Genomic DNA, 72,089 nt, shown 5'->3' with positions numbered 1-72,089 from the left:
ACTTCTCCATGTTCCACTTCGGCATTCTCTTTGCTCGGGTGACGCGACAAATAGTCTGCGGGGTTGTTGGTTCCGGGCCTGTACACAAGCTTTACCCCATATTCCATTAGAGCCAGCATCCACCTCTCGATCCGGGGCGGCGGTTTGGATGAAGCTCCCGCCAGTATCGGCAGCAGAGGCTTGTGGTCAGTGACCACCACGACTGGCTTGCCCAAAATGTACAGGCGGAAATGTCGGCACCCCCATAGGATGGCCAGAGCTTCCCTTTCGATCTGAGAATATCTCATCTCCGTAGCGGAGAGCGCTTTGCTGGCGTAGGCAATGGGTCTCATCTCGCCGTGCTCATCGGGTTGCAGTAACACCGCACCTACCCCCACAGGGCTGGCGTCTACCACCACTTCCGACTCCACGGCCGGGTTGAAATACGCCATGGTGTCTGTGTCCGACAGAGCATTCTTGAGGGCCTGAAACGCCTCTTGTTCACGGGATTCCCATTTCCATACCGCTTCGTTTCGTGTCAGCGCCCTGAGAGGCTCCGCTATCGACGCTAACCCTTTGATGAACCGCCCACAATAAGTCACCATTCCTAGGAAGCTCCTTACTTCCGTGGGGGATTGTGGTGCTGCAGCCTCCTTGATGTCTCTGACTTTTGCTGGGTCTGGTGACACGCCTGCAGCCTGAAAAATGAAACCGAAGAATCCTATCCGGTCCCTGAAAAATTCGCATTTCTGGCGATGTAGAGTGAGACCCAGTTTTTTCAGTCTCCTTAACGTACCTTCCAACCTTCTTAGGTGCTCCGTCTCTGAATCTGCGAACACTAAAATGTCATCACTCATATTTATGACACCTGGAAGGCCGGCCAGCGCCCCCCTTATGGTGTTCTGAAAGACCTCAGCCGCCGACGAGACGCCAAAGCTTAGTCGCTTAAACTGGTAGAGGCCTTCGTGGGTGGTGAAAGTTGTAATAAATCTGGAGTCCGGGTGGAGTTCCAATTGGTGATAGCCGGCTCGTAAATCCAGCTTTGAGAACACCCGTGCCCCTTGGAGTTCCCCCACAATGTCATCAAGTGTCGGTGTTAAGTGTCTCTCCCTCTTAATCGCAGCATTGGGGAGGCGCATGTCAACACAGATCCTTACCGCTCCTGGCTGTTTAGGTTTGGGAGCGACCACTATAGGCGATACCCAGGGTGTGGGCCCCTCCACCCTTTCATGTATGTCCATGCTGATGAGCGACCTCAGTTCTTCCTCAACCTTCTCCCTGAGATGAAACGGGATTCTCCTATGCTTGAGGGCCACTGGTCTAATGGTGTCGTCGATGTGTAGCCTTATCGGGGGCGCTTTCAACTTCCCGACTCCTTCAAAAATGTCCGCATACTTGTCGAGTAAGCCCACGATGTCTACTTGATACACCTCCCATGCAAAATGCACCAAATCGAGGGCTTCAGACGCGGCACAGCTTAGTAGGGAGTGGGGGCTCACGTCTGTGACGAAAAACCGTGCTCTGATGACCCTGTCCCCCTTCGCAACTGGTGTGGTAAACACCCCTTTGATGGGCAGCGGGGCATCCCCACCAAAAGTGAATATTTTTGCTGCCGAGCTGTCCAGTGGGGGCGGACCTGGTAGCTTCTGATAGTGGTCCTCCGCCAGCACACATACCGATGCGCCCGTATCAATCAGGACCTGAGTCGGCACCCCTTGAATGTCTACCATGCATTTCGGTTGTCTTTTCTTCTTAGCCGCAGAGGCCAGGTTTGAGATGAAGAACACCTCTTCTTTGTCCTCATCCTCCTCTTCTTCAGCCAGCTGCAGTTGCTGCAGTTCTTGTTCCAGTGCCGCAATGCTCCTTAGCCTTCTGGTCCCACTGTTCCTCCCTCGTGCGGGGCCTCTCGGCACCGGAATGGGACCTGGAGCGCGACACATCCGGGCGTAGTGCCCTGGCTTACCGCACCGGCCGCACGACCTCGACACGGCTGGGCATTCCTCTGCGTGGGGCAAGTCATACCCGCAAGCCGGACACATTGGCCCCGACTCGGGAGGCTGACGCGACTCTTGCCTTTTTTGTCCCCACTTGTCCTTTGTTCCGGGCCGTCTACTTATGGCAAATGCATCTTCGGACGCGCTTGGCTGCCTTGCCGCATCCATCTTGGCTCCTCTCACGTCCGCCAGCTCGTATGTTCTGCCACTATCTAGGATCTGCAGCAAAGTCCACCCCGGTTCCCTTAGCACTTGCCTTCTTAATTTTCCGGAGTTGCAGCCTTGGATAAGTTGGTTCCGTATCATTAACTCGTCATTGTCCCACCGACACGTGGTGGCCATCGATCTCAACCTGGCGCAGAACTGATCAAGGGATTCACCTTCCTTCTGCTTCTCGCCACAAAAGAGGAACCTCTCGTAGTCAACATTTGAGAGGGGAATGAAATGGTTCTCCAGCGCAGTTTTAACAGTGTTGTACGTCACCACCTGCAGGTTGCATGATTCAAAAATACGTAAAACGTCCAACCCCGCAGAGTATAGCAGCGTAGCCCTCTTCGCATTATCATCGGTAATGCCAGTTGCAGTAAAGTACATCTCAAGTTTCTTAATCCATAGCAACCACCTGGGCCCCAGCTTGGATGGGGGGCCAGACACATCAAACTCTTGCATTGGCAGCAGAGACCCTTGTTGTGGCCTGACTGCACCTGCCGCGGTTCCTTCCTCCCCTTCACTTTCCGCCATAATTACAGGTCGCACAGGCACCTCCTGGTGTTATAGAGGCCGCAACCTTACTTGGGGATCTTGAACCTGCTGCCCGATGGATGTCCGCTGTGTCTCCTCACTTTTTTCTTCCCAGGGCGTCAGCGTTCGGGAGGGAGAAGGAGAAGAGAAAAGTCGTCCCCGTGTGCTGGGGACAACCAACGTTCCAAAAATTTACGCTAATCAGCTGTGCAGCGGCGCACGAGCGCCTATTCAGGCCGCTACCGCTGCACGTGTCTCACGGGATCTGCGTCGGGTCTGTGACACGCTGCGACACAGGAGCACTGCCGATCGCACTCTCTCGCAGCTGCCGTGCGTACTTGCACAATGTTGCCGTGGCGATCGTCCCGCCTCGTCGCCAGTTGTTATGTGTTCCCCGGGGCCCGCGGGGTGGCGGCAAGCAAACACACGGCCACACTCGCACACACACGCAAGGAGACGCGGGACACGCTGCTGGTCTCTGCGCGTCCCGGCGCGAACTGCCGCACGGGCGCGGTTTATTCTTTTTGCGCATGCGTGGCCGAGAACGAGGCCCACGCATGCGCGATAGTGGCGCTGGGACGTCACAATTGAGTCGCTATAAAAAGCAACGTTTATTCTTCATTTTTATTTTAAGAATCGTGTTTTTCTTACGTTCCTCTCTTATCTTTGTCCTAATCTTTTAGGTTCCGTATTCTCGCGAGATTCGGCATTAATGACGGCAACTCAGGAAGTACACGCTGAATGAACGAAAAGTAAATATGAGCATGCCTAAAGTTGTGGTGTTGATAATAATTTTGTTACGTGCCTTATTTTAAAAAAATGCTGATGTAAACCTTCTGCTATGTTGACTTAAGTGTATTTGAGGCGTGAACAATGCTGCTGAAACTAAAACTAAATGAATCGATTGTGCACACGTTCTTGTTACCTTTCTCAAATGAAACCAAAACATTAGGAAGCGAGGTCAAGTTTTTGTTTGCTTTAAATAGTTTTCCGATGCAGCATACAATGTTAATTTTGTTTCGGCAATGAAAATAGAAGTTACTATTTATAGTAAATGGTCAGGATTTTGTTGGCAAAACAACTATTATACCAAACATTGGGCCTCATTATAACTCTGGCGGTAGCCGTGCTGGTAAAACTGGCAGGTTCCCGCCGAAGTTGTGATTTTTTCCATCGCAGGGCTCCACAGAAACACCGGGGGATTACGACCCTGGTGTTCCTGGAAGTCAGGTGTGGGAAAAATGTAAATCCCCATTTCCATTTAAGTCCCATCCTACTCGATATAAATGTTGATGACGGAAGCACTGGCACCGTTAATAACGGTGCCAGTGATTCCCGTAAAGTCTGCTGGTGGGACGACATCCGCCGCAGACTCGGAGTGTGTCGGTCCGGTAACAACGGTGCCGGTAGGCTTACCAGCATCGTTGTTACTGGACCGGCATGCTCGTAATGAGGCCCATTGTGTGGTAATTGTTAAAGTATGAATGCCATTCTGCAACTAATCTTTATTTTCTAGTTGTGCGAGTGCACACACATGTTTTCGAAATGCCTGTTATATGTTTCATACTTGTTATCTCAACATCTATTTGTGAAACTATCACTTGTGTGTCTGTAGTATGGGATAAATGTTTGACTTTTTTGGACATTGGTTATTTTCGTATAGCTGAAATTCAAACATTTATCCAAAGTGTTTTTTTTTTCCGACCGATGTGAAGGACTTGACACAATGAACTATACCTTTTGGTTTGAGAGAGAGGAATTTTAGGGAGGGTTTTGTATGCTTAATGTACTTTGAGTTGATTGTTGTTGCTATAAACTTAGGAATGTATTGTAATGAACTTTTTGGTACTGTTATTACGCATAGATTTAATAAAACCATAGTGACAAAAGTTGTACTCGTATTTGTATACTATTTGAAGAACAGGAATGTCAATTTAGAAATGAGATACACTAACACATTCACAGATGGCAGAAGTATTACCATGAAAGGCACCTGTACAATACCATGAATAATTATGAGAAAAAGGTAGTGAGCCAGATTTAGAGGGTGTAAAAAAAATAGGACATATACTGGGGAACAAATAACAGAAACAACGTGTATATAAGGAAACAGGTAACTTTCAAAGGTAACATTAACCTAAGGGGGCAAGTGCTTCCAACTAAAAGGGGAGTACTAAATAAATATATAAAATGACATTATTAAGAGTCACTGGAGGCAGTGGTGGGGTGAGGTAGAGAGGGCGATAGAGAGGACAGGGGGAGCTCTCTCTTTAGCAATTAAGTAAAGTTTAAGCTGAGCTTTGAAGAGATCCACAGTTGGGGTGGCTTTGGTTGTTATGATCTCTGGGTTCCAGTGTAGGGGGGCGAGTAGGGAGAAAGAGCGGAAGCAAGAGGAGGCACAGGGGCGGTGTGTGACAGTGAGGTTGAGTTCAGAGGAGGATCAGAAGGAACGAGATGGTGAGTACATTGTGATATAATTAAACGGGAGCAGGACCATTGATAGCTTTGAAGACCAGGAGAAGGAGCTTGAAAAGAGAGCAGTTCTGCAGGGAGAGTCAACCAGCATGTTTCTGGTAGATAGAAGTGGGAGAGGTTATGGGTAGGCTGGGGTGAGTGCGGGTATCAAAGTTGTAGACTTTGTCTAGAGGGATGTAGGAGTAGAGGGGAAGACCAAGCAGTAGGCTAGAACAGTAGTCAAGTTTGCTCAGCACAAGAGTGAAGTTTAGTTTTGTACAGTAGTTAGTAAGAAAAGGACATATTTTCCAAATGTTGAGGAGGTTAATACAAGCAGCAGAGGCAGTGGTAGGGATGAACTGTTGCAATCGTAGGTTGCTATCAAAGAGAGCCCCAAGATTGTGAGCCTTGTGTGAGGGAGCAAGACGGCCAGACTGGGAGGAGACAGGTGAGGGGAGGGGAGGGATGGCATTGGAAGCTGGGAGAAAGATTACTTTTGTTTTTGATGAGTTCAGAATGAGGAAGCAGAGAGCCATCCAGTGATGACAGTTTGTAATCTGTTCTGAGATGGATGGGGTGAAGGAGGTAAATGAGACAAATATTTGAGTGTCATCAGTAAAAAAAGTAATAGTGAAAGCCAAAGGATGAGATAAGTGTTCCAAGGGCAGAGGTATAGAGGGTGAAGAGCAGACAACCATGAACTGTTAATTGGGGGAGGCTGATAGGGAAGGGATGAGGTTGAGGGCTTTTGAGTTCCAAGAGATTTTAAAGGATCGACATTTGAGAGAGGAGGAGATCCAGGCAAGAGCATATTTATTAAACCTAAAGTCCAGGAGAGTGAGGAGGAGAGCAGAGTAGTAAACAGTGTCAAAAGCAGCAAAAAGGCCCACAATGATGACTATAGTAGAGAGTCTGGATTGGTGAGCATTAGATAGAAACATGCATGACTGCAGTCTTGGTGGAGTGTTTACTAAAGAGGCCAGATTGAAGTGGACTTCCAAGGCCTTTATCCTCAAGGTACTTAGTGATCTGGTTGAAGTATACCCACTCAAGGACTTTTGAATAATGGGGAAGTGGAAAAACTGGGCAATAGTTTGCTGGGATATTTGGGTCAGCAGAGGGTTTCTTCAATGGGGATAAGACAGTTGCATTTTGAAGGAGTCGGTGAAGAGTCCAGCGGGGAGAGAGGTTAAAGAGCTCACAGAGATATGGTCAAGTTATTGTGATGAAGTCTCTGACCATTTCGGGAGCAAAAGGGTTGATAGGAGTGAAATATGGGTTGACACTGAGAGGGGTGGGTGCTAATTCAATAGCAGAAATAGAGGAGAAGTAGTCGAGCGCAGAAGAGGTAGGGGAGAGGTGGTGGACAGGAGGAGGATTGGGAAGGAAGAGAGAGGAGAGATGTGAGAGTGACACACATTTTAGAGATTTTAGAGGAAATGTAGTGTGCAGTCTCATTACCAGAAAGGGGGAGGCAATGGATGTGAGCAAAGATTGGAGGATAGAGGAATGTTTGCGTTGGCGATTGCAAAGTGGGAGATTAGGTTTGTGAAGCAGAAGGATTTGGCAGAGTCTAGTGCATATATAATGGCAGCAAGGGAATTTTTGTAGGCTGGCCATAAATTGCACGAGTATTATAGGTCATGGTGTCTGTTTCCTTTGTGGCTCTGAATTTTGGAAGTGATCCAAGGCTCAGGACGTGAAGGTGTGAATGTGCCAGCAGGATAGTGTTGATCAAATGGAGTCATACGTGCATAGTGAAACTCAGAGAAAGCACGGTCAATGAAAGAGGCACTAATAGATGAAAGAGACAGAAGAGAGGTCCTTATATCATCAAGGTAAGGCTGGTTCAGAAGGGAATAGAGAGAGTGGCCAGATATGAGGGATTGTAGTTTAAGGCAGGTGGCTTCAGAGGGCCTGTGCAGGTTAAAGACCCCCAGCATGCCTATGGGGATGTCAGTAGGAAGTGACTCAAAGAAAAGGGTCAGATCAGGGAAGAAGGAATTGGGAGGAACAGGGGGTTGACAGAGAGCCAGGGCAGTGAGAGGAGTAGGAGAGAGGAGTTGAATAGTTGAATAGTGGCATATTCAAAATAGGATGAGCTGATGTCAGGTGGGGTTATAGAGGTGCAGTGCTGAGGGGTGTATTGATAAGGAATCCTGCACGTACACCCTTCCCAACAGGTCTGGGAGAGCGGGAGAAGGTAGCAGAGTCAGTGTGGGGAGCTGCTAGTGTAGCAGTGTCATGAGGGGAGATCCTGATTTCTTTGATAGCAAAAAGCGAAAGTTAAGAGTGATAAGAGTCAAAGTGGTCAGTGATGTAGGGAGAATAGTTACAAAGGTATTGTTCATTACAGCGGCCAAGTGAAAGGGTGATAGAGATTGGTTAGAGGAGCAGGTGTTGTGCGGTAGGTGAGGGGGATAGATGAGGTTGGAGATCTTGAGAGCACTGGAGCCTCTTATTTGAGGGGTGCAGGGGGAAGGATGAAGATGGGGAGGCCAGAGACTGATGCTGAAGGCTATGAGAGGAGGGAAGGAGAAGAATGAGTAGGAGGAGGAATGGAGCGAAGTCAAGATGCATGGTGGAGGGCAGTAGAAATAGGCAAGTGAAGACAATGGAGAAAGGGTGCTGCCCAAGAAAAAGGGAGGGTAGGTAGGTGAGAAGAACGTGAAGGAGTGGATGGCTGGCTGAGAAGAAGCTTCTGTAAATTCTGAGGTGGACTAGAATGGGGTTATAGGTAACCAAAGGACAGTTAACAGTCCCAGAACAGCAATGTTCCTTGGTCCTGTGAGGTAACAGAAGCTCTGTGGTAAATGGATGGTCAATGGGTGGAAGGTTTCATATGAATAGAAGTAGAAGTGATGTAGAAGTGACCTTGGTGAAGTCCTGGTTTGAGCAGGGGTTCAGGCCCTAGGCTCTTTCCAGCCCTACCAGGCTCAAACAGTGAGTTGCCCTTTGCTGCTTTTGGCCCTTTGCTGCAGACGCCAAGGCTGGACGCCCAGGGAAGACTGAACATGGGAGGCAATGTGTCTCTTATCTCTCTGGGAGCCATTCACAGTTTTCCAGATGGCATCCACATTTGCAGCCAGAGTCCTGCGTGTTGTGGGTCCTGGGAGCTTAGTTTTGCAGGCAGGACCATCGGATGGTTCACAGGTTCCTCTGGCAAAGCAGGATGTGGCCAAGGGAGAACAAAATTCTTTATTGAAAAATGAACCTCCAGACACTGGCTCCCAGATATGCCCCTCTGGGAGCCAGTGACAATGTTCAAAAGGGCTTCCACACTTGCAGGCAAGTTCTGCGTGTTGGAGGCCCATGGAGCTTTGTATATGTAGGCAAATTATACAGTTTCCCCTCTGCTAGATGCCAGGAAGTAGGAAAAGCATATTTTATTTTTTTCTTCAAGAATGTCCTGCATCTTAATCATCACTTTACTGGTAGAGTGACTACCCCAGTTAGACTTACCCCTTTGACGAAGGCTGAAAGGAGGAAGTTGTTGTTGATCATAAAAGTGGAAGCAGTCTTCAGCTTACAATTTGGGTCTGGAAGACATTTACTCCACTTTGTAAATAGATGGTTAGCATATACTTGTTACCACACATGGCATGAATCACACATCAAATGGCCATTCATGATCTCTACAGGGTAGCCTTGCATGGAATAAACCAGGAAGTAGTCATTAAATTAGAGACATTCCAAGAACATGTCCAGTTGCTCTGCAAATATTGCAGAGGTAGTCAGAGGTCTCAATTATAAAATGTTTATTAGAGATCAACAGACAGTAGTTTCTCAATGCTCATACTGTTGCCAGAAGTGCTATTCATTAGCTTTTACTTAGGCAGGTGATAATGTCTTCATCGCATATGAATCTTTCTAATTAACCTGGTGATGCTCATGATAAGCCTCCTTGTTGTTAATAGGCAAATCCAAGCAAGGAGATTAGGAAATACTGTATTGCTTCACAGTCTCTGTTTCTAAGTCCCCCCATTCCCACTTCAACCCTGCCTTCAATAGAAGCATTAAGCAGGAGAGTGCTTGCTGTGTAATTCTTTATGAATTCATGACTGTAGTTGGTCAATCCAAAGAGACTTTGTAACACACATAGATTCATGGGGGTTCTTCAACTTTAATAAAGAATGAACCAAGTTATTCTTAAGGTTATGACCTTGAAAGTTGATTTTGGTCTGCGCCATTGTGCTTTCTGCAGTGATATATTCAGAGCTGCATGCCTTAATTGTGTCAGAACGTGTAAGATCTCCACCAAGTGTTATTCCACAGTTACATAGTTGCTAAGTTCTCTCTTTCTAAAAGGTTGGGCATGGTTTTATGTAGGAGCTTTTAGAAGTCATGATCAGTATTAATGTACCTAAGTAGCATACAAGTCCATGCATACCGCTGCCCCTTAGTGTAAAGGCCAGCTTATATTGATGTTCACAGAGTACCTAAAGGTTCCAATATTCATTTGTCAAAATGAGATCAGAGTATACTTTCGAACTTAGATCTGTGTAATCCGCTGATAAATGTGAGGAGAGGCCAACTTGGCTTGTGTATCCTCTTGTTCAGTTCCATTATGTCTCCATAGAGGCTCAATTGGGTTTTAATATTCCCAGTATTCCTAGTTACTAAAGGTATAATGGATTTATAATCCCTGTGAGCGAGTGCATGGAGGTGAGCGGCAAGCTGGAAAATGCAGGTGCCATTTTAAGGTCCATTGGTTTAGCAGCATAATCGAGTGATGTAGAGATGTGTCCATAGTCCTATGAATCAACAGAGGACATATTTTGCTAATCTAGAAACAGATGTCTCAGTTGTCTTTTTTCCTTTGTCTCACAGGCATAAGCCAGCCTGATCCGTACCTATGTCAATTTCTAAAGTATCTTAAGTTTGTTTGAGAGGTCTCTGTGATATGTGCCTGGATGGATGATTCCTTAGTATCGAGCAAGTTAGTAAGTAGTTAGTAATAATCCAGAAAAATTAGTAAACCCATAAAGGCGCAGCGATAATACCATGCAATTCCATCTTTCTTAAGTGTGGAGATTCCCTGGTCTGATACTGTCAGTATTGTTTTTCTAAAATATATATTTATTTAGTTCATTTTAATTTAACAATACAACAGTTACAACAAAAGCTATTGTGACATAGATTTCATAACCATACATTAGGAATCAGGCATACATACAATGCAAATAAGTTAATTATGGGAACAGATCACATTCGTGGTCTGCGGAAGAGGAGCATGCCCCTTGCCCCGTCGCATGCTTCTCTCACCCCCAAGCCACCTATATGATGATAAGCATTACTTATAAATGCTTATGGTTGCCATGATTGTGTGCAATTTGTAGTCTAAATCAAGGTGGCCTCAGGTCATATGGATACTGCAGCTGGCCCAATACGTTATCCCACTGTGAGTGTAAACTGTTGGCTCCTGCCCGTACAGCTCTTTGCATACATAAGTCTCTCTCAGTCGCTATCTATCTTATCAAATCCCTCTGCCAGTATTTAAACACTGGTGCCGTATTACTTTTCCATTGTATTGCTATCTGGTGTTTCATTAGTATGATCCTCAACGCAATAAACTTCCAAACTAATTTCCTGTTTTTTTGTGCAGGGATGTTCCCCAGTAAGCCTACTTCTGGATTGTCCACTACTTCCCGTCCCATCATTGCCATATCAATTGCCATATGGAACGAATAGGACAGCACTCCCCTACCATGTGCATAAAGTTCACTATCTGTGGTGCACATCTGGGACATGAAGCTGAGCTCCTTGGGGCAAACCTATGTATCCGTTCTGGTGTCAGGTATACTCTGTTTACAGTGAGAAACCTGAGGGTATTCTCACTCCTATTCCCCATGGGTACGCTGCACAGATGGCCAGGGAAAAGCCATCGCTTTTTGATCGTGACCGTGGGGGCGCACATGCGAGGGAGGATCACCTAGGTGGAGGATTCTTGGGGACTGGGAATGGGAATAGGATGCCTTTGGGAGAGACATGGCATCCCCATTTCCCTACTAACGACCAACCCATCCCTTTCCCTGCCTTCATGTGTTATTGTGAGTCAGCTCCCCTGACTTCCTCATATATGACCACTGACAGTACTGAGATAAAGAAGAGGTAAACAGGAGTAATGAAGACTAAGTGCATTTTCCACTCTGGTACTGGGATGAGGAAGAGGCCTGTTAAGAGTTGTAGAAGTCAGGCATGTCCCCTTAATGAGAGTCAGGCAGGGCTAATTGCACATTTGCACCTGCAGCCTGTTGAAAGGCTGCATGTGTAGAAAAGGAAGCCCAATCACGTGTTGTCAGGAGAGGTGGTGGCAGTGGTGTTGAAGCAGCAGCAGAGAGACCAAGAGAAGCAGCAGGGACCTGTGTCTGTGAAGTACACTGACGGTTCATGGGAGTGCCGCCCGGGAGTTGGGGCTCCATGGAATCAATAGAACACTGAAAAGGGAGCCATGCAGAGAGGCTGTCCCTTTTTCTGGTGTTCTCGTTTTGCTAGGCTGTAAAGACCCCCACATATGGAAACTAAGGCACAATCACCATATACTAGTGATACGACAGACACGAGGTTTGATTTTCCAAATAATATAGTTATTTCAAAGTATGCTCAGTCGGCCGACTGGGGTCTAACGTCTCGCAATGTGTGTCACCCAGACCTCGTGAGACGCAAGAGAACGAGCATCGCTCAAGCGGCAACATATATGCAAACATGAAATCTTTGAAGGCAACTCAAACCGCCCATAATGTATATTCTAGGACTAGGGTTCGGTGATTGACAATCATGACAAATATGACACATTATGGGAAGTTTCTTGTTCAATCTAATTATACTTATTTTAGCAATATTTTCAGAGACAGTTCTTTGCTATGGAGAACATAAAGCACTTATTCAGCAAGGATATCATGTTCGTGAGAGAGACACATTCCATAGCACATTATCTACCCATTTCTATTCGTGAACTAGGGGTCAGCCTTTTCTGAGGCAGATACGCGAAGGAGGACCGCTAGAAGAATATAATTCATGCTTTAACTGCCTATTGCTACAGCTTTGGATATATACTGCTGTGGATATAACTTTCATGCATCCAAAGTTGAGAACCACTCATTAAATGGTGGGAAATATATTTTTAATGGTTCGGTGGAAGCCCCCTCACTATCATCTTGTTCCTTCACAGATATGCCAGTTATGTCAGTGACTTTATTGTTTTGTTTTTTTAAACTCTTTTTTATTAGTGGTCCGGAAAACACAAAACACAGTTACAGCCTCATCGTGCAAATTGGAGTCAACATTGTAAGGTAAGAGAAAGAAAAAAAACAGTACATATATCATGCATCTTCCCGAGGTGGCGCGTCTACACATCGCCGTCATCATCAGAGATCATATCACAAAGAAACATTCTGAGGGGTCCCCAAATATCCTTAGGTCTGCATACCGAAGGGCGGGTGAGGACAAACTTTTCTTCAGCCTCGTTTACATAAACCAGCTCCCGGAGGAACTGTTTAACAGTGGGTGGCGCCGGATTTTTCCATTGTTGCAGAATACATTTTTTGGCCACTGCACATGTGACATTGAACAGTCTTCTGATCTTTTCGGAGCACTTTCCTATATCTCCAAATTAATATTTCTGTGGAGTCAATACCGGGGGGATTTGTGTGATTTCCTCAAGTATATCCGCCACCTCCCTCCAGAACCCAGCCACCACCGGGCAGCTCCAATACATGTGAAGCGAGCCAGCGTAATACGCTTTGCATTTAGGGCATTGACTTGGATCATCTGAAACAAACTTGGCTATCTTGGCCGGGGTATAGTGCAATCTGTTAAGAATTTTAAACTGGATCACACATAGTCCAGCATTCAGGGAAACCTTCTTGGTAAGAAAACAGTACCTGTCCCAAGTCTTATCGTCTATAGGGAACTGGAGATCTTTTTCCCATTTATCCCTGTTCAAATTAGAAGTGGGTGTGTGCACTTGTACTATGGCATATAGGCTGGAGACCCTCAAGCGGTCCCCGGCCGTGATCATCTGCACGCAGCGGTGTGTAGGGGGTTCATCAGGGAAAGACACCCAGTGTTTCTGGAAGGCCGATCTCATACGATAGTATTGCAGAACCCTGAGTGGGCCCCTGCCAAACGCCCCAGTTATCTGCTGAAGGGTAGCGAACTTTCCCTCGATAAACATATCTCCCAGGCGCATCTCGTCATTGGGGTCCCAGGCTGAACGTAGGCAGACATCGTGTGTCGGAGGGATACCAGGGAAGTTCCAGAGGGAGACCTCCAGATTATACAAGGTCAACAATCCCAGTTTTTTTAATATTGCCCTCCAGGCACCAATCGTACAACTTACCAATTTGAAATCGCATGTATCCCTATAATGAGTATCAAAAATTACAGACTGTATGTTCGTGGGGGAGGTGGTGAGCTCTTCTACATCCACGTGCGGGGGGCCCCCATCCCCGGAATACCAATATTTAAAGGATTGGGCCTGGGACACATAATAATACAGTTCAAAGTCAGGTGCCGCTAGGCCACCTGAGGAGTATGGTTCAATTATCTTACCCCACCCTATTCTAGGAGTCTGCCCGTGCCATAGGAAGGCTGTAGCCATTGACCTAAGTTTAGTGAAAAAGAGTCTTCCCGGCCAAATCGGTATGTTCACAAACAGGTAGAATAATTTAGGTAGCACTATCATTTTAGGAACTGCTATCTTGCCATGGAGTGATATCGGAAGGCGGTCCCATAATAGCAGTTTAGTCTTCAAGGCCTGTAGTGTGACATCGTGATTGTCAGTGTATAACCTATTTTTCCCGTGCGAAACAAGTATTCCCAAATATCTGATGGACTCATTGGACCACTTCAGCCCGCCCAGAGAGCCAGGGCAGCCAGTTGCCGGTGTAAGAGGGAAAACCTCTGACTTATCCTTGTTTATGGAGTAGCCAGAGTGTGCAGTAAATTCTTGAATCTCAGCCAATATGGGCGCTAGGTTGTTTTCCGGTTCACGGATATATAAGAGCGTGTCATCCGCGTAAAGGGATATTAGCTGGGAGGCCCCTTTCAGGTTAATGCCCCTGTTGGAATGCTGGAGCCTGACCGCTATTGCCATTGGTTCTATTGTTAAGGCAAACAGTATAGGCGAAAATGGGCAGCCCTGCCTAGTGCCCCTCCCCAATAGGAACATATCCGAGATCGACTGATTGGTCAGAACCCTGGCACCGGGTTTCGTATAGAGCAATTTCACGTACCTAATGAAGTTCGGGCCTATCCCAAATGACTCCAGTACTGCTATTAAGTAGGTCCAGGACACAGAGTCGAAGGCCTTCTCAGCATCTAATGATACGGCCACAGCGTTCCTGCCCGGGTCAATTTGGGCCATTATGCCAAAGAGCCTACACAGGTTAAGTGCCGTAGATCTAGCGGGGATAAACCCGTTCTGGTCAAGGTGAACAAGTGCAGGGATCGCCGGTAAAAGCCTGTTGGCCAGTACCTTGGCGAATATTTTGGTATCTGTATTAATGAGAGATAGCGACCTATAGGACGACATATACTGAGGCGGGCGGCGAGGTTTAGGGAGAACAGTTATTAACGCCTCTCTCATGGATGGAGGCAATATGTTATATTGGAGGGATTCCTCCCAGACCCGCAATAACAATAGAACAAGCTCAGCACTGTACTCCTTGTAGAACTCTGCACCCAGGCCGTCTAACCCAGGAGCTTTATTGGACGATAAATCTTTAATCGCCTCAGCAATCTCATCTGTAGTGAGAGGTTGGTCCAGTGCAAGACGGGTCTCCTCCTGGATTTTCAGCATCGTCAGTGCCTCAAGATATGTCCTTATCTCAGTAGCCGATTTAGTGTCTCTATATCTATACAGTTGTTCGTAAAACCCAGCAAACTCAGCATTTATCTCGTTCTCATTTAGTAACACCGCGCCGTTGGGCCTATGTATGCTGATAATTCGATTAGGGTGTCTATTCTGTTTGAGTAGATTGGATAGTGTCCTACCCGCCTTGTTGCCCTCGCCATACCTACGGGCTCGGATCGGGGCTGCCATATACTGTACTTCCCTAGAGGCTAGTTTGCCAAATTCCTGAAGATGTTGCTGTATGTCTGCAACTATGGCCTTATCATGGGTGTGAGCATAAGTGTCCTCCAGTAATTTCAGTTCACCTTCAGTCTGGGTCAGTTAAGCCCTGACTCCCTTAACCAGACCCACAGTTTTGGACAGTAGTGTGCCTCTGATCCAGACCTTGAAGGATTCCCACACCGTATAACACCTATCAACTGAGTCGATGTTAATTTCAAGGAACTCCGAGATTTCAGCGTGCAACCCCTCCACCACCCCGGGGTCCCTCAGCAAACCCTCGGGCATCCTCCATCTCCTAGGGGGTCTAGGACAATTGTGAAGTGTGACCTCAAGTGTTATAGGGGCATGGTCAGACAGTGTGCGGGACAGTATTTCAGAAGACTTTGTTCCAGCAATCTCCAGAGGGGGAGACAAACCAGTAATCGATTCTGGACTCGGAATCATGCATCGATGAATAGTACGTGTAACCCCTCGCAGTCGGGTGAACTCGCCAGGCATCTTCGAGGGAGAGCTGGGAAAGAACACTTTGCATAGTGAGAACAGCCCTACTCGGTGCTCTAATAATCTTGCTGGATCTATCAAGTACCTGGTTCATAGCAATATTGAAATCTCCTCCCGAGACTATAGTAGGGATATCGATGGCAGCGATCAATTGGTATACATCTGTATAAAAGGCGGGATCATCAATGTTCGGACCATAAGTGTTGACCAGCAATATCCGCTGATCTGCAATCGAGCCCCAAACAAGAACATATCTACCCTGAGGGTCTAGTTTATGGCCATCAAGCCAGAACCCAAGATTCGGGTGTATGAACGAGTAGTTGGTACAGAACCTGGACTTGCCCCAACCAGGCAACATGAACTCGTTATCGGTGCCAACAGTATGAGTTTCCTATAGCATAACAATTTGGCCACCATGCCTGACAATGTAATTTCCCATCTTCTTGGCCTTCAAGCGATTGTTCAGTCCCCTTACATTCCATGAGACAAGTTTAACCCTCAGAGCGTGAGCAGAGCTTTACAGAAAAACATGTACGGATAGTAACGCAACCTCTCAGACGCAGTATCAGCCATTATGGGCCGTGTCAGTGCATTCCAGACCACTTGTTTCAACAGTAATTTATAACCATTTCCCACAAGAACTTTCTCAAAACAGAGACCCATGCAGAATGGGAACCTTCCCATTACAAACCATGGGGTTTGAAAAAAACAATCCCCCATTTTCCATCCCAATCCCGCCCACCACCCTCACCGTCTCCCCCAACTCGACACTGTCTGACCCCAAACTTGTGGAATACTCCCGGGGTAGCCATGTTGCCTCACATGACCGCCATCCCCGGCTTCCAGCGCCACCACTCAAAGAAGATGGCTGACTGTAATATCAGATCAAAGGGGCCCGTAAGATAGGGCCAGCAACCACCAGATGCCAAAATACTAAAGTATGTAAATCTTAGTCTGCCGGCCGAGGTCTATTGTTCTGGGCAGGTCGCTCCCCTCTTGGAGGGAGGGGTATGGAGGACTCAATATATGATAGGCTTCAGATGGGTTCTCAAAAAAGTGCGATCTTCCAGCATGCTGAATTCTCATTTTGGCCGGAAACATCAAGGCGTATGTGACCTGTCGTTCTCTGAGGAGCTTCTTGACCGGTTCATAAGAGCATCTGCTAGCCTGGACTGAGGCGGAGAAGTCGGGATAGATATGTATACGGTTGCCTTCATAGTGCAATGTGCCGGTCTCTCTGGCTAAATGGAGGATTGTGTCTCTGTCCCTGTAGTTCAGGAGACGAGCAATTATTGTTTGCGGCGGTGCCCCCGGCTTGAGTGCCGGTGCTAGGGTGCGGTGCGCTCTCTCAACCAGGAAGTGCTCGGACAGAGCCTCGGGTCCAAATAAGGATTTGAAAAGTTCTTCCACATGTTTCTCCATTTGGCCCTTGCCGAAGGATTCGGCCACACAAACCACGCAAACATTGTTCCTCCTGGACCTGGATTCAAGGTCCTCACACTTGCTCTGAAGCTTGCTCATCGTGTCTTTGATGAAGGATATATCTCGACTGTGGTGCCCAATAGTATCTTCGGTAGCACTTATCCTGCCTTCAACCTCAGTGACACGTGCACTCTCCTTATCGATTCTGGCCTTCAAGGAGCCTATGGTAGAAACAATCTCATCCAGCTTGGTATTCACAGCCAGGAATCCGTTCTGAACTAGCGTGGCCAGTTTATCCTCCCTGTCCAACACATCCCGTTCGCCCTGTTCTCCCTCATCCGGCTGCGTGCCAATTGTCACAGCCTGGCTAGCAGTATTGGTGAATGTGTCCATAGGGCCCTTCTTCTTGCCACCAGGGGTCTTAGAGGCTCTGCTTGACTTGCTCGGCTCCCCCATGTTTATATAGAGTCTGTGCGTATATTGGGTCCGCCGCAGGAGCTCCGTAGAGTCGAGGCCTCCACTCCAGGGAGCGGGCAAGGGAACCTCAACTAAGTGCGGCGGTGCGCCACTGCAGGATTGCAAGATCAGGATGAATTGTGTCCTCCCACGTATATGGTGTCCAGCAAAACCACCAGTATAGTGGCTCCCAGGGGTCTCCCCCAGCTGTCAGGGCAGAACCAGAATGGCCGCATGGCAATTGTAGTGAGGGGGTGAGTAATCGTCCCAGCCAGCCAGGATCCGACACCGGCAACACGTAGGGTGCACTGCAGACCAATATACAAGGCGACTGTGGGTCTAGAGTGGTAGGTAGAAATCAGGGGGTCCGCAGCCCCAGATCAGGAGGTCTTGAGTGGTACTCTGCAACCCAGTACCAGATGCCGCCTCACCAGACGAGTGAGAGAATCCAGGGGTAGTCCCAGTTGTTCAGCCCAGTTGACGACGGCTGTTCGTAGGGTTACCGGCATTCAGCAACACGGCAACCGTGTATCAACCGAAGCACACCAATTCAATAGGTGAGAGCATGGGCTCATCGGTCCATGTGTGTGGTATAGCCGGCCCCCTGCTGCCAAGACAAGCAGAGGGGCTCAAAGGGAAGTAAGAGGTGCAGTAGGGGCACCAGGTTTGCTGGAGGAACTCAGAACCATGAGCTGACTTGGTTAGGCGGGTCCGGTGTTGTCCGGATCCAGCACCGACAGGAGTCGCGTACGACCCGAGCGAGGGAGGGAGGACAGCCCAGCAGCGATGGGTCGAGGCAGGGACCGGGACACGGTCAGACCATCCAGCGCAGCGACGAGTCACCCGCGACGTCTTCTCCGCAGGATATCAGAGTCGGGCGACAAGGAGAAAGCTTCGCCCAACAGCGGCCTTCAGCGCCCACCATCCATGCCAGTCGGGTAAGTTCCTCGAGTCGGCCCGGGAGCTCTGCCCGTGTCGGGGGAACTTCTCGAGGGTAGAACTCAACAATGCTGCACCTTGGGGGACTCAAATTTACACCATTCGCATATGAGCCCGACTGCAACCGGCACGTGGAATTACAGCAAGCCAGCCAGCCTGTGTGTGGATCTATAAGCGCAGGATGTAAAGGTGACGCGGGAGCTTCGGGCTTAAGCGGCCATTTTCTCCGTGCGCAACAGCGCCCCCCAGTGACTTTATTGTTTTGAAATAAATTTCCATGCTGTCTGCAAACTGGTGACAAGTACTATTCATACTCATGCACTTGTCACTTTTTAACTTGATTGTGCCGTGAGTTTGGGTCGAAAGGACACGGTTTATGTAATCTCTCAAAAGTGAAAGCCTTAAAAGTTTCTGGGGAAGGGCCATTGGCCAATCAGATGGTTGAAACAGTGGGCGAGAATATCCATTCTCTGTCTGCTGTTCCAGCCATCCAAGGCCCTTCCCCTTTTTTATGTGAGGAGGCAACAGGGAGCCTCTCCCCTTTAGAGAAGGAGTTGAGTACCCCCACTCAAGCATTTCTCCCATGTTGCCTATATGCTGGGAACCAGAATGTGAAATACGTGCAGTGCCAGTGAAGACACCAATACCAAGGACAATCTTGGAAGAAAGGTTCCCATTGCGAAAACCATACCTGCGTACATGACAGTAAGACGACCACTTGAATGAAATACCAGAATAAGTGTGAAAAGTGAGCAAATGAGCAGATTGCTGACATTATACAAAGCAAGACTGACGCACCCAGAAGAGATGCACAGACAAGAGAACATAGATATTCTATAGGCATCAAGAAAGTATCAAAGATAAGCAGCATTTCGCGATCGAGATGAAGATGTTTATGCTACAGAAAAGAGGAAGATATCAAGTTATTTTACACGTGTACAGATAAAAAGAAACGCAAGCAAAGTATTCTTGAGGCTAGCTATGTAGTGAATAGATTGCGGCATGTGCCAACATATATATATATATATATATATATAAGAGTGAGTGAACTATGGATGATTCCACTATGCATTTTAGCAGAGCTGAACCAGAAAAAGGAAGGCTTTTCCATTGTGTCGCAGCTGAAAAACAACTGAATTACAGAGGTGAATCAAGAAGGGCGAGACTGGAGCAGCCCCAAGAAGCCAAGGCCGCTCCTGGCTGGAATGATCAGACAGTCGCTAGAACCATGTGAAAGAACAAACTCCTGTTCGGAAGACATGCACAAAAACAATGAAGACGTCAGAGGTTATTTAAATAGTAGTATTTTAAATACACCAGAGCTCATAATCATGGTCTTCAGTTACGTGGATGGATGACAATGGGCAATCGTGATGAACCACACCTACGCAAGGAGAGAGAGCATGCTATACTCCCTCGTATTCTCCAGAGGAAGGCACATTCCCAAAGCCGAGTTCAAAGCCTTAATTAACGTGCAGACCACAGAGGTGATGATAGATGATATGCTAATTGGTGGGAAGCTATGGTCAAGACCAACCCACCAGCACCTGGCGACCAGCCTGCGTGATGCTGGCGTATGTGGAAAAGTACTGATGGATGTAAGCGTGCCAGCCAATTATAAAGGGCCAAGTAGTAAAGAGCCCTACAGTTTGTGTAACCAATTGGACGTTGTGGATTTGATGACGTTGATAGCGACCTGTTTGAGGGGTGGGCTTAGTTGCCCCACCTGACGTTAAAGACCCTATCACTCTCTTAGACAAGTATGGAACGTATAATTAGAAGTTAATTAGGGCGTTACAAATGCCATATCATATCATATCATATCATGTTCCCGTAGACCCAATCAGTTTCTCCAATAGGTTTTTGTAGTTTGCCAAGTAGATTGACGTCAGCAATGACGAAATTTTGCTATAAAAGTAATATTTTTTATGAAATGTAGAGAGATGATGCTGTGCGACGTCCGTTGATGTCTGTTGTACTCCTTGTTTTAGACAATTGCAAATAAAACAGTTTTGTTTTGTCAACTTCCTGAGTTAGTCTGATTATTGATGTTTGAACATCTTTTGCATCCCCACCCATCTCAAAGTTTTGCTACCTCGTCTTAAAGGGCTGGGTCAGTAATCCCGGTTCACGTGGTAGTAGAGGATGGTTAAAGAACTGTCAACCTAGTAAGCTTTGGGGTCCTGGTAATATTGGACGTCCTCTGCCATTTAGCTGAAAGGACGTGAAGCTCCCTGCAGATAGTGGAAATTAAAAGAATCTTGCAAGTGCAGGTGGGACGGGTCCATCGGTTTCTACGGAATACCTTCCCGATTTCTAAAGGATGCTGAGTGGACGAAAGGCTGAATCGGCTGTTTGAGAAGGCGATGATCCCTAGAGCTGGAAGTCAAATGGTTAGTAGAACTGAGTGAGGTGGCAAAATGCGAATAGTTAGTGAGTGGAGAGAGTCATAAGGGGAAAAAGTAACATAGCATGGTTGGGGTAAATAACTTAAGACGACAAATGTCAAGTTAATCAGTGAATAACTCGAGGCGATGAGCTTCGAGTTATTAAGTAATATCTTGAGACGAGGAATGTCAAGCAATTGAGAAACTGTGAGACGAGGAGCGTCACAGTTAGATTAAGCCCAGAGTCCTGCATCACAGCACATTTTCAGAAGGAGTCGAATTAGAGTCCCAGTAGTGGATGACATAGGGCCTCATTACAAGTGCTCCGGTCCGGAATTAACGCTGCCGGTATAACCATACCGGCACCGTTTCCGCGTCTGCCTAATCATGACCTGCGAACCCGGAAATAGCACCACCTCCAACCGCCACCGCGGAGTTAAAGCTCCCGTAAACTCTGCCTGCACGGAAACCCCTCCGTTGCCAGCAATACGAAACACCGCGAGCATCACAACTAGCGCGGACATGGAAACACCGACAACAAAATGGCGGTAAAACCGTGATCACGGTGGCGGTAGCGCCGCCACAGAGAACATGACGTTAAACTGTGCCTGGTGTCCTGAATCAGGCCACAGGTGCACCAAATCAGCCCAGCTGGACCCAGCAGGCCACTAGGAGCGTACAAAAGGGCCACACCCAGCCCAACTCAAAACAGAATCATGCAGGCAGCATCTCTAGTAGCATTGGGACTGGGCCTACTCAACCAACAGGCAGCACTGCACATGATGGTAGTAATGTTGCAGAGGAGGAGGAGGAGGCAGAGGCGTAGGAGGCGCAGGCGGCAACCAGCTAGCCCTGTACCCATGGCAAACCCCATTGTCCAGCCGGCAGTACCCCGCAGGCAGCCTGCAATACCACGCATCAGGGCCTCACCCTGGAACCTCACCCCAGGACAGATCCACACATTATACCGGCCGGACCGTCCAACAATCCTGTACATCACTGGCCTGATAGAGGACGACATCAGCAGCCACATAGACACCCCCACCTCCTGAAGGTCGTGTCTGTACTGCACTTTCTTGGCACCGGTACCTATCAACACACAGTCGGTGAGCTGCATGGCCTACCACAACCCTGTTTCTCAATAATCCTGGTTCAGGTACTGGATGCCCTGTTGCACCATGTGTCTGAACAGATTCCCCTACCCCATACCCTCCCCCAGGTGATTGCCACCAAGTTGGCCTTCCATGCCATAGCAGGCATGCCAAATTGCATAGGTGCAGTCGACTGCACCCACATTGAGCTGACAGTACCACGTGCAATTGAAATGGTGTTCCGCAATAGGAAACAGTACCACTCACTGAATGTACAGATGGTATGTGATGCGACGCAAGTGATTACACATTGCTGCGCACGTTTCCCGGGCTCAACCCATGACTCAATGGTACTGCGGAATTCAACATTGCCACGGTACATGGAACGCTATGCTGGACAAAGCACATGGCTATTGGGTGAGTACAGCTGCCAATGCTCCGGACCTGTGTAAGTGGGGTGTGTGTGTGTGTGACCAGGGCAATGAGCTACGTGAGTGGGCTGCTGCGACTGCACATGCATCACCCCCCACCCATCCACTGAATATACAGCAGAACACAAACTTCACAAAGCAACACATGACAGGTAGCCACAGTGTGGCCGTACACACCCTGCCACCTGACACACACAGCATGAACTCCCGCTGGCACACACACCTGGAGCCACAGCAAACCCCCCCCCTCCATAATATGCAACACAGCACTCACAATGCACATGATGGCTGTACATGAGACGTCCTGCATCTACTATATCATCACTGTGGAGTGACCCTGCCATGTGTGCACATCACTGCACAATGCCATACTCACAAGCCACATGCACACCAATGCATTGGTCAATGTCCAGCTGCCAACCCCCACTATGATGGCCATAGAAGATTAACACCCATCAGTGAAAACACTGCATGGCACATACGCATGAATGAACAATGACACAAGATTGCACTGCATCTGATGAAGACATGATACTACCAACACTGACATGTCTCCCACATCTACATCCCATGTAGGAGATTCCGGATATGCACTCACGCCATGGCTGATGACGCCTGTACGGAGGCCAAGGAACAGGCATGAGAATGCGTACAACAGGGCACATGTCCGCACATGTGGCATGATTGAGAGGACATTTGGACTACTGAAGGCCCGGTTCCGCTGTTTAAGCAGATCTGGCAGATCACTGCTGTACAGCCCAGTGAAGACGGGTAAAATTATGCTTGTTTGTGCCATGCTGCACAATCTGTGCCTGCGCAGGAACATTCCAATGCCCCCAGACGCAGATGATGAAGATGGGGATGGTGACGAAGACGGAGATGGGGATGAGGATGGGGATGGGATGGCACAACCACCTCCTGGGGGTCCACTAGATGGACAACGAGCACGGGATGCACTGATTCACATTTACTTTTGAGAGACAGCACATCCACAGCATTTCAGGGATATGGTGATGCCACTAAATGAATAAAGGGTATTTCCGTGACCAAATTGTAATTGTCCCTACGGGTCAGCCATGTGTTTTCAGGCATGGATCTGTCGATCGTAGAAAAATTTCCTATGGACCTTACCCGACTTTTCGTCCACTAAACAAACGATAAATCAGGCTGCTGTGCGCCGACATTATGTGATAATCCTATCACTGGCCCCATCGCCCTGGCTGACCTGCTTTTGCGGCACTAAATCAAATCCCCCGCCCCTGAGCCTGACATCAACAAAGCATTCATATTCCCCGCCTCTCTCCGTGACGTTACTGGGCTGTGTAGCCAAACGCGCCCAGTCGACTTCTACGCAACTTCACACAGAACCCGTAAAACAACACAGATCATCTCACAACACAGCGCGCCACAATTCGGAATATGAAACTGTGGTTTAAAAGCAAACAGCAAGATTGTACAATTGGTAAAGTACATTTATTTGACATCAAATGTTTATAGAATATTCAGCGATTCGCATTTGTCTTTGCTCTCGATCCGCAAAAGTTCATCTTGAGTCACGCGCTGTTCCTTTGCGGTACACAGGGTGTTGGTTTACGATAAAAGAAGCACTATGGCCGCACTGATAATCCCAAGGCTGTTCCAACAACGAGGCACTACACCACCGTAATGGTGGGTATGTTGCTTCTAGCCGCTACTACCGCGTAAGGGCATATTGGTCCTTGCCGATCGTCCCATAAAATGGTCAGGGTGGTGAAGTTGTTGACATGGAGCTGCATCAGGCAGCTGAAGAACCCGTCGGCCGGGGTCTGGAAATGATGGCATTGGCAGTAGGGAAGGATGTACCTGTATTAAAAACATAAATTAGTCTCTCCAGCCGATCTTCATTAAAATTATTCATTTTATTAATTGGGCCTGAAACTATTTGCTAGCGAGGATAGTGCAACGGAGTATGTTATGTTATTCCCACTAACCCACCCCCTCTCCTCCGCCTTTTTCAGAGCCGCCTGAGCGCCAGGGGACCACTTCGGCATTGATAGTGCGCGGTACAAAATGCCACATTGAACGAACAAGTACAACTTTAACGCTACGCTATTGTTAATATATTCCGGTATAAAATCATCTAAAGGGTTACTTACATTAGATGTGCATTTTCCATTGTCTAGGCGTAATGCAGTCCCTAAATACCACTCGTCTGTGCCAACGATCTTTCTTATAGTGAACAAACTGAAAATCGGTCTCGTTTCTGAAATTTCATCCTTATCATCTCTTACGTTATTGCGCCCCTCCTTCAAAAGAAGTCTTTAGGCACGGTGCCTGTCTGTCAAGGTCAAAAAACATTAGAACCTTATACTGCAAGTCGTGGGCCACTCTGGCCCGCGAGCAATAAATCGAAGCAGCTGACCTTCACTGTGAACGTGCATACATTCTTACTTTGCAACATTCTGTGTAAAGCCATCCCTGAGAACTTGAATTTTACACTCCATCTTTGTATATTGTCCGCCTGCTTTGCAGCCCTAGAGAACCATAAATATGGAGATAATTGTCTGTTTATGTAAAAGTGAGATTTATCGTTTGTTTAGTGGACGAAAGGTCGGGTAAGGTCCATAGCAAATTTTACTACGATCGACCGATTAATGTTTAAAAACACATGGCTGACCCGTAGGGGCAATAAAAATGTAGGACCCGAAATACCCTTTAATTGTACTGCATATGAAATGACAGTTGTCCACTCATTATGGTACTTTTCAAAGGTGTTGTATTTTCAATAAACCAGGTAAGAAAGTGCATTGGGTAGGTAAGCTGTACCATATGCTAGTGTGCCTGATGTAGCCGGTGTGCCTGATGTAGCCGGTGTGCCTGATGTAGCCGGTGTGCCTGATGCAGCCGGTGCTTGTGTGCTGGAGCAGCTAGCATCATCCTCCTGGGCAGAAGTGCTGAGTTGGGCGCGTGCAGGGGGCCGCTGTGTTGCCTCTTGGCCGTCGCTGTCACTTGTCTCAACTGTGGGGATACAGAGGGCATGCTGTTAGTTGTGAGATGTTACTAGATGTGTCCATCACATGCATCCAACATGATAATCCATGACCACTTGCATGTACATACTTGTGACTATTGATGCACTCAGGTGTGTGTCTGCTTCCAGTCAGGCACGCACTGTGTGCATTTCCAGGGTTCTTCTTTTGGGGATGTGTTACTTGTCATCGGGCCAGTCAGTGGGTCCATTGGGTCACTCCTGCCCTGTTGGGGGGGGCATTGTGAGTGGGTCCATTGGGTCACTCCTGCCCTGTTGGGGGGGGCATTGTGAGTGGGTCCATTGGGTCACTCCTGCCCTGTTGGGGGGGGCATTGTGAGTGGGTCCATTGGGTCACTCCTGCCCTGTTGGGGGGGGCATTGTGAGTGGGTCCATTGGGTCACTCCTGCCCTGTTGGGGGGGGCATTGTGAGTGGGTCCATTGGGTCACTCCTGCCCTGTTGGGGGGGGCATTGTGAGTGGGTCCATTGGGTCACTCCCATTCACACTTATGGATGTGCACTTACCAGCATGTGCAGGTGGGCTCACTCCTGCCTCTGCCTCTCCTATGCCGTGGATGCCTTCGAGGTGCATGACACTGCTGCAGCGCTCCTCCCACGGTTGCAACTTGAGAGGGGATGCAGGGCCTCCACCAGTGCCAGTGCTGTGTTGGCTGTGTGCAGTCATAAGGTTGAGCCTGAGGTCATCCCACCTCTTATGGCAGTCCTTCACAGAGCGTGTGGTCACACCGACCGCTGTGCACTTGCGTGCTGCCTCCGCCCACACCTCCTTGCGCCGTTGCTGAGTAGCGCGCCGCTGGTCTGCACTAAAGAGCATTTCCGCATGCTCAACAATGTGGTCCACCAAAACTGTGAGCTCAGCCTCACTAAAGCGTGGCTTTCGCTGTCTGCGTGCTGGTATCCTGGATGCCATTCGATGAGTTGTCAGTCTCAGGGAGGTAATCTGACCTGTGGTGTCTGAGGATGGCAGTGGATTGTGCTTTATATAATGGCCACCTCTCTGTTTCCGTTTTTTTCCCGCGGACATGCTGTTTCCGCTTCCGGTGTTGGTGTTTCCGCTTCCGGTGTTTCCGTGTCGGCGGGGGCGGACACGGGTTTAGCACCGTTTTCTGTGGCGTAAAGTCCATGGGCCTCATTACGAGTCCGGCGGTAACCGAGGCGGTAAAACCACCTGGTTACCGCCAGACTCATATTACCATTCCACCTCCGTGATTCCCGGAATTACCGGGGCATTACAACCCCAGTTTTCCGGGAATCACGGAGGCGGAATGGTGTTAATCCCCATTCCCATTGAGTCCTATGGGACTCAATGGGAATGGGGATCATGGAAACACCGGCAGCATCTCGTAATGCTGCCGGTGTTTCCTCGTCCACCTGCAGGCGGGCGGTGTTAAACCCGCCAGGTCAAACCTGGCGGGAAAATCACCTCCCGCCTGCAGGAGTCGGGATCAGGTGGTCCGGAAACAACGGTGGTGGCGGATTTACCGCCACCGTTATTTGAGGACCACCTGATTTGTAACGAGGCCCCATGCGCGTGGGTGTTTACATGACGGCGGTGACTCTGTTTCCGCCTCGGTGTGTTGCGCGCGACCCAAGTGCCGTAATCGGCCCTTCTTTCCGCAACCTTGCGGTCGCGGAAGTGGAGTTACCGTTGTCACGGAATCACCGGTGTCCGGCACGGCCGACTCGTAATGAGGCCCATAGACTACGGACACATTTAAAGATTGTCTAAAGGGAACAACTGAAACTCCTTAGGAGTATTTTTAGGGGCAAGGATAGTCACGCAGAGTGTGAATAAAGGAATGGTCATGAGGAGCGTAGACTGAGATATATGTAGGCCGACTAAGTCTGTCAGTTCGTCTGTTTGTTTTATGTGTTGTATATTGTATAAGTGGTGAAGAAATGGTGAAAATTTAAGAGACAGGAAAAAGAAAGCACAGAGATTTGAAAATAAATTATTTATTTGTTTAGTTGAATTGATGATGTTTAAGTGAATAAGTAGATTGAAATAAAACATGATATTAAAAGTTTGGACCTGCAACAGTTGGTGCACTCTCATATTGTGTTATTTTTCTGAAACGTATTTATAAAGTGTAAAACAACGGTGAGTATTGACAGTCAAGTGTGACGAGTCAAAATGTAGGATATTACTCCGCTTATACATCTATGCAAGTAGTTGCCAAAACACGAACCCAAGCTTAAACAGTACAGTGCGGAATGGGTTGAGGGCACGGCAGATAAGATGTTCACGCGATGGCCACAAGGGGGATGACTATCAAAAGAAGTTTTGTAACACATGACGACATACTTGCATGCAACATACACGGGAAAAAGTTAGAAAAAGAGGCTAGCGAGCTTAGAGCTCTGGAAAATGTACTAGGATGTTAAGGAAGAGCCACCTTCTGAAGACTGGATGCTTAACGAGTGCAAAGAGGGGGGTGAGGAGCCTTCTGCTCCCCCGCCGCGCTTGAAGTAAATGGCGATTGTACGAAGGTATGACGGAGAGAGCTTAAGGCAGTAATGGGGTACAGCAATCCGGCATATGAGTTGCCTGCGCATAGCAGCAACGAAAGTCCACAAAAGACTCCAGAAAGGGATGTGATTCCTAAAGTCCCAAGGGACAAGGAGAGAATTGATAGACCAGGTATGTCTCTAGACATAGAGAGAGAAATAAAGAGATGGAAAGGAGAGAAAGATTAGACTGATGAGGTAGCGCTCCTACAGAACGGATGGATGGGCGGTCAGATTTTGCTCAAACTTGACGGAAAGAGCACTGAAGAAGTAAGGCAAAGGGAAGTTCAAGACAAATAAGATAAAAAAGACAGAGAACGAGAAGAACAATTGAAAGGAGTTGAAGCTAAAAGAAAGGATAGACAAAGACAGGAACAGCTGTATCAAGATGAGCAGCTTAAAAAGCAGGAAAGGGCAGAGGAGCAAAGAAAGTATGATAATAGGCAGAGTGCAATTGAAGAACGAGACAAGCTAGAAAGAAAGAGAGAGGAAGAGGAAGAGCAGAAATTAAGAGATAAAAGAATACAGAGACAAAGAGATACGTAGGGCAAATGAGAAAAGAGAGGTGAAAAGACAGCAAGGGGAAAGGGTAAGAGAAGAGGCAAGAAAGCAAAGAGAACTTGACGAAGAAATACAATGCAAGAAAAGACAGATGGTACACAACCTTGATCGCATAGAGAAAGAATTAATGGAGCCTAATCCAGTAGTAGCATGGGAAGATATAGAAAAATTCTTCCCGACACATGAACCAATGCCAGTCCCATCTAGAGTAAATCTAGAGGATGAGTTGGATTCAAGAAGCATTGGGGACGCAATTGATAAGGTCTATCATGAGATGAGGACTAAGAAAGAACCGAAAGGAAAGGGTAAAAACGATCGACTCGAAAGTACACATTTGCACAACAAGGAGGGAGGCTTATACAATTTCAAGCATAACGAGTTGTCTCTGGACGGGCTAACTCTGAATAAAGACGAAAAAGAGGGAAGTCATACAAGTTGGGAACAGGATATGTCAGACGAGGACAGATAGGCCTTCTGTGGGGAGGACCGAGATAATGAAGGATGTTCTCCGACGGATAGAGAAGTGAGATGGTCAGATCTAGACCTACCCAAGTCTCAGGCATCAGAATCTCTGGTGCGGCTAGATCGACCAAGAGGGCGATCCCATACTAAGAGGGGATACTATGCACCTTATGTGAGCAGACTAAGGTCGCTACTGGGAAGAAGGCAGTGCAGAACCATTGTCCCTGCTATGGACAGACAGACAATGGGGGATGAATGTGAGTTTGGGATCTCACAGTTTCCTTTACTAGAGAAAGCAGGGTCCAGACAGCAGTATATACCATGGCCACAAATGAATAAGGATAATTTAAGGTGTAAAAGTCCGAGTTTAACTTCCGGTGCTGGGAAATGGATACATGAGTTAGAGAAAATGACAGGAGGAAACACATTAGCGATAGCAGACTCTAAAGGTCTTCTAGCCGCTATTCTTGGTGAGAGAGCAGACAACATTTGGTTGAGAGCAGGATACTCAAGTATTACTGCGCAGAACACTGCCCATGATGGAGCGCCATTTAATAACTGTAGAGCAGCAGTCTGGAAAACGCTTACAGTGCAATATCCAGATACATCAGATATGGGAGCTATAATGGCACAGAAGATGCAGGAAGGGGAGGATCCTCTTCAAGAGCAGTGCTGTTTGGAAACGTGGGAACCATGGGGGAAATCTATACCTGTATTCTACCATATATTATATCAAGGGCTGCCAGATCCAGTGTAGAAACAGCTCAGGAAACTGGTGGGTATGGAGGCAAAACCCTGGTCAGCAATACAGCTGTCCATTGCACATTACTGCAGGCTGCTACAGGAGAATAATTGAAAGAGAGATGATATTAGGAAAGGTGAAGAAGAAAAAACTGGTGCAAAAGAAAATGTCATAATATCCAATAGAAGGGGCGATGTAGACTAGTGGAGAAGGTTCGTGTTCACAGCAAGTAGCAGGAATGCCACAGGTGAATAACCAAAGGCAGTTTGATCAAGGTAATAATGGATTTGTACCAAGAGGTAGGGGAGGTTTCCAAGGAAGAGGCTTCCAGAATAATCAGGGAAATTTCCAGAATAATTGAGGTGGGATCCAGGATACGCAGAATGATAGCCAGGGCATGCAGGAGGGCAATTTAGGAGACTCCCTCCTGTATGTTGGACATGTGGAATGACAGGGCACATAGCACGCATATGTGGAAGTCAAGGGTTTGTGCAGAATGGGCAGTTCTCAAGAGGTGGGACCACTCATCCGCCTGCATATGGCCAGCAAGGTAGGGAGGGGTTTGCCCAGAATCATACAGTGCAACAGGCACCGAGAATGCAACAAGATTTGCAAATACAGCAGACACCGTTGAATCCGCCACAAGGACAATCACAGCCCGCACCCATGCAGATACAGCAGGGCCCAAGTATGGGACAGTTAATGACTCCTAGGATAGGGGGTGTCACCGTTGAGGGAGGTCCCCCTTTCACAGACACAGTAATAAGCATGTACCCACAATAGGACAGCTCACTGGGTGATTTGGTCTGTTCAGTGCTATCTGTGACTTCCAATCCTCAAGAGGAACCGAGGGTTGAAGTCACTATAGGAGGCACATCTTTTTCTTTTTTGGTAGACACATGTGCAACACACTCATGTGTACGATAGGGGAAGTTTATATTATCTGGAAATGCCATGAAGGCTCAAGGTTTCACAGGAGCTACAAGTAGAGTTCCTTTTACTGAGAAATTGACAGTCTCTATAGGAGAATATGATATGTCTGTACCATTATTGTATTCAAGGCAGACACCAGTTAATATGCTGGGTCAAGATTTAATGACAAAGTTAAACATGACGATTTTGTTTACTGGTGAAGGTATAGTGTGTTCAACTCCAGGAATGCATTATTTAAACGTAAATTAATGTATCATGGCATTTACAGAAATGGCCATACAAGGAATGTTGTTAGAACCTGAAGTCTTTCACTATGGGGTACGCATTTTGTTAACATGGTTACCTGGCTTAGTGGGTAAGACTGTGAGGATTTTTATTCAGGCCAAGGATACCTATGGATGAAGAGGGGGTACAAATCTTTCCTTTAGAGTTACAAGCAGCTATAGTGCGAGTAGAATTAGCTATGCTTGATGGAGTTGATAATGAAGGCAGACGATGGAGCACAGTGATTTCCATCGAGGAGGGTTACAGATTGACTGACGTCACTGACGAGGATATGTTTAGCGACCACCCGTCAGATGACAAAGTAGTATTTGAAATGAGTATCACTTATTGGGTGAGAGCAATACGACATGATGTTCCCTAGAAAATGATGTTAGCATGGAAGCGTCCCAAATTTTTTGATGAAGACATGGTGCAAGGGCCAGTTTCATTATGGACAACAGGCCCTTATGACGTAGCCCTATTGAAGGTGGTTGGAGAAGTTAAGATTATACTGAAGCCAGGAGCAATTTTACCTTAAGCATGACCATATCCCATGTCTCGAGAGGCATACAAGGGTATTTTTAAGACGATATCTGCCATGATAGATCAAGGCATCTTAGTGACATCAGAATCACCATGCAATACCGCAGTTTATCCGATTAAGAAATCGAAAAGGGGGGTTGTGGTGTTTAATTCAAGGGATACGCCCACTTAATCAGATTGTAGAGGCAGAGTTTATCCTAGTTCCAAATCCTGCGACGATTTTATGTAGTATTACTGTTGAGGCGCGATATTTCACTGTGATTGACTCAATCCAGTTGCATAAGAATTCTCAAGATCTAATGTAATTTACGTTCAGACAGACTAAGTTAAAAAGCACAAGATTTCCCCAGGGGTACTGTGATTCCCCATCGATTTGTAATGGAGTCCCACTGATGGACTTAAGCAATATTGATTTACAAAGTGTTGTGTTGTGCAATACGCAGATGACATTCTAGTCTGCAGCATATCAGTGAATGAGTGCAGACATGCTTCAGTTCAGCTAATGATTATTGTAGCAGAAAAAGGATATAAAGTGGATAAAAGGAATTTGCAATATTGCCAAGAAGAAGTGTTCCATATAGGTCATCTAATTTCGCATGAAGGAAAGAAAGTTACTCCTGAAAGGGCTGAGGCTATTTTGAAAAACTGAAAAGCCACACACGATAAAGCATATGCAAAGATTTTTGGGAGAATGTAATTATGTTAGAGCATGGGTATTCAATTATAGTTCATATGTTCAACCCTTGTTACAAGCTCTGAAAAAGGTACAGGCAAAGAAGGAAAAAAATGTCGGCACTGAGGAAATGGAGGAAGGGTTTGATGAGTTTAAAAAAGTAATTTGTACAGCTCCAGTCTTAGGGAGTCCCAATTATGCTGAGGATTTCTTATTTTTCCACATGAATGGCACAGTCATGACAGCAGTACTCACACAGAGAACTATGTTGGGATACAAGCCTCCAGCATATTACAGTGGGATTCTGGACCCAGTAATGATGGGTCACTTCCCTTGTGAACAATCTTTGGCAGCCGCCGCATTCGCCATTGAGAAAGCTGACAGCAAAGTGATGGGGTGTTCCATGACGTTATTTGTTGAACATGCTTTGTTTGCTATTTTGGAAAAACCTAAGTGTACTTTGATGTCTATGAGGTGGTCATATCGAATCCAGCAATTAAAATAGTCAGATGTCGAATAGTGAACCCTGCCATGTTTGTAGCAGAACCACTGGCAGAAGATGAGCATGCACATGATTGCTCGAATTATGAAGAATTCTATGATGAGATCTCAAGGGTGAAAGAAAATGCTTTGGCAGCTGGGGAAATTCTCTTTATTGACGGTTCTTCAAAAATCAATCAAAATGAAGGGCACAGATATACAGGTGCCGCTGTGGTAAAGCACATGGCCAATGGGGGGTTTGAAGTATTGCTAAGTACATGACTACCGTCTCACTTTTCAGCAAAGGGTGCAGAACTAGTGGCTCTGATTATCGTGCTCGAGAAAAATGCAGATCAGGAAGTAATGGTGTACAGTGACTCCGCCTATGTGACGTTGACAGTACACACAGGGCTTGCAAGTGGGAAAAGGAGGGGCTACCTCCGAGAGGATGGCACTCCAGTGCAACATGCCACCTTATTCGACAGACCTATTAGAGCACTACAGCTCCCAGTAGCCATCGCAGTCGTTAAATGCGCAGCTCATACTAAGAGAGCAGACTTTATCTCACACAGAAATCAAGCCACAGACGAAGAAGCGAAACGAGTTGCATGTTCAGAGGTTATGATGAATTTTGATTGGCCTGAGGTGAATGAGAGAATGGTGGAGATGATGAGTTTGAATGACAGTTTTAACAATTTGTCTAAGACTCAACTGATGGAAATTCAAGGGGAAGCACCACAGGATGAGAAAGATCTGTGGACATGGAGGGGGTGTTCTTTAACCCCCTCCGAAGCATTGTGGTGACAGGAAGGCACTGGTAAACTGGTGATGCCTATAGCCTTATTAAGGGTGGCGTTGGAACAGCTGAACTACCCTGCGCATGTCACTAGAGAAAGCCTCCCAGCAACTATTGCAGAAGACTGGTTCGTACCGAACCTGTTAGAACACGTTGTATTTTATGGAGTAAACTGCATCATATGTCAAACGTTTACTGCTGGGCACACACTGCGTACATTTAGAGGAGTTATCCCGGGACCTAATGGTCCTTTTCAGCATTTACACATCGACTACGTCGATATGCTGCAGCTCTGTAATGGATACAAATATATGATAGTGGTAGTATGTCCCTTTTCAAGGTGGATTGAGGCTGGACCGTGTACACATCCAGATTCCACCTGCACAGCAAACTTTTTAGTATGCAAAGTGTTTCCTAGATGGGGAATATGTGAACTGTTAAGATCAGATAATGGCCCTCATTATGTCAATGAAGTCTTTGAGCAAATAAGCTTGTTGCTTGGTATAAAGCACAAGATCTCATCGCCTTATCACCCACAAGCGAATGGCATCTGTAAGAGTCTGAATGGCTCGCTTAAGGAAAGGATAGCTAAATTTGAGCTTACATTGAAAAAAGAATGATTATATGCATTGAGGAATCAACCAGGCTCTGACCTTCATCTTACGCTAGCATGAAATAGTGACAGGGAGGCAAATGAGGGCACCCCTCACTCCTCCTTCGAGAACTAGAATGATGCCCAGACAACAGCAGAACTGTTAGGAAATGAGCTACATGCCTACTAAATGTGTATGACTACAAGTATCTCTGTCATTTCAGAACAACTCAAGCAGAAGGGGTGTTGGTGTCAGAACGCAGATGGAGATTCTGCAGCAACCAGACCTGAACAATTACGTCTTCCTAAACTTTTCCCCGGACATGAGATCCTAATTAGAAACATTACGAGGAAGTGGCACGAGCCCTGATTCAACGGGCCATTTATCATAGAGGACGTGACGCCATCAGCCGTGAAGAACCAAGGAAGGCGCACGTGGATATTTGTTGGAAATGTAAAACTCTACACCGGAGAGTCCCCTTCACCCCCACCCCAGTCGGAAGCAAGCAACGGAGAAGAAGTTCAGCGCATGCAGACTAGATCAATGACGAGGAAGAAGGATGCAGAGACTGTCCAATAAGACAGATAAAGAGTACATTGGACTGTGGTTCTTTCAAGACACTCTTTGAAATTGCTAAAACAACGAGTGAAAGAAAAGTTATTTGTTCTTGAACCACAGGAATTTGCTAAACATTGGACTGAGACACATTTAAGTCTTGATCGAAAAGGAAGAGATGCCAGATTTGGAATTACTTTTTGACGACTGGTAAAGGGGACAGTTCCATGATTCCTTCCTCACTGAGTTTCTTTTTGGAGGCACCCATGGTAGTGCCTGATGGCCACATCCACCGGATGATCGTTCTCACTGTTTTTCTCTTCATTCTTCGTACATCCCCTGCGCTTGTTGTGAGAACAATTAGCGTTCATCTGTTCCTGTAAGATCCTAAAAATGGTCGAATTGTGAGGAGATTGCTTGCAGCCATAATAGAGCAAGTTCTCCAGCTTCGTGAGTACAGTTTGGAAAACATAAATGACCCTATCCGAGGACAATGCTAATAGACTAGTTAGAATGGTCTTTTATTGCCAGATTGAAGAACGGCCGCATCTTGTTGGAAGACAAACTGACGTTCATACTTTCTTGAGAGATCTGAGAAATCTAGTGGCGCCTAATCAATTGCTTTGTGATATGAAGGAGCAAGTATGTTTATTTTCTGAGAGAATCTGAAGAACAATCCTGAATGAAGCTTTCGAGGGAAGATAGTCAGAATTTACTGTCCTTGATCTTTTATTACTTACTGGAAACACATCCTAACATTCCGTCTGGTGAAAGGACGACTCCTTTTTGTACATCAGGAATTTCGTTAAACGTCCTGCAATCTGCCAGCTGCTTGAACAGTTTGTGGAGCAGATCCAGATGTTGCCAGAGTATTTTATGATGTTGCCCAAATAAAATCGGATTTTTTCTTCCTTAAAAAAGATCGAGAATGGGCAACATCAACAGCAACACTGTGGCTAACAACAACAGGCCACCACAACGAGCAAGGGGCTACTGCTGCGTCAAGTGGGCCTATTTGTATGTCATTTATGCATGCATCATATTCATTGTGATCCTTCTCTCAGGGGTCCCTGTGTATCTTCCTATGCAGAAGGAGGGTATAGGTGTGGCAACTACAAGACAACCAAGGTCTTATGTAATTTTTCCTACACCAGTAGCACATGTAAAAACAATGAGTTCAATGACAAAGGTTCCTATGATTCCCCCAGTAGGAAGACATTATGCTGATATAATTTATGAAATCATTAAGAAAGCTCATGAGACAAGAGGGAGACCTAAAAGAAGTACTAGGGAGGCTGATCATGACTTGAATGATTACCTGGACAGTACAGCACATTTGAGAAACAACATGTGGTATCAGCATATGAAAGAAGTGGGAAGGAGTACATCGAAGGAGGAATGCTATGTATGTGCACTCCTGCCTTATAGTATGGGAAGTCTAAGATCTTCATAGCTATTGAAATAGATGTCCTAACAGCACACTGTCTATCTCACATTGCATACTGTTAAACAACTAAAATGGGCAACAGAATGGACAGATCTGGATGAAGATGACTATGTTCAAGACACAAAGACAAGGCTAAGAGCGCATACGAAAAACCATGTGATAAGATATGAAAAGCCTGGAGTAAAAGGAGCTGGAATCAGATGGGAAGTAAACAGAAAACTTGAGAGTCCAGGAAATTCTGCAGAAGAAATTTGAAGAAAGAAGGAAAGAGGACAAATGCAGATTTGGGGTTCAGTACTTTCACCAGATGGCTGGGGAGAAGGTATGGTAATCTGCAGAGATTGGGTAATAGTTGGTCATTACAAGCCAACTGTTGAAAATGTGGAAAGACTGTGTAAACCATTACGGTCAAAACTTGCAAAACTATTGACATGGGTCGAAGATAAGGGAGGGCCTTTGCAGATAGTGCCTTTGGAAAGTGCAAAGCTGTGTTTCAGAAACAATGGCACAAGAAAAGTTGGGGAGAACCAGAATTGTAGTTGAATCTTTGAGGCACCAGGAATGAGCATTGGAACACCAGTGATAATGGATCATTACTGGGCTTGTGGATCCAGAGCATATATGAAGCTGCCCAAGGATCAGGGAGGACTCATTTCTATAGTAAATGTTCATGTTCCGGCATTGTTGATTCCTAAAAGTGACCTGAACATTGGTGACTTTCCAAAAGCAGATGCTCATCTGAGGAAGAAGAGATCTGTTGAAATCCTGAATCGAATGAAGAGAGAACTATTTCTCAGCCAAGTCAATAGAAGCCTTTGATTCCATCCTATATGAACACAGATTATTCACTCAGACTTCATTGATATTCACTATAATCTTTGCACCAAGGACCCAGACAACAGCAAATACTAAGTGGTTACAAATAACCAGATGGGAGTTGTTGCAGAAAATCAACACTACCATAAAGGGATTCAATGCTACCAGGGAATAGCTGAGAGCCATACGACTGATGACTCTCAGAACAGGTACGTCATGTATATGATTACAGTTATGGATGGAGGTGTTTATGCCAAAATTGGAGAATCATGTTGCACGTTTATACCTTCTCATGATGACGAGAATTGCACCTTGACAGAGGCCATAGAGATGCTGACCAACCTTCACGTCCAGATGGTAGACAAAGTGGAAGATATTGCTGATGACAGTTGGTTTGGATCAATCTTTTCATGGGTTCAACAATGAATGGTAGATATGTTCAAGTTCCTTGGAGCCCTGATAGTTATGCTGTTACTTGGATTCTGTGTAATCAGATTGGCTATTTCACAATGCAAGAAGACTGCAAAGAAAGCTACAGGGATGAAAATAATGATTGATGTTGAAACGGGATGGAAAACTAAAGAGCCAACAGATGAAGAAATCAGAGATTATGTGAAAGCCAGTATCCCTGCACTTTAGGGAAAACAATTCCTGTAAAGGATGGATCTATTGCAGTCCAAGTGGACAGTGCATGCTTATGACATGGAACAAGGATGAGCATGTGAAGTCAGCTGGATGCCTGAAAGGAGTAATAAAGATATGGGTCCTGAAAAAGCATTTCTTCAGAAAAGGATGTCTAGATGTGAAGGATGATGGGAGAGTGGTCGATGAATCACCCAGAGGGGGGAGTGTAGAGAAGGAGCCAAGTACCCCCACCTCAAGCATCACTCTCATGTTGTCTATCTGCTGAATGTGAAATACGTGCAGTGCAAGTGAAGATACCAATACCAAGGAGAATCCTGGAAGCAAGGTTCCCATTGCAAAATCCATACCTGCATACACGACAGTATGATGGCCACTTGAATGAAATATCAGAAGAAGTGTGAAAAGTGAGCAAAAGAGCAGATTCCTGATGTCATACGAAGCAAGACTGACACACCCAGAAGAGATGCAGAGGCAAGAGAACATAGACATTCTATAGGCATCAAGAAAGTATCAAAGATAAGCAGCATTTTGGGATCAAGATGAAGATGTTTATGCTACAGAAAAGATGAAGATATCAAGTAATTTTACACATGTACAGATGCAAAGAAACACAAGCAGACAAAGTATTATTGAGGCTAGCTATGTAGTGAATAGATTGCGGCATGCGCCAACATATATATATATATATATATATATATATATATATATATATATATATATATATATATATATATATATATATATATATATTCAGTGAAAAAACTTTAAAGGAACGTTATGGTTCCAAGTAAAACCGAAAAACCCTTGAAAATCGCCAGTTATGGTAAGCTAAGCAACCACAACTCACGCCACCACCGTGCACAGCTAAGCCTAACACTCAGGACATCAAAGATGACATCACTGATGACATCACATGTCTGACGCCCCCTTTTTTCCTTTCCTGACATATCTAGGCCACATGATTTTCTTCAGTAACAGTCAGGAACTAAAAATTGTAAATGTACTATATTTGTAGATTTATCCTTCAAGTATGTTCTTACAATAATTCCCTTATGGTCCAGTCATATCATATGAAACATATGCATAGGTGAAGACACAACCTTGAAAGACAGCAATCCTTTTTGTGCATTAAAATTATCAGTAGAGTTAGCAGCACTTTCTGATAGTTTTGATGTATTTTTATTACTGTACTTTCCCTGTATATGCACATATTTTTATATGTTGTACTCACACTATTTTCCTTAGGGTACAGACAGATCATGTGATATATATAGATAGGGTAAGTAACAGCTTTGAAACAGAGCAATCATTTCTCTGCATAAAGCAGACCTTCCAGGATTTTGCGCATGAAATGGCAAATTTTGCAGCATGATATAGCAAATTTTGCGGCACAAAGCTTTATTTATTGCGGCATTTTTGTGGGACATTTTGTATTAACTGGAGGGTGTAAGATTGCCACATTGCAGGAAATAGGCATAGTGCAAGGCTACAAGAGAGCCAGGGTATCATTATTATGTATCTTTTGTATTCATTTAATAGGAAGAGTCCCAGATGTCTCTGGCTTGGCAGAACAGTGTTTGATTTGGCTACATTTCTGGTTTAATGTTCATGCCTATTTAATAGTATTAACTAAATTGATCATTATCAATTGTAATGCTGAAAATATTCCCCTTCTATGTTCTCCAATCACCCAAACGCCCACACACCTCTCTCACCAACACACATCTCACCAACTCTCCATCACAACTTGCATTCCTTAACCTCTCGCTCTGTCATACAAATACTCACGTGCTATGTCACACTGTCAAGTCACAATTTACACTGCCCAGCCCTGCCACACTCCAAATCATGCTCCCAACTCACACCTTACACTCTACAATTCCTCCCGCAATATACAGTCCTTCATTCTTTTGTGCTGCTTCTGCATCTTGCATCCTTTCTCCCATTCTATCGCACTCTTCCCTCATCCTTTTTTCCAATCTGCAGCTCACTGCCTCTTTCTGGCCAACCGCTTCCTCTCTGCTTTCTGGCTCACTGACCACATGCTCCCTCTACTTTCTGTACTTCTGCTCGCTCTCAGATTTCTGGCCCCGCATCACTGCTTCCTCTGCTCTCTTGTGCAGCGCTTCCTCCTCTCACCCACTGCTCTCCCTCTGCTTTCTTGCCTATCACTTCACATCTCACCCATCACTCTCCCTCTCTCACATAGTGTAACCATTTTTTTTTTATGGTACATTTTGACCCAGTTCCTCAAATAATGGGGCATTTAAAAAAAGAACGGAGGATATGCTATTTTAGACAACCCATTTTTGGTAATGAGAAGGTCACCTTATTCTCAAAGGTGACCAGCGCATTTCTACAGGCTTGAGCTGTAGCGCAAATTGTGCGCTGGCTAGCTGCCTTGTATGGTGATCTGGGTTGTTTGTGTAATTATTTGCGGCGGAATTGACTGTAGTCAATTTTGCTGCAAATTGATTTACACTTCTGCCAAACAAGCCAAAATGTACCTTTCACCACTACCCCACCCCCTCCCCTACTTAACTGCTTGGTCGCTGCCGCTTCCCCTGCAACCCTGCAGTGCCAGATCCGTCCCTCTAACGTGGGTTGGATCCGACGCTGCAGGGTCCCTTTTTTGTTATTTTCTTTTTTTCTGTCCCCGCCTCCAATTTTGAAGAAAAAGGGTAAAACACTTCTGCAACCACCCTAGACCAAAAATACTGAACAGGGGGAGCGGGTGACACCCTGCAACACATGTTCAGTATTTATAAAAATCTATCGAATAGTACTGGACGAAATAGGTCAAACTGGAACATTCGATAGATTTTTGTCATCAAAATGGGCAGTACTTTGAATTGAATCGCTCTCCCGACAGGCTCTCAGCGCCATTCACAGGAACAGGCCCTCCAGGTGCCTGCCGCTGTAAAATGCGACCCAAAAAATTCATTTTTATCCTGTTTGAGGAACAGAAATGCAAGCGACACAGCAGCAGTTCATACCTTAAAAGAAATGCATGACAGGGTCAGGAAAGACCCTGTCATGCAGTGGCAGCCCCACATCCCGTGCGCGTAGGGTTGCCTACAATTTCTACACATTTAAAAGTGCATCTTGCTTGGAAATGAGGGATGCGCTTTTAAATTGACAGAAACGCCACTTTATTTAATCAAGGAGGTGAAAAAGGCCATCTGAATGGGCGCGCATATAAAATGTGCCCATTCATGTGTCCCTTGTGGATTGGGCTGCACTTTTTTGGGGCGCCTGAGTATAATTTTTCTTAAAACAGTAATTTTTGCAAATTACTTTAAAAAAAAAGTAAAAAAAAAAAAGTTACAAAATGTCTTTTTTTAAAGATGCTGTTTTTGCACAAAACGGCAGTTTTTGTGGCATTTTGCGTAAAACGGCCATTTTCGCGGCATTTTGCGGGATCGCAAAATCACTATAAGCTGGAAGGTCTGATAAAGGTAATCAGTTAGGTTATGAACACTTTCTGCTACTATTGCTGTTGTTTTCTTACTTCAATTCCCTTGTATATATTCATATTTGTATGTGGTGTTGTCTCTTTGTGATTTGTCTATAATAATGCAATTATGTAGTAAGTGGGTTTTATTACCTACTTATCACAAGTTTCACTGTACGCAAAACTCTAATGTGAAAACAGTTATCATTTCACTATTCAACATGGCAAGCTTATGAATATTGCACCTCCATCATGTATGCTGCACACAATGCCTATGTTTCTACATGAGTACCTTAGTATACTGGATTGAAGTTAATAATAGAATGCTATTTATATCAATGCATGGCTTAATGCACTGATTAGCACTTGATATTTATTCCAATAATCTTTGACACTTATTTTTATTAACATTACACTAAGAATCCCTTGTACAGACTTTTCATGAAACGTAAATGCACATGTGATGTCATCAATGACATTTGTGATGTCATCTTTGATGTCCTGGGTGTTAGGCTTAGCATTGCACGGTGGTGGCGCGAGTTATGGTTGCTTAGCTTACCATAACTGGCAAATTTCAAGGGTTTTTCAGTTTTACTTGGAACCATAACGTCCCTTTAACAAAGTTTTTTCACTGAATTTCATAGGTTTTTAGTAGCGCAACTTAACCATAACGTCCCTTTAACAAAGTTTTTTCACTGAATTTCATAGGTTTTTAGTAGCGCAACTTAACCATAACGTCCCTTTACCAACGTTTTTTCACTGAATTTCATAGGTTTTTAATAGCGCAACTACCATAACGTCCCTTTAACAAAGTTTTTTCACTGAATTTCATTGGTTTCTATTAGTGCAACTTTACCCTAACGTCCCTTTAACAAAGTTTTTTTATTGATTTTCATAGGTTTCTATTAGTGCAACTTAACCATAACGTCCCTTTAACAACGTTTTTTCATTGAATTTCATAGTTTTTTATTAGTGCAACTTAACCATAACGTCCTTTTCAATGGATGAAGACCTCTAACATCCTAGGTTCTCAAAGTGAGAACCCGGGGTGGTAAAAAAAAGATTTTTCATCCCAAACCGGAACGCCTGCAGCTTCCCGGTGTAGGAAGGAAAATCTTTTACCAAGATGGACACCATAGAAAGGGAAGGCGGGGTGTATAAAGAGAACACAACAGGGCATGGGTAGGGGGGACCAGGAGGGAGACACGGGGCATAAGAGGGGGGTGGGCGGTAATAGGAGAGAGACACGGGGCATGAGTGGGGGGCAACAGCAGGGAGACATGGGGCATGAGCGGGGGTGGGGGGGCAACAGCAGGGAGACATGGGGCATGAGCGGGGGGTAACATGATAGAGACACGGGGCATGAGCGGGGGGTGGGGGCAACAGCAGGGAGACAAGGGGCATGAGCGGGGGGTGGGGGGACACGAGGGAGACACAGGGCATGAGAGGGGGGTGGGGGTAACAGCAGAGAGACATGGGGCATGAGCGGGTGGTGGGGGGCAACAGCAGAGAGACACGGGGCATGACCGGGGGGTGGGGGGCAACAGAAGGGAGACATGGGGCATGACCGGGGGGTGGGGGGCAACAGGAGGGAGACACAGGGCATGAGAGGGGGGTGGGGGGTAACAGGAGAGAGACACGGGGCATGAGAGGGGGGTGGGGGTAACAGGAGAGAGACACGGGGCATGAGCGGGGGGTGGGGGTAACAGGAGAGAGACATGGGGCATGAGCGGGGGGTGGGGGGAAACAGCAGGTAGACACGGGGCATGATCGGGGGTTGGGGGGCAACAGGAGAGAGACACGGGGCATGAGAGGGGGTGGGGGGTAACAGGAGAGAGACACGGGGCATGAGAGGGGTGGGGGGCAACAGCAGGGAGACACGGGGCATGAGCGGGTGTGGGGGGCAACAGCAGGGAGACACGGGGCATGAGCGGGGGGTGAGGGGAACATGAGGGAGAACGGGGCATGAGAGGGGGGTGGGGGTAACAGGAAAGAGACACGGGGCATGAGCAGGGGGTGAGGGGCAAAAGCAGGGAGACATGGGACATGAGCGGGGGGCAACAGGAGAAAGACATGGGGCATGAGCGGGGGTGGGGGGTGACAGGAGAGACACGAGGCATAAGCGGGGGGTGGGGGAACAGGAGAGAGACATGGGGCATGAGCGGGGATGGGGGGCAACAGCAGGGAGACACGGGGCATGACCAGGGGGTGGGGGGCAACAAGAGAGAGACACAGAGCATGAGCGGGGGGCAACAGCAGGGAGACACAGGGCATGAGTGGGGGGCAACAGCAGGGAGACACGGGGCATGACCGGGGGGTGGGGGGCAACAGAAGGGAGACACGAGACATGACCGGGGGGTGGGGGGCAACAGGAGAGAGACACGGGGCATGAGAGAGGGGTGGGGTAACAGGAGAGAGACACGGGGCATGAGAGGGGGGTGGGGGGTAACAGGAGAGAGACACAGGGCATGAGCGGGGGTTGGGGGCAACAGCAGGGAGACACGGGGCATGACCGGGGGTTGGGAGGCAACGGGAGAGAGACACAGGGCATGAGCGGGGGTAGGGGGCAACAGCAGGGAGACACGGGGCATGACCGGGGGTGGGGGGTAACAGGAGAGAGACACGGGGCATGAGCAGGGGGGTGGGGGGAAACAGCAGGGAGACACGGGGAATGACCAGGTGGTGGGGGGCAACAGGAGAGAGACACAGGGCATGAGAGGGGGTGGGGGGTAACAGAAGAGAGACACGGGGCATGAGTGGGGGGTGGGGGGCAACAGCAGGGAGACATGGGGCATGACTGGGGGGTGGGGGTAACAGGAGAGAGACACAGGGCATGAGCGGGGGGCAGCAGCAGGGAGACACGGGGCATGATCGGGGGTGGGGGCAACAGGAGAGAGACATGGAGCATGAGAGGGGGTGGGGGTAACAGGAGAGAGAGACGGTGCATGAGTGGGCGTGGGGGGCAACAGCAGGGCGACACAATGGCATGAGTGGGGTGTGGGGGGAACACGAGGGAGACACGGGGCATGAGAGGGGGGTGGGGGGTAACAGGAGAGAGACACGGGGCATGAGCGAGGGGTGGGGGGCAACAGCAGGGAGACACGGGGCATGAGTGGGGGTGGGGGTCAACAGCAGGGAGAGACACAGGGCATGAGCGGGGGGTGGGGGCAACAGCAGGGAGACCCGGGGCATGACCAAGGGGTGGGGGGCAACAGGAGAGAGACACAGGGCATGAGAGGAGGGTGGGGGGTAACAGGAGAGAGACACGGGGCATGAGAGGGGGGTGGGGGGTAACAGGAGAGAGACACGGGGCATGAGAGGGGGGTGGGAGGTTAACAGGAGAGAGACACGGGGCATGAGCGGGGGGTGGGGGGCAACAGCAGGGAGACACAGGGCATGAGCGGAGGGTGGGGGGCAACAGCAGGGAGACACGGGGCATGAGAGGGGGGTGGGGGGTAACAGGAAAGAGACACGGGGCATGAGCGGGGGGTGGGGGCAACAGGAGAGAGAAACGGGGCATGAGCGGGGGGTAGGGGGCAACAGGAGAGAGACACGGGGCATGAGAGGGGGGTGGGGGGTAACAGGAGAGAGACACGGGGCATGAGAGGGGGTGGGGGGTAACAGGAGAGAGACATGGGGCATGAGAGGGGGTGGGGGTAACAGGAGAGAGACATGGGGCATGAGCAGGGGGTGGGGGCAACAGGAGAGAGACACGGGGCATGAGAGGGGTGGGGGTAACAGGAGAGAGACACGGGGCATGAGATGGGGTGGGGGTTAACAGGAGAGAGACATGGGGCATGAGCGGGGGGCAACAGCAGGGAGACATGGGGCACGAGAGGGGGGTGTGGGTAACAGGAGAGAGACATGGGGCATTCGCAGGGGGTGGGGGCAACAGGAGAGAGACACAGGGCATGAGCAGGGGTGGGGGGCAACAGGAGAGAGACACGGGGCATGAGCGGGGGTGGGGGTAACAGGAGAGAGACACGGGGCATGAGCGGGGGGTGGGGGCAACAGCAGGGAGAAATGGGGCATGACCGGGGGGTGGGAGGCAACAGCAGGGAGACACGGGGCATGGGTGGGGGTGGGGGGAAACAGCAGGGAGAGACACGGGGCATGAGCAGGGGGTGGGGGCAACAGCAGGGAGACACGGGGCATGAGCGGGGGTGGGGGGCAACAGCAGGGAGACACAGTGCATGAGCGGGGGGTGAGGGGAACATGAGGGAGACACGGGGCATGAGAGGGGGTGGGGGTAACAGGAGAGAGACACGGGGCATGAGCAGGGGGTGAGGGGCAAAAGCAGGGAGACATGGGACATGAGCGGGGGGCAACAGGAGAAAGACATGGGGCATGAGCGGGGGTGGGGGGTGACAGGAGAGACACAAGGCATAAGCGGGGGGTGGGGGGAACAGGAGAGAGACATGGGGCATGAGCAGGGATGGGGGCAACAGCAGGGAGACACGGGGCATGACCGGGGGGTGGGGGGCAACAAGAGAGAGACACAGAGCATGAGCGGGGGGCAACAGCAGGAAGACACGGGGCATGAGCGGGGGGCAACAGCAGGGAGACACGGGGCATGACCGGGAGGTGGGGGGCAACAGAAGGGAGACACGAGACATGACCCGGGGTGGGGGGCAACAGGAGAGAGACACGGGGCATGAGAGAGGGGTGGGGTAACAGGAGAGAGACACGGGGCATGAGAGGGGGGTGGGGGGTAACAGGAGAGAGACACAGGGCATGAGCGGGGGTTGGGGGCAACAGCAGGGAGACACGGGGCATGACCGGGGGTTGGGAGGCAACAGGAGAGAGACACGGGGCATGAGCGGGGGTAGGGGGCAACAGCAGGGAGACACGGGGCATGACCGGGGGTGGGGGTTAACAGGAGAGAGACACGGGGCATGAGCAGGGGGATGGGGGGCAACAGCAGGGAGACACGGGGCATGACCAGGTGGTGGGGGGCAACAGGAGAGAGACACAGGGCATGAGAGGGGGTGGGGGGCAACAGCAGAGAGACATGGGGCATTACTGGGGGGTGGGGGGTAACAGGAGAGAGACACAGGGCATGAGCGGGGGGCAACAGCAGGGAGACACGGGGCATGACCGGGGGTGGGGGGCAACAGGAGAGAGACATGGGGCATGAGAGGGGGGTGGGGGTAACAGGAGAGAGAGACGGTGCATGAGAGGGGGTGGGGGCAACAGCAGGGAGACACGATGGCATGAGCGGGGTGTGGGGGGAACACGAGGGAGACACGGGGCATGAGAGGGGGGTGGGGGTAACAGGAGAGAGACACGGGGCATGAGCGAGGGGTGGGGGGCAACAGCAGGGAGACAAGGGGCATGAGTGGGGGTGGGGGGCAACAGCAGGGAGAGACACGGGGCATGAGCGGGGGGTGGGGGCAACAGCAGGGAGACCCGGGGCATGACCGAGGGGTGGAGGAAACAGGAGAGAGACACAGGGCATGAGAGGAGGGTGGGGGGTAACAGGAGAGAGACACAGGGCATGAGAGGGGGGTGGGAGGTTAACAGGAGAGAGACATGGGGCATGAGCGGGGGGTGGGGGGCAAGAGCAGGGAGACACGGGGCATGAGTGGAGGGTGGGGGCAACAGCAGGGAGACACGGGGCATGAGAGGGGGGTGGGGGGTAACAGGAGAGAGACACGGGGCATGAGCGGGGGGTGGGGGCAACAGGAGAGAGAAATGGGGCATGAGAGGGGGTGGGGGGGTAACAGGAGAGAGACATGGGGCATGAGAGGGGGGTGGGGGTAACAGGAGAGAGACATGGGGCATGAGCAGGGGGTGGGGGCAACAGGAGAGAGACACGGGGCATGAGAGGGGTTGGGGTAACAGGAGAGAGACACGGGGCATGAGATGGGGGTGGGGGTTAACAGGAGAGAGACATGGGGCATGAGCGGGGGGTGGGGAGCAACAGCAGGGAGACACGGGGCATGAGTGGAGGAGGGGGGCAACAGCAGGTAGACATGGGGCACGAGAGGGGGGTGTGGGTAACAGGAGAGAGACACAGGGCATGAGCAGGGGTGGGGGGCAACAGGAGAGAGACATGGGGCATGAGCGGGGGTAGGGGTAACAGGAGAGAGACACGGGGCATGAGCGGGGGGTGGGGGCAACAGCAGGGAGACACGGGGCATGACCGGGGGGTGGGAGGCAACAGCAGGGAGACACGGGGCATGAGTGGGGGTGGGGGGCAATAGCAGGGAGAGACACGGGGCATGAGCAGGGGGTGGGGGGCAACAGCAGGGAGACACGGGGCATGAGCGGGGGTGCGGGGCAACAGCATGGAGACACGGGGCATGAGCGGGGGGTGAGGGGAACATGAGGGAGACACGGGGCATGAGAGGGGGTGGGGGTAACAGGAGAGACACGAGGCATGAGCAGGGGGTGAGGGGCAAAAGCAGGGAGACATGGGACATGAGCGGGGGGCAACAGGAGAAAGACATGGGGCATGAGCGGGGGTGGGGGGTGACAGGAGAGACACGAGGCATAAGCGAGGGGTGGGGGGAACAGGAGAGAGACATGGAGCATGAGCGGGGATGGGGGGCAACAGCAGGGAGACACGGGGCATGACTGGGGGGTGGGGGGCAACAAGAGAGAGACACAGAGCATGAGCGGGGGGCAACAGCAGGGAGACACGGGGCATGAGCGGGGGGCAACAGCAGGGAGACACGGGGCATGACCGGGGGTGGGGGGCAACAGGAGAGAGACACGGGGCATGAGAGAGGGGTGGGGGGCAACAAGAGAGAGACACAGAGCATGAGCGGGGGGCAACAGCAGGGAGACACGGGGCATGAGCGGGAGGCAACAGCAGGGAGACACGGGGCATGACCGGGGGTGGGGGGCAACAGGAGAGAGACACGGGGCATGAGTGGGGGGTAACAGGAGAGAGACACAGGGCATGAGCGGGGGTTGGGGCAACAGCAGGGAGACACGGGGCATGACCGGGGGTTGGGAGGCAACAGGAGAGAGACACGGGGCATGAGCGGGGGTAGGGGGCAACAGCAGGGAGACACGGGGCATGACCGGGGTGGGGGTTAACAGGAGAGAGACACGGGGCATGAGCAGGGGGGTGGGGGGCAACAGCAGGGAGACACGGGGCATGACCAGGTGGTGGGGGGCAACAGGAGAGAGACACAGGGCATGAGAGGGGGTGGGGGTAACTGGAGAGAGACACGGGGCATGAGTGGGGGGTGGGGGGCAACAGCAGAGAGACATGGGGCATGACTGGGGGGTGGGGGGTAACAGGAGAGAGACACAGGGCATGAGCGGGGGGCAACAGCAGGGAGACAAGGGGCATGACCGGGGGTGGGGGGCAACAGGAGAGAGACATGGGGCATGAGAGGGGGGTGGGGGTAACAGGAGAGAGAGACGGTGCATGAGAGGGGGTGGGGCAACAGGAGAGAGAAATGGGGCATGAGAGGGGGTGGGGGGGTAACAGGAGAGAGACACGGGGCATGAGCAGGGGGTGGGGGGCAACAGCAGGGAGACACGGGGCATGAGTGGAGGGTGGGGGGCAACAGCAGGGAGACACGGGGCATGAGAGAGGGGTGGGGGGTAACAGGAGAGAGACACGGGGCATGAGCGGGGGGTGGGGCAACAGGAGAGAGAAATGGGGCATGAGAGGGGGTGGGGGGGTAACAGGAGAGAGACATGGGGCATGAGAGGGGGGTGGGGGTAACAGGAGAGAGACATGGGGCATGAGCAGGGGGTGGGGGCAACAGTAGAGAGACACGGGGCATGAGAGGGGTGGGTGGGGGTAACAGGAGAGAGACACGGGGCATGAGATGGGGTGGGGGTTAACAGGAGAGAGACATGGGGCATGAGCGGGGGTGGGGGGCAACAGCAGGGAGACACGGGGCATGAGTGGAGGAGGGGGGCAACAGCAGGTAGACATGGGGCACGAGAGGGGGGTGTGGGTAACAGGAGAGAGACATGGGGCATTCGCAGGGGGTGGGGGCAACAGGAGAGAGACACAGGGCATGAGCAGGGGTGGGGGGCAACAGGAGAGAGACACGGGGCATGAGCGGGGGTGGGGGTAACAGGAGAGAGACACGGGGCATGAGCGGAGGGTGGGGGCAACAGCAGGGAGAAACGGGGCATGACCGGGGTGGGAGGCAACAGCACGGAGACACGGGGCATAAGTGGGGTTGGGGGGCAACAGCAGGGAGAGACACGGGGCATGAGCAGGGGGTGGGGGGCAACAGCAGGGAGACACGGGGCATGAGCGGGTGTGGGGGGCAACAGCAGGGAGACACGGGGCATGAGCGGGGGGTGAGGGGAACATGAGGGTGACACGGGGCATGAGAGGGGGTGGGGGTAACAGGAGAGAGATACGGGGCATGAGCAGGGGGTGAGGGGCAAAAGCAGGGAGACATGGGACATGAGCGGGGGGCAACAGGAGAAAGACATGGGGCATGAGCGGGGGTGGGGGGTGACAGGAGAGACACGAGGCATAAGCGGGGGGTGGGGGGAACAGGAGAGAGACATGGGGCATGAGCGGGGATGGGGGGCAACAGCAGGGAGACACGGGGCATGACCGGGGGGTGGGGGGCAACTAGAGAGAGACACAGAGCATGAGCGGGGGGCAACAGCAGGGAGACATGGGGCATGAGCGGGGGGCAACAGCAGGGAGACACGGGGCATGACCGGGGGGTGGGGGGCAATAGAAGGGAGACACGAGACATGACCGGGGGTGGGGGGCAACAGGAGAGAGACACGGGGCATCTGAGAGGGGTGGGGTAACAGGAGAGAGACACGGGGCATGAGAGGGGGGTGGGGGGTAACAGGAGAGAGACACAGGGCATGAGCGGGGGTTGGGGGCAACAGCAGGGAGACACGGGGCATGACCGGGGGTTGGGAGGCAACAGGAGAGAGACACGGGGCATGAGCGGGGGTAGGGGGTAACAGCAGGGAGACACGGGGCATGACCGGGGGTGGGGGTTAACAGGAGAGAGACACGGGGCATGAGCAGGGGGGAGGGGGGCAACAGCAGGGAGACACGGGGCATGACCAGGTGGTGGGGGGCAACAGGAGAGAGACACAGGGCATGAGAGGGGGTGGGGGGTAACTGGAGAGAGACATGGGGCATGAGTGGGGGGTGGGGGGCAACAGCAGAGAGACATGGGGCATGACTGGGGGGTGGGGGGTAACAGGAGAGAGACACAGGGCATGAGCGGGGGGCAACAGCAGGGAGACACGGGGCATGACCGGGGGTGGGAGGCAACAGGAGAGAGACATGGGGCATGAGAGGGTGGTGGGGGTAACAGGAGAGAGAGATGGTGCATGAGAGGGGGGTGGGGGCAACAGCAGGGAGACACGATGGCATGAGCGGGGTGTGGGGGGAACACGAGGGAGACACGGGGCATGAGAGGGGGGTGGGGGGTAACAGGAGAGAGACACGGAGCATGAGCGAGGGGTGGGGGGCAACAGCAGGGAGACACGGGGCATGAGTGGGGGTGGGGGGCAACAGCAGGGAGAGACACGGGGCATGAGCGGGGGGTGGGGGCAACAGCAGGGAGACCCGGGGCATGACCGAGGGGTGGGGGGAAACAGGAGAAAGACACAGGGCATGAGAGGAGGGTGGGGGGTAACAGGAGAGAGACACAGGGCATGAGAGGGGGGTGGGAGGTTAACAGGAGAGAGACACGGGGCATGAGCGGGGGGTGGGGGGCAACAGCAGGGAGACACGGGGCATGAGTGGAGGGTGGGGGGCAACAGCAGGGAGACACGGGGCATGAGAGGGGGGTGGGGGGTAACAGGAGAGAGACACGGGGCATGAGCGGGGGGCGGGGGCAACAGGAGAGAGAAATGGGGCTTGAGCGGGGGGTAGGGGGCAACAGGAGAGAGAAATGGGGCATGAGAGGGGGGTGGGGCTAACAGGAGAGAGAGGCGGTGCATGAGAAGGGGGTGGGGGCAACAGCAGGGAGACACGATGGCATGAGCGGGGTGTGGGGGGAACACGAGGGAGACACGGGGCATGAGAGTGGGGTGGGGGGTAATAGGAGAGAGACACGGGGCATGAGCGAGGGGTGGGGGGCAACAGCAGGGAGACACGGGGCATGAGTGGGGGTGGGGGCAACAGCAGGAAGAGACACGGGGCATGAGCGGGGGGTGGGGGCAACAGCAGGGAGACCCGGGGCATGACCGAGGGGTGGGGGGCAACAGGAGAGAGACACAGGGCATGAGAGGAGGGTGGGGGGTATGATATGATATGATATGATAAGATATGGTATTTGTAACGCGCCTATACACAAGTGTTTCAGCAGGGAGACATGGGGCATGAGAGGGGGGTGTGGGTAACAGGAGAGAGACACGGGCTCATGAGAGGGGGGTGGGGGGTAACAGGAGAGAGACACGGGGCATGAGAGGGGGGTGGGAGGTTAACAGGAGAGAGACACGGGGCATGAGCGGGGAGTGGGGGGCAACAGCAGGGAGACACGGGGCATGAGTGGAGGGTGGGGGGAAACAGCAGGGAGACACGGGGCATGAGAGTGGGGTGGGGGGTAACAGGAGAGAGACACGGGGCATGAGCGGGGGGTGGGGGCAACAGGAGAGAGAAATGGGGCATGAGCGGGGGGTAGGGGGCAACAGGAGAGAGACACGGGGCATGAGAGGGGGGTGGGGGGTAACAGGAGAGAGACACGGGGCATGAGAGGGGGTGGGGGTAACAGGAGAGAGACATGGGGCATGAGAGGGGGGTGGGGGGTAACAGGAGAGAGACATGGGGCATGAGCAGGGGGTGGGGGCAACAGGAGAGAGACACGGGGCATGAGAGGGGGTGGGGGTAACAGGAGAGAGACATGGGGCATGAGAAGGGGGTGGGGGTTAACAGGAGAGAGACATGGGGCATGAGCAGGGGGTGGGGGGCTACAGCAGGGAGACACGGGGCATGAGTGGAGGAGGGGGGGCAACAGCAGGGAGACATGGGGCATGAGAGGGGGGTGTGGGTAACAGGAGAGAGACATGGGGCATTCGCAGGGGGTGGGGGCAACAGGAGAGAGACACAGGGCATGAGCAGGGGTGGGGGGCAACAGGAGAGAGACACGGGGCATGAGCGGGGGGTGGGGGTAACAGGAGAGAGACACGGGGCATGAGCAGGGGGCAACAGCAGGGAGACACAGGGCATAAGCGGGGGTGAGGGGCAACATCAGGGAGACACAGGGCATGACCGGGGGGTGGGGGGAACAGGAGAGAGACACGGGGCATGAGCGGGGGGTGGGGGCAACAGCAGGGAGACACGGGGCATGACCGGGGGGTGGGAGGCAACAGGAGAGAGACATGGGGCATGAGCGGGGGGTAGGGGGCAACAGCAGGGAGACACAGGGCATGACCGGGGAGTGGGGGGTAACAGGATAGAGACATGGGGCATGAGCGGGGGGTGGGGGGCAACATCCGGGAGACATGGGGCATGACCGGGGGGTGGGGGGCAACAGGAGAGAGACACAGGGCATGACTGGGGGGTGGGGGGTAACAGGAGAGAGACACGGGGCATGACCAGGGGGTGGGAGGCAACAGCAGGGAGACACGGGGCATGACCGGGGGTTAGGGGGTAACAGGAGAGAGACATGGGGCATGAGAGGGGGGTGGGGGTAACAGGAGAGAGAGACAGGTCATGAACGGGGGGTGGGGGAACACGAGGGAGACACGGGGCATGAGAGGGGGTGGGGGGTTAACAGGAGAGAGACACGGGGCATGAGTGGGGGGTAGGGGGCAACAGCAGGGAGACACGGGCATGAGTGGGGGTGGGGGGCAACAGCAGGGAGACACAGGGCATGACCGGGGGGTGGGGGACAACAGGAGAGAGACACGGGGCATGAGAGGGGGTAGAGGTAACAGGAGAGAGACACGGGGCATGAGCGGGGGTGGAGGGTAACAGCAGGGAGACACGGGGCATGAGCAGGGTGTGGGGGGTAACAGGAGAGAGACAAGGGGCATGAGCGGGGGTTGAGGGGCAACAGCATGGAGACACGGGGCATGACTGGGGGGGGGGCAACAGGAGATCGACACGGGGCATGAGAGGGCGGTGGGGGTAACAGGAGAGAGACACGGGGCATGAGCCGGGGGTGGGGGGCAACAGCAGGGAGACACGGGGCATGACCGGGGAGTGGGGGCAACAGGAGAGAGACATGGGGCATGAGAGGGGGTGGAGTAACAGGAGAGAGACACGGGGCATGAGAGGGAGGTGGGGGGGTAACAGGAGAGAGACACAGGGCATGAGCAGGGGGTGGGGGGCAACAGCAGGGAGACCTGGGGCATGAGCAGACGGTGGGGGGCAACAGCAGGGAGACGCGGGGCATGAGCGGGGGGTGGGGGAAACATGAGGGAGACATGGGGCATGAGCAGGGGGTGGGGGGTAACAGGAGAGAGACACGGGGCATGAGAGGGGGGTGGGGGGTAACAGGAGAGAGACACGGGGCATGAGCAGGGGGTGGGGGCAACAGGAGAGAGAAATGGGGCATGAGCGGGGGGTAGGGGGCAACAGGAGAGAGACATGGGGCATGAGAGGGGGGTGGGGGTAACAGGAGAGTGAGACGGTGCATGAGAGGGCGGTGGGGGCAACAGCAGGGAGACACGATGGCATGAGCGGGGTGTGGGGGGAACACAAGGGAGACACGGAGCATGAGAGTGGGGTGGTGGGTAACAGCAGGGAGACACGGGACATGAGTGGGGGTGGGGGCAACAGCAGGGAGAGACACGGGGCATGAGCGGGGGGTGGGGGCAACAGCAGGGAGACCCGGGGCATGACCGAGGGGTGGGGGGCAACAGGAGAGAGACACAGGGCATGAGAGGAGGGTGGGGGGTAACAGGAGAGAGACACGGGGCATGAGAGGGGGGTGGGGGGTAACAGGAGAGAGACACGGGGCATGAGAGGGGGGTGGGAGGTTAACAGGAGAGAGACACGGGGCATGAGCGGGGGGTGGGGGGCAACAGCAGGGAGACACGGGGCATGAGTGGAGGGTGGGGGGCAACAGCAGGGAGACACGGGGCATGAGAGTGGGGTGGGGGTAACAGGAGAGAGACACGGGGCATGAGCGGGGGGTCGGGGCAACAGGAGAGAGAAATGGGGCATGAGCGGGGGGTAGGGGGCAACAGGAGAGAGACACGGGGCATGAGAGGGGGGTGGGGGGTAACAGGAGAGAGACACGGGGCATGAGAGGGGGTGGGGGGGTAACAGGAGAGAGACATGGGGCATGAGAGGGGGGTGGGGGGTAACAGGAGAGAGACATGGGGCAGGGGGTGGGGGCAACAGGAGAGAGACACGGGGCATGAGAGGGGGGTGGGGGTAACAGGAGAGAGACACGGGACATGAGATGGGGGTGGGGGGCAACAGCAGGGAGACACGGGGCATGAGTGGAGGAGGGGGGGCAACAGCAGGGAGACATGGGGCATGAGAGGGGGTGTGGGTAACAGGAGAGAGACACGGGGCATTCGCAGGGGGTGGGGGCAACAGGAGAGAGACACAGGGCATGAGCAGGGGTGGTGGGCAACAGGAGAGAGGCACGGGGCATGAGCGGGGGGTGGGGGTAACAGGAGAGAGACACGGGCATGAGCGGGGGGCAACAGCAGGGAGACACAGGGCATAAGCGGGGGTGAGGGGCAACATCAGGGAGACACAGGGCATGACCGGGGGGTGGGGGGAACAGTAGAGAGACACGGGGCATGAGCGGGGGGTGGGGGCAACAGCAGGGAGACACGGGGCATGACCGGGGGGTGGGAGGCAACAGGAGAGAGACATGGGGCATGAGCGGGGGGTAGGGGGCAACAGCAGGGAGACACAGGGCATGACCGGGGGGTGGGGGGTAACAGGATAGAGACATGGGGCATGAGCGGGGGGTGGGGGGCAACATCCAGGAGACATGGGGCATGACCGGGGGGTGGGGGGCAACAGGAGAGAGACACAGGGCATGAGACGGAGGTGGGCGGTAACAGGAGAGAGACACGGGGCATGAGCGGGGGATGGGGGGCAACAGCAGGGAGGCACGGAGCATGACTGGGGGGTGTGGGGTAACAGGAGAGAGACACGGGGCATGACCAGGGGGTGGGGGGCAACAGCAGGGAGACACGGGGCATGACCGGGGGTGGGGGGTAACAGGAGAGAGACATGGGGCATGAGCAGGGGGTGGGGGCAACAGGAGAGAGACACGGGGCATGAGAGGGGGTGGGGGTAACAGGAGAGAGACACGGGGCATGAGATGGGGGTGGGGGTTAACAGGAGAGAGACATGGGGCATGAGCGGGGAGTGGGGGGCAACAGCAGGGAGACACGGGGCATGAGTGGAGGAGGGGGGCAACAGCAGGTAGACATGGGGCACGAGAGGGGGGTGTGGGTAACAGGAGAGAGACATGGGGCATTCGCAGGGGGTGGGGGCAACAGGAGAGAGACACAGGGCATGAGCAGGGGTGGGGGGCAACAGGAGAGAGACACGGGGCATGAGCGGGGGTAGGGGTAACAGGAGAGAGACACGGGGCATGAGCAGGGGGTCGGGGCAACAGCAGGGAGACACGGGGCATGACCGGGGGGTGGGAGGCAACAGCAGGGAGACACGGGGCATGTGTTGGGGTGGGGGGCAATAGCAGGGAGAGACACGGGGCATGAGCAGGGGGTGGGGGGCAACAGCAGGGAGACACGGGGCATGAGCGGGGGTGGGGGGCAACAGCAGGGAGACACGGGGCATGAGCGGGGGGTGAGGGGAACATGAGGGAGACACGGGGCATGAGAGGGGTGGGGGTAACAGGAGAGACACGAGGCATGAGCAGGGGATGAGGGGCAAAAGCAGGGAGACATGGGACATGAGCTGGGGGGCACAGGAGAAAGACATGGGGCATGAGCGGGGTGGGGGGTGACAGGAGAGACACGAGGCATAAGCGGGGGGTGGGGGGAACAGGAGAGAGACATGGAGCATGAGCGGGGATGGGGGGCAACAGCAGGGAGACACGGGGCATGACCGGGGGGTGGGGGGCAACAAGAGAGAGACACAGAGCATGAGCGGGGGGCAACAGCAGGGAGACACGGGGCATGAGCGGGGGGCAACAGCAGGGAGACACGGTGCATGACCGGGGGTGGGGGGCAACAGGAGAGAGACACGGGGCATGAGAGAGGGGTGGGGTAACAGGAGAGAGACACGGGGCATGAGTGGGGGTGGGGGGTAACAGGAGAGAGACACAGGGCATGAGCGTGGGTTGGGGGCAACAGCAGGGAGACACGGGGCATAACCGCGGGTTGGGAGGCAACAGGAGAGAGACACGGGGCATGACCGGGGGTTGGGAGGCAACAGGAGAGAGACACGGGGCATGAGCGGGGGTAGGGGGCAACAGCAGGGAGACACGGGGCATGACCGGGGGTGGGGGTTAACAGGAGAGAGACACGGGGCATGAGCGGGGGGGTGGGGGGCAACAGCAGGGAGACACGGGGCATGACCAGGTGGTGGGGGGCAACAGGAGAGAGACACAGGGCATGAGAGGGGGTGGGGGTTAACAGGAGAGAGACACGAGGCATGAGCGGGGGGGTGGGGGGCAACAGCAGGGTGACACGGGGCATCACCAGGTGGTGGGGGGCAACAGGAGAGAGACACGGGGCATGACTGGGAGGTGGGGGGCAATAGAAGGGAGACACGAGACATGACCGGGGGTGGGGGGCAACAGGAGAGAGACACGGGGCATGAGAGAGGGGTGGGGTAACAGGAGAGAGACACGGGGCATGAGAGGGGGGTGGGGGGTAACAGGAGAGAGACACAGGGCATGAGCGGGGGTAGGGGGTAACAGCAGGGAGACACGGTGCATGACCGGGGGTGGGGGTTAACAGGAGAGAGACACGGGGCATGAGCAGGGGGGAGGGGGGCAACAGCAGGGAGACACGGGGCATGACCAGGTGGTGGGGGGCAACAGGAGAGAGACACCGGGCATGAGAGGGGGTGGGGGTAACTGGAGAGAGACACGGGGCATGAGTGGGGGGTGGGGGGCAACAGCAGAGAGACATGGGGCATGAGAGGGGGGTGGGGGTAACAGGAGAGAGAGACGGTGCATGAGAGGGGGGTGGGGGCAACAGCAGGGAGACACGATGGCATGAGCGGGGTGTGGGGGGAACACGAGGGAGACACGGGGCATGAGAGGGGGGTGGGGGGTAACAGGAGAGAGACACGGGGCATGAGCGAGGGGTGGGGGCAACAGCAGGGAGACACGGGGCATGAGTGGGGGTGGGGGGCAACAGCAGGGAGAGACATGGGGCATGAGCGGGGGGTGGGGGCAACAGCAGGGAGACCCGGGGCATGACCGAGGGGTGGGGGGAAACAGGAGAAAGACACAGGGCATGAGAGGAGGGTGGGGGGTAACAGGAGAGAGACACAGGGCATGAGAGGGGGGTGGGAGGTTAACAGGAGAGAGACACGGGGCATGAGCGGGGGGTGGGGGGCAACAGCAGGGAGACACGGGGCATGAGTGGTGGGTGGGGGGCAACAGCAGGGAGACACGGGGCATGAGAGGGGGGTGGGGGGTAACAGGAGAGAGACACAGGGCATGAGCGGGGGGCGGGGGCAACAGGAGAGAGAAATGGGGCATGAGCGGGGGGTAGGGGGCAACAGGAGAGAGACATGGGGCATGAGAGGGGGGTGGGGCTAACAGGAGAGAGAGGCGGTGCATGAGAAGGGGGTGGGGGCAACAGCAGGGAGACACGATGGCATGAGCGGGGTGTGGGGGGAACACGAGGGAGACACAGGCATGAGAGTGGGGTGGGGGTAAGAGGAGAGAGACACGGGGCATGAGCGAGGGGTGGGGGCAACAGCAGGGAGACACGGGGCATGAGTGGGGGTGGGGGCAACAGCAGGGAGAGACACGGGGCATGAGCGGGGGGTGGGGGCAACAGCAGGGAGACCCGGGGCATGACCGAGGGGTGGGGGGCAACAGGAGAGAGACACAGGGCATGAGAGGAGGGTGGGGGGTAACAGGAGAGAGACACGGGGCATGAGAGGGGGGTGGGGGGTAACAGGAGAGAGACACGGGGCATGAGAGGGGGGTGGGAGGTTAACAGGAGAGAGACACGGGGCATGAGCGGGGAGTGGGGGGCAACAGCAGGGAGACACGGGGCATGAGTGGAGGGTGGGGGGCAACAGCAGGGAGACACGGGGCATGAGAGTGGGGTGGGGGGTAACAGGAGAGAGACACGGGGCATGAGCGGGGGGTGGGGGCAACAGGAGAGAGAAATGGGGCATGAGCGGGGGGTAGGGGGCAACAGGAGAGAGACACGGGGCATGAGAGGGGGGTGGGGGGTAACAGGAGAGAGACACGGGGCATGAGAGGGGGTGGGGGTAACAGGAGAGAGACACGGGGCATGAGATGGGGGTGGGGGTTAACATGAGAGAGACATGGGGCATGAGCAGGGGGTGGGGGGCAACAGCAGGGAGACACGGGGCATGAGTGGAGGAGGGGGGGCAACAGCAGGGAGACATGGGGCATGAGAGGGGGGTGTGGGTAATAGGAGAGAGACATGGGGCATTCGCAGGGGGTGGGGGCAACAGGAGAGAGACACAGGGAATGAGCGGGGGGTGGGGGTAACAGGAGAGAGACACGGGGCATGAGCGGGGGGCAACAGCAGGGAGACATGGGGCATGAGAGGGGGGTGTGGGTAATAGGAGAGAGACATGGGGCATAAGCGGGGGTGAGGGGCAACATCAGGGAGACACAGGGCATGACCGGGGGGTGGGGGGAACAGGAGAGAGACACGGGGCATGAGCGGGGGGTGGGGGCAACAGCAGGGAGACACGGGGCATGACCGGGGGGTGGGAGGCAACAGGAGAGAGACATGGGGCATGAGCGGGGGGTAGGGGGCAACAGCAGGGAGACACAGGGCATGACCGGGGGGTGGGGGGTAACAGGATAGAGACATGGGGCATGAGCGGGAGGTGGGGGGCAACATCCAGGAGACATGGGGCATGACCGGGGGGTGGGGGGCAACAGGAGAGAGACACAGGGCATGACTGGGGGTGGGGGGTAACAGGAGAGAGACACAGGGCATGACCAGGGGGTGGGAGGCAACAGCAGGGAGACACAGGGCATGACCGGGGGTTGGGGGGTAACAGGAGAGAGACATGGGGCATGAGAGGGGGGTGGGGGTAACAGGAGAGAGACACGGGGCATGAGAGGGGTATGGGGGCAACAGCAGGGAGAGACAGGTCATGAACGGGGGGTGGGGGAACACGAGGGAGACACGCGCATGAGAGGGGGGTGGGGGGTTAATAGGAGAGAGACACGGGGCATGAGTGGGGGGTAGGGGACAACAGCAGGGAGACACGGGCATGAGTGGGGGTGGGGGGCAACAGCAGGGAGACACGGGGCATGACCGGGGGGTGGGGGACAACAGGAGAGAGACACGGGGCATGAGAGGGGGTAGAGGTAACAGGAGAGAGACACGGGGCATGAGCGGGGGTGGAGGGTAACAGCAGGGAGACACGGGGCATGAGCGGGGTGTGGGGGGTAACAGGAGAGAGACAAGGGGCATGAGCGGGGGTTGAGGGGCAACAGCAGGGAGACACGGAGCATGACTGGGGGGTGCGGGGCAACAGGAGATCGACACGGGGCATGAGAGGGCGGTGGGGGTAACAGGAGAGAGACACGGGGCATGAGCCGGGGGTGGGGGGCAACAGCAGGGAGACACGGGGCATGACCGGGGAGTGGGGGCAACAGGAGAGAGACATGGGGCATGAGAGGGGGTGGAGTAACAGGAGAGAGACACGGGGCATGAGAGGGAGGTGGGGGGTAACAGGAGAGAGACACAGGGCATGAGCAGGGGGTGGGGGGCAACAGCAGGGAGACCCGGGGCATGAGCAGAGGGTGGGGGGCAACAGCAGGGAGATGCGGGGCATGAGCGGGGGGTGGGGGAAACATGAGGGAGACATGGGGCATGAGCAGGGGGTGGGGGGTAACAGGAGAGAGACACGGGGCATGAGCGGGGGGTGGGGGCAACAGGAGAGAGAAGTGGGGCATGAGCAGGGGGTAGGGGGCAACAGGAGAGAGACATGGGGCATGAGAGGGGGTGGGGGTAACAGGAGAGAGAGATGGTGCATGAGATGGGGGTGGGGGCAACAGCAGGGAGACACGATGGCATGAGCGGGGTGTGGGGGGAACACGAGGGAGACACGGGGCATGAGAGTGGGGTGGGGGTAACAGCAGGGAGACACGGGACATGAGTGGGGGTGGGGGCAACAGCAGGGAGAGATACGGGGCATGAGCGGGGGGTGGGGGCAACAGCAGGGAGACCCGGGGCATGACCGAGGGGTGGGGGGCAACAGGAGAGAGACACAGGGCATGAGAGGAGGGTGGGGGGTAACAGGAGAGAGACACGGGGCATGAGAGGGGTGTGGGGGGTAACAGGAGAGAGACACGGGGCATGAGAGGGGGGTGGGAGGTTAACAGGAGAGAGACACGGGGCATGAGCGGGGGGTGGGGGGCAACAGCATGGAGACACGGGGCATGAGTGGAGGGTGGGGGGCAACAGCAGGGAGACACGGGGCATGAGAGTCGGGTGGGGGTAACAGGAGAGAGACACGGGGCATGAGCGGGGGGTGGCGGCAACAGGAGAGAGAAATGGGGCATGAGCGGGGGGGTAGGGGGCAACAGGAGAGAGACACGGGGCATGAGGGGGGGGTGGGGGGTAACAGCAGAGAGACACGGGGCATGAGAGGGGGTGGGGGGGTAACAGGAGAGAGACATGGGGCATGAGAGGGGGTGGGGGGTAACAGGAGAGAGACATGGGGCATGAGCAGGGGGTGGGGGCAACAGGAGAGAGACACGGGGCATGAGAGGGGGTGGGGGTAACAGGAGAGAGACACGGGGCATGAGATGGGGGTGGGGGTTAACAGGAGAGAGACATGGGGCATGAGCGGGGGGTGGGGGGCAATAGCAGGGAGACACGGGGCATGAGTGGAGGAGGGGGGCAACAGCAGGGAGACATGGGGCATGAGAGGGGGTGTGGGTAACAGGAGAGAGACATGGGGCATTCGCAGGGGGTGGGGGCAACAGGAGAGAGACACAGGGCATGAGCAGGGGTGGTGGGCAACAGGAGAGAGGCACGGGGCATGAGCGGGGGGTGGGGGTAACAGGAGAGAGACACGGGCATGAGCGGGGGGCAACAGCAGGGAGACACAAGGCATAAGCGGGGGTGAGGGGCAACATCAGGGAGACACAGGGCATGACCGGGGGGTGGGGGGAACAGTAGAGAGACACGGGGCATGAGCGGGGGGTGGGGGCAACAGCAGGGAGACACGGGGCATGACCGGGGGGTGGGAGGCAACAGGAGAGAGACATGGGGCATGAGCGGGGGTAGGGGGCAACAGCAGGGAGACACAGGGCATGACCGGGGGGTGGGGGGCAACATCCAGGAGACATGGGGCATGACCGGCGGGTGGGGGGCAACAGGAGAGAGACACAGGGCATGAGACGGAGGTGGGGGGTAACAGGAGAGAGACACGGGGCATGAGCGGGGGATGGGGGGCAACAGCAGGGAGCCACGGGGCATGACCGGGGGTTGGGGGCAACAGGAGGGAGACATGGGGCATGAGAGGGGGGTGGGGTTAACAGGAGAGAGACACGGGGCATGAGAGGGGTGTGGGGGGCAACAGCAGGGAGAGACAGGTCATGAACGGGGGGTGGGGGAACACGAGGGGGACACAGGGCATGAGAGGGGGCGGGGGGTTAACAGGAGAGAGACACGGGGCATGAGTGGGGGGTAGGGGGCAACAGCAGGGAGACACGGGGCATGAGTGGGGGTGGGGGGCACCAGCAGGGAGACACGGGGCATCACCGGGGGGTGGGGGACAACAGGAGAGAGACACGGGGCATGAGAGGGGGTAGGGGTAACAGGAGAGAGACACGGGGCATGAGCGGCGGTGGAGGGTAACAGCAGGGAGACACGGGGCATGAGCGGGGAGTGGGGGGTAACAGGAGAGAGACAAGGGGCATGAGCGGGGGGTGAGGGGCAACAGCAGGGAGACACGGGGCATGACTGGGGGGCAACAGGAGATCGACACGGGGCATGAAAGGGCGGTGGGGGTAACAGGAGAGAGACACGGGGCATGAGCCGGGGGTGGGGGGCAACAGCAGGGAGACACGGGCATGACCGGGGAGTGGGGGCAACAGGAGAGAGACATGGGGCATGAGAGGGGTTGGGGCAACAGGAGAGAGACACAGGGCATGAGCAGGGGGTGGGGGGCAACAGCAGGGAGACCCGGGGCATGAGCAGAGGGTGGGGGGCAACAGCAGGGAGACGCAGGGCATAAGCGGGGGGTGGGGGAAACATGAGGGAGACACGGGCATGAGCGGGGGGTGGGGGCTAAAGCAGGGAGACACGGGGCATGAGCAGGGTGTGGGAGGCAACAGGAGAGAGACACGGGGCATGTGCGGGGGTGGGGGGCAACAGCAGGGAGACACGGGGCATGACCGGGGGTGGGGGGCAACAGGAGAGAGACAAGGGGCATGAGCGGGGGGTGGGGGGCAACAGCAGGGAGACACGGGGCATGAGGGAGGGTGGGAGGCAACAGGAGAGAGACACTGGGCATGAGCGGGGGTGGGGGGTAACAGGAGACAGACACAGGGCATGAGCGGGGCGTGGGGGGCAACAGGAGGGAGACACGGGGCATGAGCGGGGGTGGGGGGCAACAGCAGGGAGACACGGGGCATGAGCGGGGGTTGGGGGAACACGAGGGAGACACGGAGCATGAGCGGGGGTGGGGGGTAACAGGAGAGAGACACGGGGCATGAGCAGGGGGTGGGGGCAACAGCAGGGAGACACGGGGCATGAGCAGAGGGTGGGGGGGCAACAGCAGGGAGACATGGGGCATGAGCGGGGGTGGGGGGAAGACAAGAGAGACACGGGGCATGAGCGGCGGTGGAGGGTAACAGCAGGGAGACGCGGGGCATGAGCGGGGAGTGGGGGGGTAACAGGAGAGAGACAAGGGGCATGAGCGGGGGTTGAGGGGCAACAGCAGGGAGACACGGGGCATGACTGGGGGGCAACAGGAGATCGACACGGGGCATGAAAGGGCGGTGGGGGTAACAGGAGAGAGACACGGGGCATGAGCCGGGGGTGGGGGGCAACAGCAGGGAGACACGGGCATGACCGGGGAGTGGGGGCAACAGGAGAGAGACATGGGGCATGAGAGGGGTTGGGGCAACAGGAGAGAGACACAGGGCATGAGCAGGGGGTGGGGGGCAACAGCAGGGAGACCCGGGGCATGAGCAGAGGGTGGGGGGCAACAGCAGGGAGACGCGGGGCATAAGCGGGGGGTGGGGGAAACATGAGGGAGACACGGGGCATGAGCAGGGGGTGGGGGGTAACAGGAGAGAGACACGGGCATGAGCGGGGGGTGGGGGCTAAAGCAGGGAGACACGGGGCATGAGCAGGGGGTGGGAGGCAACAGGAGAGAGACACGGGGCATGTGCGGGGGGTGGGGGGCAACAGCAGGGAGACACGGGGCATGACCGGGGGTGGGGGGCAACAGGAGAGAGACAAGGGGCATGAGCGGGGGGTGGGGGCAACAGCAGGGAGACACGGGGCATGAGGGAGGGTGGGAGGCAACAGGAGAGAGACACTGGGCATGAGCGGGGGTGGGGGGTAACAGGAGACAGACACAGGGCATGAGCGGGGCGTGGGGGGCAACAGGAGGGAGACACGGGGCATGAGCGGGGGTGGGGGGCAACAGCAGGGAGACACGGGGCATGAGCGGGGGTTGGGGGAACACGAGGGAGACACGGAGCATGAGCGGGGGGTGGGGAGTAACAGGAGAGAGACACGGGGCATGAGCAGGGGGTGGGGGCAACAGCAGGGAGACACGGGGCATGAGCAGAGGGTGGGGGGGCAACAGCAGGGAGACATGGGGCATGAGCGGGGGTGGGGGGAAGACAAGAGAGACACAGGGCATGAGAGGGGGGTGGGGGGTAACAAGAGAGAGACACGGAGCATGAGCGGGGGGCAACAGCAGGGAGACACGGGGCATGACCGGGGGTGGGGGGCAACAGAAGGGAGACACGGGGCATGACCGGGGGGTGGGGGGCAACAGGAGAGAGACACGGGGCATGAGAGGGGGTGGGGGGTAACAGGAGAGAGACACGGGGCATGAGCGGGTGTGGGGGGTAACAAGGGAGAGACACGGGGCATGAGTGGGGGTGGGGGGCAACAGCAGGGAGACACAGGGCATGAGCAGGGGGTGGGGGGAACAAGAGGGAGACACGGGGCATGAGCAGGGGGTGGGGGGTACACGAGGGAGGCACGGGGCATGAGCGGGGGGCAACAAGACGGAGACACGGGGCATGAGCGGGGGGTGGGGGTAACAGGAGGGAGACACAGGGCATGAGCGGGGGTGGGGGAAACAGCAGGGAGGCACGGGGCATTAGTGGGGGGTGGGGGGAACACGAGGGAGACATGGGGCATGAGCGGGGGATGGGGGTAACAGGAGAGAGACACGGGGCATGAGCGGGGGTGGGGGCAGCAACAGGAGGGAGACACGGGGCATGAGCAGGGGGGTGGGGGTCAACAGCAGGGAGACACGGGGCATGAGTGGGGGATGGGGGGTAACAGGAGAGAGACACGGGGCATGAGCGGGGGGCAACAGGAGGGAGACACGGGGCATGAGCAGGGGGGTGGGGGTCAACAGCAGGGAGACACGGGGCATGAGCGGGGGGTGGGGGAACACGAGGGAGACACGGGGCATGAGCAGGGGGTGGGGGGAACACGAGGGAGACACAGGGCATGAGCGGGGGTGGGGGGCAACAAGAGGGAGACACGGGGTGTGAGCGGGGGGTGGGGGTAACATGAGAGAGACACGGGGCATGAGCGGGGGGCAGGGGGCAACAGGATGAAGACACGGGGCATGAGCAGGGGGTAGGGGGAACACGAGGGAGACACGGGGCATGAGCGGAGCTGGGGGGCAACAGCAGGGAGACATGGGGCATGAGCAGGGGGTGGGGGGAACACGAGGGAGACACAGGGCATGAGCGGGTGGTGGGGGTAATAGGAGAGAGACACGGTGTCATGAACTTCAGATCACGCCCCTTTTGGACTTCCAACATGGCCGTCCAGAGCTGAAGCCCTTGCTCGCTCCATGCGCTGAACGCGGTGTGATGTATTTATAGACCACGCCTTCCACGGCTCTGCGTGTCTCAATGCTATTGCAGAGTAGCCTCAGACGTGTGTTCGTAGCTCGTGGTATTGTTTCCTTTGTCCCAGTGCTATTACCCGCTCCTGACCCTTTCCCCCCTCCTGATTCCGAGCATTACTAGCCTTTCCCAGACTCCCAGATTCCTGGACTCCGCGCTCCCGGAACTAAACGCAACCTGGAACCAGACAAGACTCGAGCAGCGCTGTTCAAGACCAGGAGCGTTCGCAAGAAGGCAGCGATCGAAGACACCGGCAAACACCGGACCCAGGTGAGAAGGGGGGAACTCCTTGAGAGTTTGAGACGCCACCCGATCGAACCTAAAAACGAGATGGAATCCGCCGTGCAGGACTTAATGCGACGCATGCAAGAATTATCAACCGAGGTTCAAAATCTTAAGGCGGAAAACGCTGCGCTCAAACAATTGGTTTTATCCCGGGATTCTGCTACAAAGGAGGGTGCCCTGTTGGGAGGTATTGTTGACAAGTATGATGGTTCGGCAAAAACACTTCGCGGATTCCTGTATTCATGCCTGGTCCACTTTTCCTTTAAGCCCTATTATTTCTCGACTCCTAAGGCTAAGGTGGGTTTCATCATATCCCACCTTTCCGGCAACCCCTTAACTTCGGCAACACCCCTTGTTAACTCCGGCGATGCCCTCCTAGACGACTATGATGGGTTCATACAGGCCCTTAAAGGCATGTTTGACTGTCCAGAGCAGGTCTATACTGCCCAAGAACGCTTGCTGGACTTTCAACAGGGCTCCCAAGATATGCTCACTTATGTGACCAGATTTAAACAATTGGCTAAGGAAGCAGACTGGTCCTCTGAGGCTAGTTTTACCCTGTTCAGGAGAGGCCTGAACGATGAGATCAAGGATGAACTGGCCAGGGTGGCCAGACCAAATTCATTCCAAGCACTAATGGACCTGGCCTTGCAAATAGACTTTCGCATCCAGGAAAGGAAGGCTGAAAGGAAGAAATCCAAGGGAAAGCCACCCAAGACGTCCTTTGAGAGCACAGCCAGAACGGACGCAAACCCAAGTCCAGCCCCAGAACCTGAACCCATGCAAATTGGAGCCTTTCGTGGACCCATATCACCTCAAGAAAGATTGAGAAGGATCCATACGGGTTTGTGTATGTATTGTGCTTCAGACTAACATTTGGTCAGGGAATGTCCTCTGGCACCTCCTCGGCATTCGGGTAAACGCCAGCTCCCGATCTTAAATGGAGCAGAGATTCGGGAGAGAGACGTTTGCTCCACATCAATTCCATCCTTGAACTCTCCTGGACAAAACAGTTTGGTGATACTACAGGCCTTCCTGTAGCCTTCCAGCGACAAGACCTATCCCATTCTGGCCTTGGTGGACTGTGGACCTATGGGAATTTTCATTGATCAAGACTGGGTTGTTAGTCATCATATTCCGTACGAGACACGAAACACCATGCAGCCGGTGGAAGCAATTGACGGAAGACCCTCTCTTCAGGACCCATAAGCCTGCAGACTAAAGAGATCCAACTTTCCATAAACCATCATCAAGAGTGGATTACATTCGACATCATTAAATCAGCCCATTACCCCATGGTTTGGGAATGCCTGGTTACAAAAGTACAATCCGTATATCAATTGGACAGCAGGATCATTATTCCTGGGCTCAAAGTTCTGTATGTCCCACTGTCTATCCCTGGACCCCTCCTTGATAACTTCTAAAGAACCACCAAGAGACCAAGAAACACCACTCATGGTCCCCAATATCATACAAGTTCCAGAGGCCTATCAGGGATATGCTGATGTATTTTCTACTGCCATAGTCCAAGCCTTACCCCCTCACAGGCCCGAAGACTGTGCCATTGATACGGATCCCTCAGCTGTAATTCCCTTCGGCAGAATGTTCATTCTTTCTGAACCTGAGAAAAAGGCCCTTCGGGAATACCTAGACACTAATCTTGAAAACGGCACCATAAGACCCTAGAAATCTCCAGCGGGTGCTTCGTTATTCTTCGTTCCCAAGAAGGATACCAAGGAACTCAGACCTTGCCTCAGCTATCGAGGCTTAAATCAATGCACCCTCAAAGATCGGTACCCACTGCCCCTGATCTCGGATATCCCGGAAGCTGTGAGATGAGCCGTAATATTCACCAAATTGGATCTCAGGGGTGCCTACCATTTGATCCGTATCCGGGAAGGAGGCGAGTAGAAGACCGCCTTTAGAACACCCTTTGGCCACTACGAGTACCTGGTCATGCCCTTTGGACTAGCCAATGCCCCAGCAGTATTCCAACGTTTTATGGATAGGGTGTTCTCTGATATGTTGTTTCTCGTCGTCATTGTCTATCTGGACGACATATTGATTTTTTCCAAGGACCCTCTGAAGCATGAAGGACTTGTTAAGGCAGTTCTACAAAGACTCCGGGAACATCACCTCTTAGCCAAGCCTGAAAAATGTTTGTTTCACGTTACTTCTGTGCACTATCTGGGATTTATCCTTAGTCCAGAGGGGATTGGCATGGACCCTTCAAAAGTAAAGGCCATTCTTGCCTGTCCTACTCCCACATCCGTGAAACAAATCCAATCCTTTCTAGGACTAGCCAATTTCTATCGAAAGTTCATAGCCACCTTTTCCGTGATTGTACAACCTATAGTGGCTCTGCTAAAGAAGGATACCCCATTTGTCTGGTCAACATTACAAGAAACTGCATTCCAGCGTTTGAAGACCGAGTTCACACAAGCTCCCATTTTGGCTCAACCCGATACAAGTCGACCCTTTTTAGTGGAAACAGATGCCTCTAATTACGCTATAGGAGCAGTGTTGAAGCAGAAAATGGAGAACGATTTGGAACACCCTGTTGCTTATCTTTCAAGAACCTTAACTCCAAGTGAAACACACCACTCCGTCCTGGAAAAGGAACTCTTAGCCATTTGCCAAGCCTTCACTGAATGGCGACACCTACTTCTGGGAGCCAGAGATCCTGTCCAAGTCCATACTGATCATCCAAACCTTCAGATTCTACAGTCACTGGAGTGCAGGAACAGTCGTCAGGCACGTTGGGCCTACTTTTTTGCCCAGTATCAGTTCCACATTACTCATGTCCCTGGATCACAGAACCTGATCGCTGACGCCTTGTCTCGCCGTCCTGACTACGTGACCACTGAAGATAAGGCATTTCCCAAAATGTTTTCTCCCACGATCTTCGTAGCCCAAGCAGTTAATCTCCTGGTAGAAGTCCGATCGCAAACCCAATCCTTGGAAATATGGAAGGACATTTCAACAAGAAATCACTGGAAATTAAGAGCCAAGGAAGGCTACTTATTCAAGGACAATGCACTACTCATTCCTACACGGAAGTTACAGCAAAAAATAATAAACCTTTGTCATGACACACTCCATTCCGGGCACCGAGGTATCACCAACACCCTCCGTCTTATACAGAGACAGTTCTGGTGGCCTAAAATGAAGTCTGACGTACAGCAATACATCCAGGCTTGTATAACCTGTGCTCAAAATAAACATGATACCAAAAGACCGGTGGGTCTTCTTCTGCAGCCCACTCTACCCTCTAAACCATGGGAAATTATCGCTACAGACTTCATAGTGGAGTTACCACCTTCCCGAGGATATACTACCATCATGGTCACCATAGATTTGTTTACCCATATGGCCAATTTTACGCCACTGATGAAACTACCCTCCTCTTCAGAGCTAGCTGGAATATTTCTGGAACACATATTCCGACTACATGGGCTTCCTTCCAAGATCATATCTGCCCGGGGTCCCCAATACATTTCACAATTCTGGAAAAACCTCTGTCGGGTACTAGGAATCCAACGTGCCCTCTCTTCAGGATATCACCCCCAAACCAACGGAGCCACAGAACGTGCAAATCAGACCCTGGAACAATATCTCTGATGTTTCGCCACCAAGGTCCAGGATGACTGGTCTCTCCTGATACCCGTTGCGGAATTCGCTTACAACAACTCCGAACACTCAGCGCTACAGACCAGCCCTTTTTACTGTAGTCAGGGGTTCCATCCATCGGTTTTACCCTCGGTTCTTCCTTTCCCTACACCAGTACCTACTGTTGACTCCTGGATCGAAACTCTTATCAACATTCACCGGGAGGCTAAAGAACACTTAGAGAAAGCCAGATTACAGATCAAGAGGTATGCGGATTCCAAGAGAAGACCAGGTCCTTCCTATACGGTCGTTGACCGAGTGTGGTTGTCATCAAAACTACTCCCCCGACACTTGCGACCAAACAAGCTGGCTCCCCGCTACTATGGTCCATTTCCCATTAAGGAGATTATCAATCCTGTCTCATATCGAATTAAGCTACCTGACTCCATGAAAAGAATTCATCCAGTTGTTCACACATCCCTATTGAAGCCCCACATCCAATCCTCTTGAAAATCCAGTAGACCTCCTCCTCTACTGGTTGACAACCAACTGGAATATGAGTTGTCCCGGATTTGTGACTCCAGGTATAAGCGTGGCCATCTTCAATACCTAGTGGAGTGGAAAGGATATCCTCCTAGCAAAAGGCGCTGGGAACCTGTTTCAAATATCAATGCTCCTCGGTTGCTCAGAAGATTTCACCTAATACACCCGGGCAAAAAGAAACTACTGGACAGATTTACACCATATAAAAAAGCACACTTTCGGGACCAAGCCGCTGCTCCTGCTGCAAATTTGGTGTAAATCCGTCCAGCGGTTTGGGCTGTAGGTGTGAGCAAAGTTTTTTCCCATTATGTCTATGGGAAAAAAAACGTTTTGGGACCCCCCTATAACTTTGCCCCCCCTGGACCAAACCTCACTAAACTTTGCGAAGGAATTCAGAGTGGGCCATATACCTTTTATGCAAAGTTTGGTGAGGATTCGTCCAGGGGGAGCGAAGCCATAAGCCGCCCAAAAAGTGTTCTTCCTATGGAAACAGCAACTTAACCATAACTAAATATATATAAATATTACACGGCCACGGTAGTATAACTCCGCTCTCCCTGGATGAATCCTCACCAAACTTTCCAAAAAAAGTATACAGGTCACTCTGAATATTTTTGCTAAGTTTGGTGATGTTTGGTGCAGGGGGAGAAAAGTTATAGGGAGGTCCCAAAACGTCTTTTTTTCCCATAAACTGAATGGGGGAAAAACTTTGCGCACGCCTACAGGTGAAACCGTTGGACGGATTTTGACCAAATTTGCGACAGGGGCAGGTGCTTGGTCCCAAAAGCGTGCTTCTGTAAATTTGTTGCCAGTCCATCCACTAGTTTCCTTTAAAACGACTAAAGAATATGTCTCAAAAAATTAGTTATATCTTTGTCCGCGCCGCGGTCACACTTCCCTGTTCGCTCCGTGGACAACATACCGATTGGCCAGGAGGGTGGCGTTGTTACTGCAGACACACAACGTCTTTGACGATTGGCTGCAGAGAGCGTGATGTGCGTCAGAATGTGTGGCTGCGCCCGACATCTTGGATCCAAAGACAGCGCAGTCGCCACCAGAGGCGAAATGCTGTTTCGGACATTGTTTTGCTCTCCTACAGTGCTTGGGGAGGTTCACAGAGTAAGAGATGGGTTAAATAGTGTTCTTGTTTGGGCAGCAGTTGTTAATGATGTATTCACCACCTGAATTGCTGGTTCTGAAACTACTTTGATGTCCTACAGTGCTTGGGAAGGTTCAGCGAGTAGGAGATGTCTGCAAAAATGTACTTGTTTGGGCGGCAGGTGTCAATGATGTATTGTCTATGCCCGCCTTGTTCGTGATGTTTGTACGTGCAGAAAATGAGTGACTCATAATGGTAGTATTTCTGTCTGTGGCTTGTGGGATGTATTAACCCACTCATCCAAGCCCTGCAATATCACTGTGCATTGCTGGCAGCGGAAACATCAGAATGGCCAAGGGAAAGCATGCTGCTCGCTCAAAATCACCAGAAAATGCACAGTGAAAACCTGAAAAATAGGTGGCCATCCACTTTTGGCAATATTACTGAGCAAAGGAGATCAATGCCTAAATCCACCATTGGGCTACCCACAAAGCAGCCTGACACCACTTGGAAATAACAACGCTGATTGCAAAAGAAACAGAGCTAGCTTCCAAAAAAATCTTTTCTTGATTGTCAAAAATTGCTAAAATTCATATGCTATCAAGCAAAATCCTATTTTAAAGATACTGATGAAAAGACAGCTGTCAAAAATTGGTGCAATACAGGTACTCACCACTACCAGAAGCTGGGGTTTTAAAACCATATTCTTTCTAAAACTGAACAACTGAACCCAAACTATGCCAAAGAAGAGAATTCTATCAAAATGCCATATAGAGTGCCACACCATGATTTAATGTGGAAAAAGACTTGATTTAAGATATGTTGCTTATTTTATGTTTATAAATGTTATATTATTTCACAAGGAAGTATGTACAATTGATCAGAAAGTAACTTGATGCAGTTAAAACTTCAGGAGGGCTTCTGTCCATGAGAACCCTTCACACTTGGGCCTTCCCACCAACAGGAGAGGATGTTGCATGGACATGTTAATCAAAAGGGAGGAGATTCCTCGGCTGGCAGGAAGAAAGAGACAATAGAGTCTTTCAACTGAATAGAAAATGCTAATTTGGGTGTGACTGGTCAACAACTGCTCTGCCAGGAAGGAGGACATGTGGCCCTCTGAGTCAGCCAGCTCTGGGGGCGGACCAGACTGGGATGTGGATTTAACATTGCACCAAATATATATTTAAGGAAAATGCTTCTAAAATATTGTAACAAGCTGACAGAAATATGAAACTTTGGGATTCTTAAAATGACAAATTCACTCACAGTTCAAGACTAAGCTGGATGCCGTGTGATGTTCTGAGACCAAACCCCGTAATTTATGAATATTGTAGCTGCAGTGTTGTTGCTATGAACATAAGAACTTACAGTAATATGCCCAGAGAGGATCTGCATGCATGTATCACATTTGGTGCAGAACCAATATT

Source organism: Ambystoma mexicanum, chromosome 5p (assembly GCF_040938575.1).
Source record: "Ambystoma mexicanum isolate Mex_15411 chromosome 5p, UKY_AmexF1_1, whole genome shotgun sequence".
Classification (NCBI taxonomy): domain Eukaryota; kingdom Metazoa; phylum Chordata; class Amphibia; order Caudata; family Ambystomatidae; genus Ambystoma; species Ambystoma mexicanum.
The sequence above is the reverse complement of the archived record's forward strand: the minus strand, read 5'-3'. Positions refer to the sequence as shown.